Source organism: Anoplophora glabripennis, unplaced genomic scaffold (assembly GCF_000390285.2).
Source record: "Anoplophora glabripennis isolate ALB-LARVAE unplaced genomic scaffold, Agla_2.0 scaffold280, whole genome shotgun sequence".
Classification (NCBI taxonomy): Eukaryota; Metazoa; Arthropoda; class Insecta; order Coleoptera; family Cerambycidae; genus Anoplophora; species Anoplophora glabripennis.
Window position 1 is genome coordinate 331,279 of NW_019416356.1, and position 60,948 is coordinate 392,226.

Consider the following 60,948-nt stretch of genomic DNA (forward strand, 5'->3'; position numbering starts at 1 on the left):
TTTTTTGTTTCTTTTAACGTACTTATATTTTTATTTTTACTTTTTTCTTCATTATTATTATTATTATTGTGTCTTTACATAATATTTATTGTTTTTACTTCTATTTAACTAGTCTGTCCTGTAAATGATTTTTACTATTGGGCAGGTGTATATTAAAATGAAATAAGAGTCAAAGCGCCAGCTATCCTTTGCACCTCGCAAGAAATGTCAAAAAAAAAGGAAATACTAATTAATATACATATAGAGGGAGCGTGTGACGTTTTTTTATTTTACCTGAAATATTCCTTGGCAGCAGCATACTGAGTCCTAGGTTCATTGGCAGCGCTCCACATTATCACGCTCGGACGATTCTTATCCCTTTTTATTAGTTCCGTCAAGGACACCTTGTGTTTGGCCAGCAACGAATCAATAAAAAATCTGGAAGAAAAATAATATATATATTTTTTTCCATACTTAACAGCTTATTCCATTGGCTGAACAAGAGTCTGGTACTTGCTGCGTCATTGGTTTAGACTTCTTTAAGTTTCGAGAAATATGTCGCTCTTCACTTCTTCGAAAGATAATCACAGCCACACACAAAAAAAAAGTTGGGTATACTTTATATGCGACATATATTTTTCGTAGTAATTTGGCCTCCTGAACACGAATCTGGGGTCAGAATTGGCCCATCACGTCACATTTTTTTCCTAACCTCAAAAAACTTGTGAAAAATAGTGAAAATTGATGAAAATTTACTGGGAAAATTTGTAAAAAAATTTATTTCCACATCAAATAGTACATTTTTATGTAAAAGACTCTGCTGAATTCAAATCCACTGTCAGAATTGAGCTAGAACGTGTGGTTTTTTTTCTAACCTCAAAAAACCGAGCAGGAATCGCTATTTTCAAATTCTGAGCGGATTTTGACCAGATTTTGTATAAAGGGGTTTTTTGGGTCGCTGATTACGAATATGAATTCACATTGTAAAAATTCAAGATGGCTGATCCAATATGGCGGGTGTACTTTTTTGAAATCCACCGATTTCAGTAAAATTTGGCATCATAAGGATTGCTGGTTGATCTCACCTTCATTAATCACACATCTGGAGCCAGATTTTCATAAATCAAGGTAAAAGATTCCACTCCGTCTAAAAATGTGACTTCGCTTAAAAAAATGACTTAAGGACTCTACACATGTAATGATGTGTAGTGTGATGTGCTTGTTTCCATGGGACAAGACAAAAAAGTTTCTACTTTATTCTTTCATTTATTTAGTCGTGCATGGGCTTATGGTTTTCCAATCAGATTTTTTTAACTACTATGCAGTTTTCCTATGGCATTTAGATGCTTTTATTTCTTAATAATTTTAAAGTTCAAGGAAAAGGACACATTACTGCCACACAGCACATCACTGCATCTGCTTATGCCTTCAATCTAAAAATGTGACTTTGCCGAAAAAATGCCGCCTACTCGGCCTAAAATTATGACTCTGCCTACAAATTTTACCTTGATTTATGAAAATCTGGCTCCAGATGTGTGATTAATGAAGGTGAGATCAACCAGCAATCCTTATGATGCCAAATTTTACTGAAATCGGTGGATTTCAAAAAAGTACACCCGCCATATTGGATCAGCCATCTTGAATTTTTACAATGTGAATTCATATTCGTAATCAGCGACCCAAAAAACCCCTTTATACAAAATCTGGTCAAAATCCGCTCAGAATTTGAAAATAGCGATTCCTGCTCGGTTTTTTGAGGTTAGAAAAAAAACCACACGTTCTAGCTCAATTCTGACAGTGGATTTGAATTCAGCAGAGTCTTTTACATAAAAATGTACTATTTGATGTGGAAATAAATTTTTTTCCAAATTTTCCCAGTAAATTTTCATCAATTTTCACTATTTTTCACAAGTTTTTTGAGGTTAGGAAAAAATTGTGACGTGATGGGCCAATTCTGACCCCAGATTCGTGTTCAGGAGGCCAAATTACTACGAAAAATATAGGTCGCATAAAAAGTATACCCAACTTTTTTTTTGTGTGTGCACTAGTCCATTGTATACTTTATAGACTGTACACCGGCTGCTCTTATTTCCCTTGAAGTAGTATTAACACTGTTTTTTAAGAAGTGATCTATCTTGTCGGTACATGCTTGCCAGATATTCCTCCTTTTGATGACGCGTACTTGAAACACTGTTGCGTTAACGATGCCTTGTTTCTGATTGTGTGGATTAGCTTTTTGTAAACGTTATGCCTTAGGGTGATATCCAGTTTCCTCTTGACTGGAAGTGTACTTCATGGTTAAGTTGATGTCTGGATGCATTCCGTTAACCGGAGTTTTAATGAGAGAGACAATCTGCAAAGCTGTACACATCCAGAAGAACAAGACGAAGGCTGAGGAACGACTTATATGTAAAAATTAAGAAATAATGGATCAATGCTCACAGCAAACATAAATATTGGCCGGTGTACTTCACTTCAATTTCAAAATTCCTTCCTTCAGAAGGAAGCGGTAGAATATCTTTGAAAACTTACAGAGGTCTATGGCAAACATCTCGGAAATTGTTCAACTATTGACGACTGTTACGGAAGCTTACAAATTAAGCCAGGGATGCACAGACTTATAGGGAACAGGGGCCACTCGGGAAAAATATAAGCCAAGGACGGGCCACTACAAACAATATTTATTAACACAAAATTTTTTATTTTTAAATAGTATGAAATACAATGATAAAAATAAAATAACCTTCAAAAATGTTTGTTGTAATAATTATGTAATCATTACAATGTAATATTTCATGTTTTATTATTTTGATGCATGACATTGCATTGAACTAACAAGTTTTTTTATATTTGGCTCCACATTACTTGTAGCCACACGTATAATTGCTTCCAAATTTTCATTTGCCAGACGGTTTCGGTTTTTCGTTTTGTTAAGTTTCATCACTGAAAACGTTTGTTCACAAATATACGTCGATCCAAATAAGCTTGCGCATTTCAATGCATTTATTCGCAACTCTTTATAAGCGTTTTTATCAACGCAACGGTAGAAGTTGAGTAAATTACCTTCATTAAATTTGTTTCTTAAATTATCATCATTTTGCATGTCTATTAATTCCAGCTGCATTAATTCCGGCGCATTTTCGGGTGAAATGTTGAAAGGATTGCTGAAAATGTCCAATAGCGGTTTAACTTTTTTGAAGTCTACAAAACGATTTTCAAAAGCTTGTATCAAAATATCAATTTTTTCAACATGAGCGAAATTGACGTCAGTTTTATTGAACTTCTCCATAATTTTTTTGTAGTTCGGAAAATGGCCGTAATTGGCTGAATTGATTTGTGTCCTGAAAAGACTCAATTTGCATTGAAAGGACGAAACATGAGAGTATAGCTGCGAAATCAATTGATCTTTGCCTTGGAGTCGCGTATTTAAGACATTCAAGTGATTTGTGATGTCTACAAGAAACGCTAAGTCACACAGCCAATCAGGGTTGTCGAGTTCGGGGACGTCGTTTTTCTTTTCCGCCAGAAATAGTTGGATTTCTTCAATCAAGTTAAGAAATCGCTGTAGTGTCAACCCACGACTTAGCCACCTTACTTCAGTGTAAAACAGGAGATCACCATATTCGCTTTCAATATCCTCGAGAAATTGTTTGAATTGTCGGTGATTGAGACCTCGTGATTTTATAAAGTTTACGGTAGGTACTACAACTTTCATAACATTTTCAAATCCCAATAATTTTGAACAGAGGGCCTCTTGATGTATAATACAATGAAACTGCATTAATTCCTTGGTATTTATGTTTTTAGTTTGTAAATATGTTTTTAACAGAGTTACTATCCCAGATGTACTTCCAACCATTGAAGGTGCTCCGTCAGTTGTAATTCCAGATATTTTCGTTAAATCCAAATCCATTATAGAACATTTTTCTAGAAGAGCTTTGAGCATGTCACTTCCCCTGGTTTGACTTGTCAAAGAACTCATACCAATCAGTTCTTCACTCACTTCAAAATTTTGCGTTACACCTCGTAAAAATATTAATAGTTGAGCAGTTGAACTTATATCTGTAGATTCGTCGAGCGCTATAGAAAAATACTCAAAACTTCTCGATTTCGTAGCTAATTGCTCTTCTATATTATCTGCTAATGCGGTAATTCTTCTTTGAACAGTCATCCGATTTAACTGAATTTTTTCAAACTTCTTTACATTTTCCGGACAAATTTTTTTTGCGGCGATATCCAAACATTGCTTAACAAACTCACCATCTTTAAAAGGCCGACAAGTTTTCGCTATTATTCGAGATATTTCAAAGCTAACTTCAGTGGCTGTTTCAGCATCTTGAATTGGTTTTGTAAACATAGATTGCTGGCCTATTAGTTCCCGTTGTAAAGTGGAAATTCTTTGCGTTCGATTTTCGCCAGTTAATTTGGTAAAAGTTGGATGCTGGGTTTCATAGTGCCTTTTCACATTATATTCCTTCGGAATAGAAACACTACTCTTGCATATTAAACAGACAATTTTGTTATGCGATGAAATAAAAAAGTATTTTTCGGTCCAAATATCATGAAACTGTCGATTTTCATCTTCAACCTTACGACTACGTTTCTTACTGGGGCCTGGTTTATCCATATCAAAATTAATATTATATGTTACAGTCGGTAAAAGCCAAGTTCGAACGACGAAATATTTACTCGTCACAGATTACAGTTCTCAAACAGTATAACGTTCGCTTATCCGTAGTCAAAACTTAACTGCCCCAATAACCGGCGATGCGTCGTATTTATACGAGTTACCAAACATCGAGAACCATCCACTTTGTTCGGGGATCGACGTGTTTCGCGAATCTGTAATCTAGTTGCTGCGACAGATTTCTAGTCTCGTAATAATATGCTTGGACCGGAGCGCGGCGAGTAGAATACTTTTAAAATTCGTTGGCAGGCCGCATAAACACCGACAGCGGGCCGCAAGCGGCCCGCGGGCCGCGGTATGTGCATCCCTGAACTAAGCTAACCTGCTCCATTGTTGTAAATCTTACTCACTCTGTGTTAACGCTGGGGCACTCGTCTATAATCATGATTCCCATCTCGTCGGCAACGTCCATGATTTCTTCCGCATAAGGGTAATGCGAGGTCCTGTAGACGTTAGCGCCTATCCATTTGATAAGATTATGGTCCCTCACCACCAAGGGTAGGTCGAGTCCCTTACCCCTGATGTCGGCGTCTTCGTGCCTGCCGAACCCGTGGAGGTACACGGGGTAGTTGTTTATTAGGAGGGAGGTGTTGGTCCACGTTACCGTGCGAATGCCGAAGGGCAAACTGTACTTGTCCACCAGGTCGCCATATTCGTCCAACAGTTCCACCTAGTACAAAAAATTTAAGAGATATGTGTAGAAATAGCAGTGGGAGGAAATTCAAGTGGATTCAGATCAGGTAAATTTAGCGGTTGCTCACCTGGAAGGTGTAGAGGTAGCCTGGTTCTTGATGCATGAGATACGGCCACCACAAACTTGGATTGTCCACCCTGAGTATGCCGTAGACATCAGAGTAGTCTCCGCTAGTGGCCACGACGTTTCGATTTTTGTCGATTAGACTCACCCTGCAGGTGATGTTTGCGTCTCCCACGATGCTAATGTTGTATTCCAAGAATGCTGAGAAAAATAATTGTCATTATTACTATTCTTGGTTCTAAAATGATATAAAGTATTTCTGAAATAACTACGTTCCCTAAAAGGGTGATAGAGGGCATAAAAATGAGTAACTTTTATTAATCAACTGATGGTCTAAATGCTTCTGTTTTCGAGAAAATTAATTAAGAAAATTAAGCATAAATGTGAGTCGACCTTGTGCATCTTGTGCACGTGAACCAGAATGCTTCGAACTCGGGAAAGGTCGCAACATGTTTTCGACAACGAAGAAAACATTATAATTTTTTTTCAATTTAAAAGGTAATGTTTTAGGTTTAGGTCATCAGTTGCTTACTTCTTATTCTTTTCGCTTATAAAATTTTTACCGCCTATGAACTTTCACTGCTCAGATAATACGCTTTTAACATATTCTCGATTTCCCTATTCTTATAAAACGTCAGATTTTACTTGAATACTCCATAATTGATATTCGATCTAATTAAGTTCAAATGATATGGCGGCAGCCGATTGTCAGTTGTCAAAAGTTAATTTTCTTAGCATGTGATTTTTCAGTTGCAGCATTTGCATGTCTTCAGAAGATTAAAGTAATGCATTGAGATAATAATTTCCATAAATATTAAGAAAGTCTGTGTTCCATTTAATTGATTCCATACCATTTCAAAGCAGACTTCATAGTGTCTTTTAGGCATACCATTCAACGAACTTACCTGTCGAGGGCTGTAAATCGATGGTTAATACTGATATATCGTCTATGTAAGTCTTTGGAGTGGTGTAAAGTTTCACTGGCCTGTCTATGCCTGCATAGTTGAAGAAATCGAAGGTGTAGCTTTGGAAGAGTCTACCACTGGAATTAAAGAAGAAAAATGATATTAACTTTTGATATTATCGTAAATAATCCAGCCAAATCTTTGAAATGCAGGAATAAGCTAACTATATTTTCGATCTCTGTTGAAAATGATGTTACAGTACCTTTCTAATTCTTCAACCCGTCCCTGCGGAACGGTATCAGCCAGTAAGGTATTGTCGCAAGCCACTGTCACCCTGTTTTCTTTACCGAACTTCAGGTACTGGGTTATCTCGCTGTGAAAGGGTAAGTGTCCCATTTCGTGACTCATAGCCAACTGTCCGTTTACCCACTGAAAATTAAGAACTGGACACTTTTTGTTATTTCTAAAAATCGCCTACTTACCACCTGGGATGCGTACGACACTGAACCAAACCTTAACCATATCCTGCCTATTTCAGACCAGTACTTCGGCACGAAAAAGGTCCTGTCATACCACACTAAACCCACGTGGTCTCTTATCCTCCAGTCTGTAGTTATGTCATTGTAACTAGATGGCACTGGCATCATTAGGACCTTCGACTTGGCGGCCTGCTAGAAAATCAAACAAGTTTTTGAAGGTGTGCAGCAAGGGTCCGTTTTAAGACCACTTCGTCGTGGAAACAGGAGTGAAGTTTGTAGGGAAAAGATACGTACCTCCCTCAGGTCCTTCTTGTACCAATGGAAGTCGAATCCTACGAAAGGATTGCTTGTATTTGGGACAACGAAGTTCCAAATCCCGTCCAGAGAAACTACTTGCCGGGTTTCTGATTCCCTGGGGAAGAGTATACCTCCTCTGTGAATGTCAGCTGCGCATAGTTGGGTGAATACTATGAGGTATGCTGCTGTTTGTAAAACCATTTTTAAATTTGTAATGATTGACTGAAACAAGTTTTTAAATATTACTTTTGTGCACCTACTGTTTAAAAAATATATTAAATATTTGTCAGTTCGTGTTACGAATTTAAAGTGCATTCGTCTAAATAGATAAACATTAACAAACCAATCGTTTATTTTAGTACTACATTTAACAAAACACCAAAAGTATTCACGATTCACGAACATTTAATGTCAACAATCAATACCAATTAATTTAACAAAGTAATATGCTCATACAAACATGTCATAAATTTTGCCTTAATTTAATTTGACATAATTTGTTGATAAAAGCTTGAATTAAAATTAAGTAGTATCATGAATATTTGAATTCTTAATCAAATTATGACATATTGGAATATATAGCGGAATATTTTTCTAATTGTAAGAATATGAAAACAAACCACCCAATAAATTACGTGATAAAATGGTATTTACTAGAAATAATGAAAACAAAATGTAATGCAAATTACGAAATAGTTTTGTAATTCCCATATTAACATAAAATGTAATATAGGATAGCTCATTTGAAACCTTGACACTAACTGATTAGAATTATTAAAGAAATGCGATCATTTCATTTGTTTTTAGTAGAAAATTTCTTTATCTGCTCCCACTATAGTAAATAGACTATTAATACATTGTTTTTAAAGACGTAAGTGGATTTTACCGTAGAAGTGGAAGTTGCTATCGACAATGGGAGGTAAGTGAGGTAATTTCCCCCCTAGGGAAAAAAACAATTTCGAGTTTATAAGTGCATATTTTATTAACAAATAAATAGAAATATTTGATGAACATTAATTTTATTAATTATTATGAATGAATATTTATAGTAATTGTACAGTTATTACATTTAGTAACATTTCTAAAATCTGGATAATTATTCCCCTCGCGTTTACTAATTGTCACATTTTTCTCAATATTATCTGACTGATCCATTAAAACACCATGATGCGACGTACTACTAGAACCTGGAGTTGAAGTGTCATTGTAACAAATCCAGTTGGCTATTTCATTTTTGTTACTTAAACTATCAGCAACATAACTTTCTGCAAATGTGGCTGATTTCCACACACCATGTCCCTGGATTGTTAATACATCAACTCCTGTATTAGCCAATAACGTTGCCGATGTTCTTCGGAATAAATAGCCTGTATATGTTTCAGGATGTCCTAGTTTCAAATACTGTGCAATCTTATTAAAAATTATAGAAAGGGTATGCTTACCGACTGGTTGGTTGTAACATCTACCTGCTTAATAGCACATAAAAAAGCGTGAAATTTCAGTTTTAATTTCCAATCTAATGTCAAATCAGACAGAGACATGAAGTTTTCAATAGAAATTTCCTTTTCTTTGGGTCGTAGTCGTATATTTTATGACGATACTACTTTTCTGATATTTCTTTGAAGTAAAAAGTACAATCCTTAATGCAATAAACACTTTTCTCGGTGCAGATTAGACGTATATATTAACCTCATCTATTATTGTAGTTGTTTTCGACTTGCAATGCCAGTTCATAGTGGTATTATAATTATCATAATACCACCATACATAATAATATACGTAGAAGTTATCTGTTTTCCCATAGGTGTAAAAATGGGCCCGTCCCGGATAAATATTCTGACATTAACACATGCGGTCTACAAATCCTTTCAGGGAATTCTAGTCTCGCGTGTAAAGATGGGCTGGTCGCGTTTACTTTCTCTTTTAAAAGGACGGTATTAGTGTGAACAGATCGTTCTGTTAGCCGCAAAAAGTTATATAATTGCCTTTAAGTATAGGGTAGGTTTTTATTGTGGATCAAGGAAGTGTTTTACTCATAATAAGTCAAGGAAATTATTAAAAACAAATATATTTGTTTAACATATATTATTGTAAAGACTGACAATTTTGGTCCACCTGTGTATTTTGTTTTTAATTTTTTCACGTTTTGGAAACAAATGGAAACCATACCTGGCCAATTAAAACAGCTATTAGATAAAATACGTTGAACTGTAATCGAATACTAGTTCCAAACCAGATTTGCGGACATTTAACTTTTAATGTAAAGTATAGTGACTGTAAATTATCTCAGGATTTTACGGTGTTTTCCAACTTGTTTAATTAGTATTCAAAATTGTAAACAGTCAGTTTTTACAGTAATAAATAATCATTATAATCAGATGTAATTATTAAAGGACAGGACAGTATTTGAACATAATGAAATATTTATTTCTCATTTAGAAGAAAATACGCGTTTTTGCACCGTTTTTGCATTATTTGCTTACAGTAATTCTATACTGGAAACTCTAATTGAGGAATTAAATTATACAAAACAGTAAACAAATAGCTAAAACGTGACATCCGCGATAGAATATTCAGTAATTTATTAATATTATACTCATTATATTACGAAATGGTGTATTATCCGCAAATTGCTGATGTGGGGATAATTTATTGTATAAATTTTCACATACCTGCACTTTTACATATGAACTTTGATTGCAGTTTAATAAAAAACATGAAGGTAAGATTTATGGAAAAACATAGTTGTCAAAGTTGTGATATAACTTTAGTAGACAAGATCCACAAATCAGTATATATACAAGATCTTCTACATAACCTCAATTCTGTGCTTAATGAAATTGTCAACTGTCATTTTTGTCGAAAAAGAGCTATGGGTACCTATTTATTTTGGTATTCCGATTTTGTTGAATGAAAAACAAAATGTTAGTTAAATAATGTGATTGCACAGGGTGTTAATTACCTACGTCGACACACTATCAGGGACAAATTATTTGAGTGATTTTAAGACAACAAATAGTTATATAAGCATGAGACAAGTTCAAGGTACAGTGTCGAAATAAGAATCATCTTTTGTACAATTTCTCTGAAGAAGATTGGTGCAGAATGGTGAAACTTAGGCTAACTATTTATGTAATTAAATCCGTACGATATTTGTTGAGAAAAATTCCAAGAAGACCCCTGCGCCACTTTCTTGGAATTAACCCCATTTGCAGTTACGAAGTCGTATTTCTTCGAAAGTGTACCGTCCTGTAAATTCAGTGTAATAAATCAATGGAGGTGAAAAATAAAACAAGGGAATTTAGTCCCAGTCGAAGATTTATCAGATTAGAGACTGTAGTAGGTTACTTAAGTAAATGTTTCTTTGTTTACTCATTTTTTTTTTTTTGTTCCTCCATGCTTATAATTGTATTATCTTAGCTGTAAAGAAATAAAAACATATTTTATGCCCGTTTGCGCCGACATTATCCTAAGAACAACTTAATAAAATTGTTCTTAAAATTAAGTTATACTTATTTTTTTAGAGCATTGCACCGACGGATCATAAACTATACTTAGCAAAGTACGTCTATGTATTTGCAACAACGCAGAAATCTAGTAACTTTCATTACTTTAGGTATTTTAGTTCTTTCTGATTTTCTTCAATTAGGTTAGGTTAGATTTCGGTGTTCGGTTTGTCGTGTCATGTCTATGGTGTTTGTTGTAAATGTAATATACAATAATATATGTTGACCAAAAGACTAGTTATCAGAGATAAAATAAAAATAATAATTTCCTCAAGATTCTAGTACTTCTTTTATTCTAGTACTTCCTCTATCAATGGTAAAATTCGCAGAAAAGTCTATGTTGTAAGACGAAATATTTTATAAAAATTCAATTCGTCCATTGTATGGAAATAGTCAGATCTTGTATAATTTAATCTGGGAAAACCAAAATCTATAATTTCCAATACATCTAAATCATCTTCAAACATGTCATTCAATCGAATATCCACAATGCTTTTTTTACAACTACTTACTTTAATACCACACACGTTAACACTGACCATTTTATTTGCACTTTCCGCGTTTTTTTTCTTTGAAATTTTGGTGTTTTGCGCACGCTCCAAGTCTGTTTAAATAAGGAAGAAGAAGAAGAAGTCGCTGTCAAAGTGAGGCTTAAATTTAAGAACCTGTTTCCATACTTAAGAAGATCTTAACGTATGGTGCAATACAAAAAGCTTACTTAAGCATTTCTTATTTTTAAGTAATGCTTATTAACTTCGGTGCAAACGGGCATTAATCCAAAAAATCTGCTTTATACCGGGTGTCCCACTAAGGTCGGCGATATTAAAGAAATAATAGACCTTAGAGTTTCGGGAAAAAAAAATTGATTAATAAATCGACCAAGAGAAATCGCTGGAAATAGTTTTCAAGTTCGTAGCTCGGCCGCTAGGGGGCGCAATCTACATACTAAAACGAAGTTGATTTTTTCCTATTCAAGTGTATTAAATAGTACAAATATGGAAAGCCGGATTCATTACGCATAACTTTTGTTAATGAATTTTTGTTCTATCTCTCGACCTAATGTCTGATCAAAAAGATGCATTTTTTAAGGATTGGCTCATCAAAAGCCCATAGTGTTATACCTCGTTGGAAACGTCTTTTCATGCTTTATCTAGTGGTGGATATGTAATGTCATTTACCTCAATATGGAAACCTATATAAGGCGTTACTTCAAAAGAATGACGTTTTATGGATTTTTCCCAAAAATTTTAAATGCAATACTATAGTTTTCTTTACATAAATAAATTCAGCACAAAAAAATTATGAATATAGTATAAGTTTGAAATTTCTAACGAAAGTGTTGTTTATTTATTGGCGTTATTTATTCAAGTTTAAGTTGTTTCACGTTTTCTTTAAAAAGTGAAATAGCAGGATACAACTTTTATAGGTTAGTTTGAAGAGCATAAAAATAGCTACATTTTCACACCAAAAAGGGCTCGATATCTTTTTTTGTTATCAAGTTATTCGCAAATTAGTGAGCAAAGCATAAATAATGATAATGAATTGAGGAACACGATATTTAATTACCAAAACAAAATGCGTTTATAAAAGAACCTACCTAAGCACGCAACGAAGGTTAAATTCCTGTATTGAAAATAATGGTATCGATTTCGAGCATTTATAAACATCTTTACTTTTGTTGAAATTTAATTGTTCTTTCGTTACATACCTAATATCAATATCTGTTTGTTATTGTTTTTGTCGTTATTTTCAAGATTGTTATTGACTCACTCATTTGCGTGGATTTAGATAAGTTCTTTACGTGTCAATAATATTTTTTTTGCTAACAACACTTTATATATGCATCCTAATCGTGATGTTCGAAAAAAATCAATCACGTAGGAATTTTATATTTTGTTAAAGGTAGCAGGGGAAAAATGCGGCAATTGTTTTCTTGAAATTTTCATAATTACGTTGTATTTAATCATATATTTAAAAAAAATTCTTAGAAACACCATAAAGAGATATCCAATATCGAATTTATGGGGTTTTTAGTTAAAGTGACTTCTGGTATCTCTACCACTTGTATACGAATTTATATCAGAATTTTGTGGATATTTACCTTTAATGAAAAAATTCTTATTTTTATAAGTTTCATTACCCTACATCTAAACGTCTTCAGGTATATTTTAGAACAGGTATTTTTTTTTATTTCCATACCTGTATCAAGAAAACTATATATTTCATGTAACCTTTTTGGTTTAAAATAACTCAAAGAATCGCCCTTCATGTTTTTTGACGTACTTGACCTTGTATGATCTCGATTTGTTAAACATTAAATTTGTTTTAAGCTAATTTAAGCTAACTCTGAAAAAGTGATAACTGAGACTGATATGGAGAGAGCACGTACTCTCAGATAATATATGACACACTTTATGTTTAAAAACAGATAGTTTTTTGAGGGCACCATAAAATAATTTCTTCTAAGTAAATATGGAGGGATACTAACGCATTGAAAAACACTCTGAAGAGGCGCATAACAATAAATAACAACCATTTATTTTTCTAAGATAAATAACACTTGTGGTGACACCGAGTAGGATTTTCTGTAAATGTAGGAGGGTAGCCAATAATCGTTTAATATTTTTTAAAGGATATGTCGTTAAGTAACGCTAAAAATAGGTATTTGCAGCTGTTTTATTTTCAGTATTTATTGTCCGTATTTATTATGTTGTAAAGTGGTCATTTGTTCTTCGTAAAAAATAGTCATTAAAAAAGTCAATACAGCCATGGAATATAAAAAGGAAGCTTACAATTTTCACCCAGCAGGATTGCTAATGAAAAGTCAATAGGAAAATGGTTGCCGCCATTTTTGACGGTTTGAATTATGTACACCTTATTAGAATAACACTTTATAACGAGCGTTCAAATAAAAACGTGGTCAAGTTGGTTCTGAAAATTTGGACGTAGGGCGTAGCGTATAGCAAATGAACTTAAACGTCATCTGTCAAAGCGCTATATCGCCGCTATCAATTTGAATATTTTCGTTTTAAAAAGCGTTTAAAATGGTGTTTTCTCAAGAACAAAAAGTGTTTATCATAGAGTCCTACTTTAGAAATGGACGCAAGATTGATGGAATATGGAAGTATTCTATTGAGGAATGTTTCATAGAATTTCAAAATCAATTTCCCGGCGTTGTTGAGTACAAAATTTTTCAAAGTGCAGTTCAGCGTTGTGTTAATGTTTTTCGTGAAACGGGCAGTGTAACAAGAAAAGAAGGAAGCGGCCGACCTAAAAAGCGGACTGAAGAATTAAAAGAAAATGTCCAACAAATAATGGAAAATGCGCCAAGAACTTCTGTACGTGTTTTATCACAAATGGTGGGAGTATCAGTCGGTACCTGCCACACAGTGTTAAAAAAAGATTTGCGTTTGTTCTCCTATCGTTTAACTTGTCAGCAAGAACTTCATGAAGTTGATTTTCCGCGACGGGCTGTATTTTGTGAATGGTTTTTAAACAACTACGGTGAACTTCATAATATCACCTTTTTTTCTGATGAAGCCTGGTTTCATTTAAGTGGTTACGTAAACTCACAGAATATGAGAATGTGGTCTTCTGAAAAACCAGATAACTTTTTTGTCGAGGGCCCTCTACACGCTCAAAAAATTGGAGTTTGGTGTGCTCTCAATCGAAGGAGGATTTATGGACCTATTTTTTTTAATGGTACTCTTACTGCGCAAAGGTATAGAGAAGAAATTATCGCTCCTTTTGTTAACCAGCTGGAAGAAAACGAAATTACAAACTTTTACTTTCAACAAGATGGCGCAAGGGCACATACGGCAGGCGAGACGATGAATATGTTGAGGGAAGTTTTCCAAAATCGACTAATAAGTCTCAATGCTGAACATGAATTTCCACCGAGGTCATGTGATATTACGCCGTGTGATTTCTTTTTGTGGCCTTACCTTAAAAACACTATTTTTGAACTGCCTATTCCTGATTTAAACCATCTGCAGGCTCGACTTATAGACAAGATTCGTGAAATTAACAATACCCCGAGCATCTTAGAAAATGTCTTTAATTCTTTGAGGAACAGGTGTGAAAAGTGCTTGGAACAAGGAGGGTGAAACATTCCTCAATAGAATACTTCCATATTCCATCAATCTTGCGTCCATTTCTAAAGTAGGACTCTATGATAAACACTTTTTGTTCTTGAGAAAACACCATTTTAAACGCTTTTAGTCATTAACGTTATTGAAACTGACAGCTGCTATACAGCTCGTTGAGAAATGAGGTTAAGTTGGTCGCTATAAGCTACTCCCTACGTCCAATGTGTCAGAGCCAACTTCGACCACGTTTTTATTTGAACGCTCGTTATAAGTGGTCACTGCGATCATATGAAAATTTTCTAGGAAAATTTCTCATTGCCAGTTTTATAAAAAGTTAACTATTAGTAGGAATTATTTTATCTAGGTATGCACCATGATTATAAGAAAATTTACAATGTCGGTTTTATGAAAAATTAACTATGAGGAGGTATTATTTTTATCTATGTAACAATGTATATAATTGCACAACTATAAAAGGCAAACGTAGATACCGACTTGCTTATCTGGAAATGACAAACTGTAGGTAAGTTTAAAATTCTGGTTATGTATGTGAGTTCTAAATCAAACACAAAATTTGCATTTACGTTTTGGCACAAAACATACGGTACAATTTTCTCTAGTTAAAAAGAATTTCATGATAATATATCGTGTTCATTTCATGTCACATTTTGGTGAACTCAAAGAATAATAACTTCTACAAAAACACAGATTTTTTAAATACTAATACAATTGTATTTATTCAGTTCTTGCAAAAATTCATTTCATTTTACTTAGAATTTGTATAAAACAAAGTGTACATTCACAATTTAACAAATTTGCAAAATTTGTCAAAACTCGTATATTTAACTGTAAATAAGTGGTTGGCGTCAACAAAATAAGGAATGTGATAAAAGAAATAGCAGCTTATCTCAATTCGCCTCATCTGTAAACTTATACAGGCCACTGCTTTAGACGTTCTTCGGCCACTCTGTTAGCTGACGCAGGGGCCGATATTACCACTATTAAATGACATTGGGGATGGCGTTCTAGTACGGTAGCAGATACATATACAGTGTAGGAAAGTACCGATGGTCTATCAGAAGTTACGTGAGAGCGTTAAAGTAAGCCATAGAAATCCATGTGATAGACAAGGATGGCTATAATGAAGGCGTCTCTTAGTCACCGCCCGTTTCGCCCTTCCACAAGTTTCTGAGATATTAATTTTTTTCGTTTTGACATATATATACTTTTTGGTGAAATAAAAAAATCTGTAATAACATTTCAAAAACATGCTAAAAAAAATAAAAAATTACTGGCAACAATGAATTTTTCAGTTATTGTTGATAATTTGTTTAAATTAAAAAACATTAAAAAACTGATTACACCATTCAATTTTACGGAAAAAATAAAAAAAACTCTCATTGTTTGACCCAAAACTTTATTTTTGTACAGTATTGCTATAAACATCTAAGTCGAATTACAAATGCACAAATGATAAATTATCTCAGGATGATTTGCTTAACTGCAAAGTCTACTGTTGACGCGAAATCCAAAAACCCGAAATTTTGCAAAATCGTTTAATTTTTTTTCTGGCTTTATTTGAAAACGAATTTTAAATAAATTGCATATTTACATTGCCACTTTTTCGCTCTATCCAATGGCGTCAACATTTTTGCAATCCCACGTTTTGTCTTCGACGGGCCATCATCAGATTAATTTTTTTAAATATATCGCTGCTATTTTTATGACAAAATCTAGTCATTTTTAATTCTGCATTAAATGATATTACTATTGTAATTAAACAGGTTTTTAGCTATAATTAAAAATTTTTCCTGAGTACGGCTCTGAACGCTTTCAAAATACTTACCTGTCTATTCTATTGGAGGAGAGAGAGGGAGAGAGAGAGAGAGAGAGAAAGGAGAGAATAAAAGTCAATACAGCATAAAATATCCAACAATTTTTTTAATCCATAATTTAAAAAGTTGTACATAATAAAAAAATAATACGAATTTATGAAATATTTTATTATTTCTAATTAGTATTGCTAACAGTAGTAAAAAATTGTTGGATATTTTATACGGTATTGACTTTTATACTGTTATGACTTCATCCAATAGATACTTTGAAAGCGTTCAGAGCCGTATACAGGAAAAATTTTAAATTATAGTTAAAATAAGCTAAAAACTTTTTAAGCGATTACAATAGGAATATCCTCTAATTCAAAATTAAAAATGACTAGATTTTGTCATAACAATAGCAGCGTCGTATTTAAAAAAATTAACCCGATGATGGCCCCTCGAAGACGAAACGTCGGATTGCAAAAATGTTGACGCCATTGTATAGAGCGAAAAAAAAGTGGCCTTGTAAATNAAGTTGGTCGCTATAAGCTACTCCCTACGTCCAATGTGTCAGAGCCAACTTCGACCACGTTTTTATTTGAACGCTCGTTATAAGTGGTCACTGCGATCATATGAAAATTTGCTAGGAAAATATCTCATTGCCAGTTTTATAAAAAGTTAACTATTAGTAGGAATTATTTTATCTAGGTATGCACCATGATTATAAGAAAATTTACAATGTCGGTTTTCTGAAAAATTAACTATGAGGAGGTATTTTTTTTATCTATGTAACAATGTATATAATTGCACAACTATAAAAGGCAAACGTAGATACCGACTTGCTTATCTGGAAATAACAAACTGTATCATTAAGTAGGTAAGTTTAAAATTCTGGTTATGTATGTTAGTTCTAAATCAAACACAAAATTTGCATTTACGTTTTGGCACAAAACATACGGTACAACTTTCTCTAGTTAAAAAGAATTTCATGATAATATATCGTGTTCATTTCATGTCACATTTTGGTGAACTCAAAGAATAATAACTTCTACAAAAACACAGATTTTTTAAATACTAATACAATTGTATTTATTCAGTTCTTGCAAAAATTCATTTCATTTTACTTAGAATTTGCTAAATAAGCTAAAAACTTTTTAAGCGATTACAATAGGAATATCTTCTAATTCAAAATTAAAAATGACTAGATTTTGTCATAACAATAGCAGCGTCGTATTTAAAAAAATTAACCCGATGATGGCCCCTCGAAGACGAAACGTCGGATTGCAAAAATGTTGACGCCATTGTATAGAGCGAAAAAAAAGTGGCCTTGTAAATATGTAATTTATTTTAAAATTCGTTTTCAAATAAAGTCAGAAAAAATTAAACAATTTAGCAAAATTTCGGGTTTTTCCGGATATCTTCGGAATTACCCGGAATTTTAAAACTTTGTAAACAGCATATTGTCAGGTATAAAAAACAACTTTTTTCTAATCGGAGCCACCCCGTATCTTTTACTGTTTCCTTGATCCTATTGCTATCCCATCCTTATCTTGGACACACTGTATATCTATGAATTCACCAAACTTTAAAAAAAATAAGTACACTAATCGATCTTACGGAAAAAAAATTATTATTTATTTTATTTATTCACTATTCGACTTATGTTTATAGCAATACTGTATAAAAATAGTTTTGGGTCAAACAATGAGACAGTTTTTTTTATTTTTTTCCGTAGAATTGAATGATGTAATCAGTTTTTGAATGTTTTTTAATTTAAACAAATTATCAACAATAACTGAAAAATTCAGTAATTTTTTACTTTTCGCATTTTTGAGCATGTTTTTGAGCCGTGATTACAATTTTTTTTATTTCACCAAAAAGTATGTCAAAACGAAAAAAATGATTACCGGCAGAATTCTGTACGATGATTTTTTTAAGTAGAATTTTTCTTTGAAGAAAAAGTGTTTCCGGCCGAAAAAATTAATATCTCAGAAACTTTTTAATTTTTTTATCTAAAAAAATTTGAGGTTATTTAAGATAGAGAAAGGTATACTTTGACCAAGTTTTGTCAAAATTAAATTATTTTTGCGGAAATGAGAAATAAAAAACGAAAAATCAGAAAAAAAAACTGTTTCTCGCATTTTTCTCGGAAATTTTGAGGTAATGTTAAAAACCGGAAAAAATGAATAACTCGGTAACTTCTTGATTTTTTATCTAAAAAAATTTGTGGTTATTTAAGACACAGAAAAGTATACTTTCACCAAATTTCGTCAAAATTAAATTATTTTTGCGAAAATGAGAAATAAAAACCAAAAAATAAGAAAAAGCCTGTTTTTTGCATTTTTCTCGGAAATTTTGAGGTTGTTACAAAAATTGTAGATTTTTGTATGATCTACAACTTTTGTATTAGATACTTCTTTGTTTGACGTCAACTTTCGCCAGAAATCCCAATGATACAATTTTTCATAACTTTTCAACCCCCCCAAATCAACCCTCCGCCGCCCCTGCTCACGCATTTATTTTTTTTTTTTCGTTTATTATAAGCCCCTTTACCATTTCGACTTATAAAAGTTCAGGTAACAATTTTCTTTTTTTCCCCTCTCAATGAGTTATTTTGATCGGTCTAATAGTTACTTTTTTGTATTGAATGTGATATTACTTAAAATGTGTATTGTAATTAATAAAATCATTAGTAAATTTCGAAAAAAATACAAATTATTTTGATATTTGTTTTATGTTCTAGAATGAAAAAGACTTTGGCGTTGTAAAACTTAAAAGTATTTCGCAGCTAGGTAACAAAAAAAACTCCCTTTGTCAACTGAAAATTTAACGAAAATGTCGACTTTTTATTACAGTTTTCGAAAAAAATTAAATAGGTACGTTCCAAGTCCTAAGCAAAAATGCTCATATTTTCTGCCGGTGATTTTAAGTTCAGTGTTTATTGTATAAAATAAATAAGATTTCTTCACTCTCTTGTCTTGTATTTTTAACAATTTTAGCGTAAATTTATTAACTATCATTAATTCAATACATATCTAATATAATTGTCTCAAAAAAATTGGAACTTACTTGGTTATTAAAATCAAATGTTTTGTGAAATCCAGAAATGTGTAATCGAAGGTCTAAAAAATTCTTGTTTCTATGAAAAAACAAGAACTTCTTTGTCAAAAAATATTTTTCCTGTCTCTATAAACGCATATTACGTTTACTATATCAGACAGTATTAAAACACAACAATTACCATACCAGATTTTATTTGAACCGAACAAGCATTTTAGGGCCTTTAGAAAAAAAATTAAAACAATAATTAAGCGAAACAACAACAATTTTGATCCCAATACGATCCACCACATCCAAAAACAATCTGAGACCGCCTATTTTAACACTTTTTCCTAAAAGTTGATAATCATGCAGTTCACATCAAACGGTAAATTGATATTTACTATCGCGGTCTAATTAATATTTATAAGTGCATTGCATTTAATTGGCATTAATGATCTAGCGATTATTCAACAGTTTGCATCTGATCTGAAGCACATTGCCATTGCCACAACTCTGTGACTACAAAACAAAAAAACCGCAGTGACACTTGCCGCCAAAAAAATTGACGGTCGACCTCGCCAATTAGCAACCGCATTAAAACTAGTTCACTTACGCTGATTCGGCGGGCGAATATCCTTATTACGAGGCGCGGTTCATTTGTTGCGGTGCAATACACTGCCACACGGCCTACTCTATCTGCACATATCGCCGCGCGACCGCAGCCAACTGAGCCAGCACCGTGATTGCGTCGGGTATATGGTTACTGTTGCTGTTTATGTAAATCTTCGGCTGTTAGAAGAGGTGTGGATGATGAGGAACACGGGGCATTAGGTCCTTACGCTAAAATTTGGACAAAGGCCTGCTCTGGTCGCGGCTGAAACGAGAAAAAGTGGGGGAAAGGGGTAAAGATCGCCTGCTGGGGTCACGGGTTTCTCAGAAAAACTAAACTGCTAACGTAAAGTACGTTTATTAGACACCTTGAAATTTTTATTAAATTTAATGTGCGTTCGTTAGGATTTCTATTTTTATAATATTTTGGGAAAATACGCAAGTCCAGAACACTTTTTTTATATAATATGGAACATTCCACGTCCAATATTTATTACATCCAAAAAAGGTCAACAGGGTACCATTTTCTTTGAAATGTCTACTTTCGAATGCCACTCGCTGTTAAAAAAAAAACAAAATGGCGGCTCAATATGGCGGCTATAAGCTGATAAAAAACATGGTCAAATTAAAAAAAATGTAATTGTTAAGAGTATTTGAGTTTAAAAAACCTAAGAAATGAACAAAAACGCTTATGAAGTGTTAAGGGTACAAATGATTATTTTTTAAATACGTAACATGGCTGATCCAATATGGCGTATAACATGGAAATTATCCCATAAAATGCCAGAAATTGCCAATTTTGCTATGTCTAATAAATTATCGCTCTCCATTGTTGAATTACATTGCTGACGCATAGAATAAAATTTAATGAAAATTTGTAAATATTTAAATATGGCCGAATTAAGATGGCGCCTTAAAATAGGTTAACCACGCCAATTTTAGAAACATCTTATTATTAAATGACTAATTAAAGTCACTAAAATTTTGATATAAAGTTGATTAGAGTTTAAAATATTACTAAGAATGTATGCGTCGTTTATGAGACATCCATCAATAAGTTTTGACATAAGCCTACTTTGAGAAAAGTCGCTTATTTTATACCTCGTTTTATACATCGTAATATTGTAACAGTTCAATTAAAACCCTTTTTTCTCGAAAACCGTCCACATTAGGAAGTTCTAACAAGAAGACATTATTTTTAGAAAATCAAATTATACATTAGAAATTGGAACCCGAATGGTAAAAAATTTAACCTTGAAAAAATTAGAACTTAAAATGTAAAAGGAATGTAGCATAACTAGCGCCCTCTCTAAGAAATATCCAAAAAATAATTAGACCAGCGAATTTGGCGTCCTTAAAAACCCCTGAATAACAAATTTCATAAAAATATTTCGCACCGTTTGGAAATTTTCGTAAAAATTCTATTTGAAAAATTTTATTTTGTCGCTCTGTATCTCGAAAACTAGAGGAGTCTTTTTGAAACACCCTGTATAAATGAGGAATATATGGATGTTTCTTTTTACTGTGTTGCCACATTTCTCGGAATGTAAAAATATATTCAACTATACAGGGTGTTCCACTTTTCCTGGACAGACACCAACTTTGGTTTTTTAAATGGAAACACACATTTTCTATATTTTTTTCGGGTTCTACATAAAAAATAAAGGGTACTTCTATTCAAATATTCACAGTTTTTGAGATATCTCGCTTGAAAGGTTTTTCTATCGATATTGGTTGCTTACATTTTCTGATACCGACAGGTTATATTAATAGCTACTAAGCACATTTTTTATCAGATGTTTAGTAAGGATGACTCTTCCGAATCATGCTCCAAAAACTGGCCTGCGTTATACAGGGTGACCAAAATATCATGTCAAAATTGCCAATTGAAAAATTGAAAAATCTCGATTTTTTTAAATGCAACGCCCTGTATATTTTCATTCCATGAGATGTAGAATTAAATTCTCTACAACTTTGCTATACCTGCTTTTATACCAAAATTCATTAGTTTTTCGTGAAATCTCATTTCTATGAAAAAATGCGAATTTTACAAATAGCTTCTGAAAATCTTGCTGTGTTAAGAATTGGTAATGCTCAGAATGATAGGGGTGGAAATTGTTTTTCTTTAACGTTCTATTAACCACACTTTTGGAAATACTAATTTCATCACTAATTTCTCTGACACTTGTATATGGATTTTGGACTGCACATTCCAAAATATCAATTTGACTATCCTGATTACCACATGCGTGTGTTCTTGTTGTCTTTTCATAATTTGCATTTGCCATTCTTTCAAACCTCTCCTTCACTTTTACAAAACACTTTGTACAAGGATATCTTTGTAAATCTGGATTATTAGCTTGGTAAATACGACTTGCCAATAAACAGTTACCATGGGCTTCTCTTCTTCTATTAAACCTTTCTTTCTATTAAACCTTATGTGAATCGAAAATTTTCCAGATTATCATTTGACAGGAGCCTACTACGTTATTTTACATATTCTATTTCTATTCTATTTGTAAAATTAGCATTTTTTCATAGAAATGAGATTTCATGAAAAACTAATGAATTTTGGTATAGGAGCAGGTATAGCAAAGTTGTAGAGAATTTAATTCTGCATCTCATGGTATGAAAATATACAGGGCGTTGCATTTAAAAAATCGAGATTTTTCAATTTTTCAATTGGCAATTTTGACATGATACTTTGGCCACCCTGTATAACGCAGGCCAGTTTTTGGAGCATGATTCGGAAGAGTCATCCTTACTAAACATTTGATAAAAAAATGGGCTTAGTAGCTATTAGTAGAACCTGTCAGTACCTATCAGAAAATGTAAGCAACCAATATCGACTAGAAAAACCTTTCAAGCGATATATCTCAAAAACTGGTAATATTTGAATAGAACTATTCTACACAAAGTACCCTTTATTTTGTATGTAGAATCCGAAGAAAATCCATTTAAAAAACCAATGTTGGTGTCTGTCCAGGAAAAGTGGAACACCCTGTATAGTTGAATATATTTTTACTTAGTACATTCCGAGAAATGTGGCAACACAGCAAAATGAAAAATCCATATATTCCTCATTTTAACATAGATATTGGACTTTCCCGCACTAGTGGGACACGCTGTATATCAGTAGGAAGCAGAAAAAATCTTTATATTCGTATATCGTAACCAGTTACGGTTCCTACTTAAAAACATATCATTTTGCTTCATAGTTCTGTAACCACGAAAACCTTTAAAAAACTAATAGGAAGGACTAATCGATTCTACGCCGAAAAATTCATGTAGACCAGTTTTTATTCTAATTATTCTAACCCAATTCGATAGGCAGAAACACAGAAATTGACGAATATGTCAAACAAATTTAATTGGCAGTTGAATTTGTCTCGAAGATCGAGCTGGCGAATGTGTTTTTCAAATTTTTTTGTTTTGTTTTTAATACGTATAGTTTCTAAGATTGTCTTTTAAAAGAAATAATGTTATGAAAAAACCATACGTCTGTAGGAATATTCAACACTATGAATAATAGTCACTACTACTACTTTCAAGTTCAGTTACCCTAAAGGAATTAGGACTAATTTTAGTATCATTTAATACGTCAAATTATTTTAGAGAGAACAAATATGCGGATGCCCAAGAATGATTATTGTATCTACGTAAATGTCGCAATTTTTAACTTAATAATAGCCACAATTAATCGCGTGGGTTTTTGTTTTGTCCCGACTTTCACTCGTTGAAGACATATCGCCTGGTCAGGGGTTTTTATGCGCTTCGTATTCAGCTGTTGGACATGGATAGCCAGCCATTCGTTAAGAAATGCAGAATTCATAAACTCTTACTATCTGACGCGTATTTAACACACCGAAGATATCGGTTTTCGTTCGCATGACTTCATTCGAATGCATGGTGCAATTACCTAATCGGTTTCGTTAAAATACAACAGATTTTAATCTTACGGACGTATACAGGGTGTTTTTAAATGAAGTAGCAAAAATTGTACCAGTGAATGTAGAGCCAAAAATAAGAGGATTGAAGTAAAAATACCTTTTATGAAAGTTGCACCCCTGAGGCGATATACTCTCTTAAAGGAGGGAATTGAAATTCACATTTTAATTTTTTTCTTTAACATGAGGAATGCTAGAGACACGAAACTTGGTATGAGCATCCTACTAATAAAGAGACAACTTTTCAATATTTCTTTGATCATTAGAGTATTTTACAAAGGAGTGAAACAGTCAACCCCATTGCAATATTTTATTAGAGATTTTTTATATGACGGAAATTAGGTATTTATTACGCAACTTTTTTACCTCTTGTAATTTTTCGATAAAACTGATAGTTTTCTAGTAAAAAATTAGATGCGTCATCGTTCACTAAAGGGATAATTGCGAAAATTTGTAAAAATAAAGTAGGCGGATGTCATACCAAATAAATTGTTATTTATCATATTAATAAATTGACACTTTCTGTCAACCAATAATTAGTACCAATTGACTAATTTATTATCAGAATAATTATGGCAAATAATATTTATACCAATGACGAATATGTCGACATGCTCCAAGTGTTTTTCGAATCCAGAAAAAATAGTAACGCTGCAGTAAGATTATACCACCAAAGATATCCAAACCGACCGACTCCTCATAGACAAACATTGGCTTCGATGGAAAGAAGACTTCGCGAAACTGGTAAAATTCAGCCCAATCGTGAGGGTGCCGGAAGAAGGCGTAATGTCCGAACTGTTGAAACTGAGGAAGCTATACTGGAACATCTAGAAAAAGACTGTGGTACAAGCACAAGACAGGTGTCCAGGCAACTGCAAGTTTCTCACAGTCTAGTGTGGAATGTAGCTTATGAAAATCTTTTATACCCTTTTCATGATCAACCTGTGCAAGAATTGAATGACCCTGATTTACCTAACCGCGTGGATTTTTGTCAATGGTACATTAATATTTCCAGGCATGACTTAAATTTCCTAATGAATATAATTTTCACCGATGAAGCAAATTTTCCTAGAGTAGGTTCATAATGTTCATTCATGGTCGGAAGAAAATACTCATGAAATATTTGTTTCAAGATGTCAACATTTTAATGTTGTTTAAACGTTTGGATGGAAATTGTAAGAAATTCTCTAGTAGGTCTTTCTATTCTTCCGCACAGGCTTGGAGCGGCCGAGTATATTAGATTTTTGAACGAAAATCTTCCAACATTACTTGAGGATGTACCCCTCGCTACACGTCAGGTGATGTGGTATATGCACGATGGGGCGCCTCCACATACGAGGAGTACACTGGCCGTTAGAGAATGATTAAATTTAAATTACCCGAATCGCTGGATTGGTCGTGGTCGTGATGCCCCTGTTTGTTGGCCTGCACGTTCATCTGACCTAACGCCTATGGATTTCTTTTTGTGGGGACACATAAAAAGTATTGTTTATGCCACTCCTATTGTCTCCTTAGAAGAACTACGCTTAAGAATATTTCAGGCAGCAGATTACCTTCGCAATAACCAAGAACTGTTTGTGCGAGTGCGCTATAACTTCAACAGGCGTATTAGGTTATGCTTGCAGCAAAATCGAAATTAATTCGAGAATATTCTTTATATTTAATTTTGCATTTCTTGTTTTTCGTTTGTATTAAATTTTATTTCAGATAAATAACTTTACCTAATACATATCCATATTCATAAGTTATCAAACATTTTTCATTAATTAATAGCAAATTATTCTTAATGTTATTATTAAATTACCAGCTTATTGACAGAAAGTGTCAATTTATTAATATGATCAATAACAATTTATTTATTATGAACTCGGCCTACTTTATTTTTACAAATTTTCGCAATTACCCCTTTAGTGAACGATGACGCATCTAATTTTTTTACTAGAAAACTATCGGTTTTATCGAAAAATTACAAGAGGTAAAAAAGTTCCGCAATAAATCAGTCTTCCCAATAAATAATTTGCTACATATAAAAAATTTCTAATAAAATATTGCAATGGAGTTAACTGTTTCACTCCTTTATAAAATACTTTAATGATCAAACAAATATTGAAAAGTTGTCTCTTTATTAGTAGGATGCTTATACCAAGTTTCGTGTCTCTAGCATTCCCCATGTTAAAGACAAAAATTGAAATGTGAATTTCAATCCCCTCCTTTAGGGTATATCGCCTCAGGGGTGGAACTTTCATATAAGGTATTTTTACTTCAATCCTCTTATTTTTGGCTCTACATTCACTGGTACCATTTTTGCTACTTCATATTAAACGTTTTTTGCAAACAGCAAAATGATAGGCTTTTTAGAAATTGTTTTCCTTGCTCGAAATATCACCGTCCACCGCTGGGGTGAACAAAGAGAGTTTACGAACCTCAAAACAAAACTAACGATGATTGAACTGAAGGGAATAATATCATGTTACTTTTCACATATTACTACGCCAGAAAATAGCCAAACAACCTGTAGAAATGGTATATCGCAATGTATTTCTTAAGCGTTGCTTTTAATATTGCAATTTTTGGTGGCAGAAATATTGTAAGTAAATTGCTAAATGCGAGTTTGTCGAAACAATGTTCGTGAGGTTCTGTATAAAAAAAAATAAGTATGCAAATCAAATTTGACCGGTATTAAAAAAGGAAAAATACTAGTATCTTTTCTAAATAACTACGTATTTAACAACCTTGCAAACTGGATGAATAAATGTGTACAGGGTGTCCAGGAAATGATGAGTTATGTTATTTGAAGAGGTTTCTAGTCGGTCTCGCGTGGGATTTTTTAACCAAATTTGAAACGTTCGTGTCAAAAATCTCAGTCTGTAACTCCGTTGTTTTTCAACGAATCTTTATGATTTTGTTTTAACTTAAAGCTCTTTTCATAAGCTTTCCGAGTATGTAATAATAAATGACTATATCACGCGCGTGCGTCGTATATTTCATTTTGCAACCAAGGCTGAAAAATAAAACACTTTCCAGGTTGCAAATTTGAAATTAAAAAAAAAATGATAGATTTCAATGTATTATTATGAAAAAATCAGTGCGATTGTGGAAGATCCTCGGGATCGTCCAGACTAATAATTAGTTAATTTGTTTATAAGGCCATAACTTGTAAACTATTCAACTTGCCGATTCCAGATTTCGTGTAAGTTATTAGACAGTGATAAGGAATGAGAGGATGCAATGCCAAAACGTTCTGGTAATAATAACGCAGTTTATAAATGTTTACTTCAAAAGTCATAAATAAACATCTTCTGTTTATAACTTTTGAACTAATTAATATTTTTTGACGCTCGAGGGCTAGTTTTGTTTGGAAGACGAAAAAAAATACTTTAATGTTTTCTTGTGGAAATGAACGGAAAAAAGTTATAAGCGAAAAACGTGAATTTACGCAAAAATTATACAATTAACCACCGTGTAAACAATCTTCCCCCCATTTTTATGACTGTGGAAACTAATATGTTATTGTACATAATATTTAGCATCTATAGTGATGAATTCAGCTTGTCGAAACAAAAAGTCGCGTCCAACTCTATATTGCCTGGTCTAAGAGTGTGGTTCTTTTGGAAAAAGTCAGATTTTCCCATGTTTTTTTTGTTTATAACTAATTCCAAACAAAAAAAAATTGTAAAATCCCGTGAAAATGATTTCATGTATAGCTTAAGTGGATATGATTTAGTTGTTTTTTTATAAATAGTGGCGGATGCGTATTTTCAGTGGATTGAAAGTATCTTTATACAATTTACAAATAACGCTAAACTTAAAACTTTCTACACTTTGCTTATATAACAAGAATGAAGAAGATGCTTGTTCACTTCATGAGTTCTCAATACGTTCATTTATAATGTATGCATCGATACGTGTTTCTAGTAAGATATAGCTGTTTAGGTAGATAAAGCAATCAAGGACATGTCGCTTGAAGTAATCTAAAAAATTGTAGCTAACTACAGCGAGTAATTAGTTTTTTTTTTACTTGACAATTTAATTCAATTAAATTGGTCATCCGTTAAAAATAGTGCGGCTTAATTCATTAAATAAAGCATTCAATGTTTTTAAAAATGTTTCCTCACCACAACGGACGGAAACTCTTTCCTCCTATTCACCTTGGTGGAAAAAATGAGTCAACCCCAACTTGGTACCTTGGAGATAGCACACATTTATAAGACTTCTAGAACTACTTGACTCACGTTTGTTGCAAAAAGTGATCTTGTTTCGTTTCATTAGAAGTGTAGATTGGAAATATACCACATCGGTTGCTCTGCATCTCGGTGTGAACTAAAAGCTTTTTATGGAAAGCTAAACTTCTGAGCGAAAAAACTGTTGTTTCCATCAGGTAGAAAGTGCGAATCATTTCATTAAATGATTTATCAACTGTTGCATACAACATGCCGGTTGTTTTATAAATTATCAAACCAATCAGTTCTTAAAAAGAATTTCCATTTTATTTATACGAGTTTGTAAGAGAAGTTAGTTGCACTGACAAAAATTGTGAAAATCCACATAGGCATTTTTTGCAATGTTTTTATACGCAAAAAATATAAATGAATTGAATATACACGACACATTGTGTAGAATTACAGGTACGTGTGCATATTTTCTTTATGCGACATGTTACGTTGTACTTTTACTTTTTTAAATACAGGGTGTATCGTGTTTTAATGGATCAGTCAGATAATATTGAGCCTCCGATGACTGAAATGGAGCGGTCAAATCATTTTGACAAAAATGTGACAATTAGTAAACACGAATGTTACTAAATGTAAAAACAATGTATTAATAGCCCATTTACTATAGTGAGAGCAGATAAACCAAATTTAGTATATGATGTGAGTGTAGCAAGAGAATCGACAGTAAGTGGAGTTCCAACTGAAGCATTTTAAAGGGTTGAGAAGGGATGATGCATCAATAAAATGTGACAGAATTTTTTAACCCGTTGGCGGACCTTCATGGGAAAATTAATTCTAAAAATTTTCTTACTCTTTTTAGTTTTCAAAAAGCTTTATCGTTTTCAACAAAAACTCGAATACCTAATAATATTTATTGCAACTGTTATTTAAAATAATCGAAAATTCAAAAGTGGGCTATGAATTTAAACATCAAAATGGTCGGGAAGTTTTCATTTAACTAATAAGTTGACATGCTATTAGTGTTAAGTTCCACTAAAGAAAATATTATAAAATTTTGATATTACCAGGTATAGAGTTAACATAGTTAAAAATTTAGTTTCGAACAAAATTTCTCTGTCAACTTGATATAAAATAATTAAATCGTTTTCTGATACCGAAACAAAGATTAATAAGGATATTTTTTGTTGTTTTCACTTCTGGTTTAGCCAGAATATTGTCGTTGTCTGATCACCTTCAACTTTGATATTTTATATACGAACCTGATATATTCTCATGGAATTCGAAAATCTTATTACACATTTCAATTCGAATACATTTTTTCAGGAAAAAATATTTTGAGTTAATTTGGGACACCATATAGATACTAAGGTGGTAAAATAGACGCTTTAAAATGTTTACAACATCTTAAGTGTTTTGATATTGTAATTTTTGAACATACTGACGACAAAGCTAGTCCTCCCCATAATAACAAATATTTATTTACATATATTTGTATAAGAGTTATCACTTAGTACTGTAAAAAACGATAGATATGTTAATAAATAATTATTGTTTGTTTATTTAGTACAAGACTCAGTGTGCGGTACAGCAAAATGCAAACAATGCAAATTTATTGATATTTGTCTACTAAATTATTTAAATTTTGTTCCACTTATTGAATCTGCAAAACCCACTAGAAAATGTGTGTTTTAAAAGTATTTTATTGTATGTTAAATGTTTTGTAAGTCAGCCACATCATATTGTTAACGACATTAGATTGATTACTGCAACCAAGTGTATATTTTGAAGGTTATTTAGATGCATTGGCCATGATTTATTATTATACTTAATTCTTGTTAATAAGTTGTTGTTGTGAGACTTGCAATTTTTACAAGCAGACTATTCAACTACGAAGTAACAGATTCAAAAATAAGAGGTCTGTTCAAGAAATAACCGAATTTTATTTTTTAAACTTTTATTATTAATTTTATACATTATTGGGCCTTGTCTCCTTCAAAGTACTCGCCTCCCCTACTCATACACTTTTTCCAGCGGTGTTTCCATTTCGCGAAGCAATTCTGGATAGCTTCATATGAAATGGCCTTTAAAAACGACAAATTTGCTTTGATGTCATCAATAGTCCAAAAATGGCGTACTTTCAGCACTGATTTTAATTTAGGAAACAAGAAAAAATCACAAGGAGCCAAGTCTGGCGAGTAAGGAGGGTGACTGACGAAAGTTGAGTGTGCGGGTGCATTGTCATGATGCAAGAACTATGAGTTATCTCGTCACAACTCTAGTCTTTTTTGCATATTTTTTCATGTAACCGTTGTAAAACACCTTTAGAGTACACACGGTTCACTGTTTCACCTTGAGGCAAGCATTCAAAATTCCACTAAAGTCGAAAAAAATAGTGAGCATCACTTTGACATTGGATCGAGACATTCGAGACTGATGTGCTTTGATGGTTGGCCTGTGAATAAAATAAATACAAGGGTTGAAAATTTACACTGGAGAACTATGGAAAACAGATTTTGTCCAATAGTTGTAGTTCTGTACGTGTTTTATGGGTTTTCAGTGGCTAAAATCAAACTTCAATCGTCACTAGTGGGTACATTTTTTCATTCAGTAGTAAAATAAAATTATAATTTAAATAAAGGAAACAACAACAATTGGCATATATTTTAAAATGAAAAGTTGTGAAATTGAAACTCACCACCAAAACTAACACAAGGGAGCTAATTTTCTTGATATTAATATTTTTTGCTGCTATAACCATAGAACAAGCAGTATAGGAGGTAGCGTCAGCATCGTTCAAAATTTTCTTTCCAATCTTAATTTACTGTTGAAGAGAATCGCACATTTCCTTCAACTTTTTGTGACCTCCAAAACGCTTCAAGGTAATGCTAAAAATGTAGCTGCTGATCTGCGAAATGAATGACCAGTATATATATCTGGATTTTTTAGTTTCAGGAATCTGGCAATATTTGTAGGTATTTTTCCTAAAGTGTTAATACTCCAGGTTAAACGGTAAATTTTCCTTATCGGTGGTTGAGACTGCTAGTTGTTGTTTTCTGCGGACCCAAACATCATTTTCGATACAGGTCTATTGTGCTGACGGCAAAACCATCACTCAAAATCGTTTGTTTGTACAGCATTTTCTGTTTTTAGAGCTTTGAATAACGAATATTCCTTGTCCTAGACTTCTTTAGATTTTGGCGGAAGCAATTTCAAAGTTGCAACTTCGGTTTCTAGTCGAATACTTTTTGGCAGATTCCACTATACTTCCAAGCGCGAGTCAAAGTGACTAACTATCCATGATGATCAACGTTGACAAGCAGGACTTTACTGTTGACTGTTTAAAATACCTCTTCCAGTTTGTTTTTCGTTAAAAAAAAATTAACTGTCAGACAAAACGACTTATATAACACGTGAGAGTGAAATGCCATTACTCGCGCAAGCGCTCGTGCGTAAAACATCGCAGTTGCTTTTAATGACTTATTTCACTCACTTGTAACATAATAATGTACTATTTGCTTCATGGAAGTCAAAGTTACACAACAAAATGTGATTCGACATATAAATATTAAAATTGCATTAGTCAGTAGCTTGACCAGAAAATTAATCAAACTTTCCACGAAATTCCCAAACCCCAAGACATTTCAAATATGGATTAGATAGATCGCGGTTTCTGTGATAATAATTATGTTAAAATTTAATAGAGATAATTTATTTTTAAGAACATTGATTTTAGTAATTGGATTGGAAGTGAATAAATAAAACTGGTACTAAAATATAAAGAATTCAGGCCCCAGAATTGATCCTTGAGGAATTCCGTATTAAATCATTTGATGCGAATTGGCACGAAAATACATTGTCGTATTTCGTAAAATACAATCATAGCTGTAAGAGAATGGCCTACATCGGCCTGAGTTCACTTTCCGCCCATCTTCATTTCAGTACCGTACATGGAATAATCTTTTTCTAGGAACCAATTTACAACTAAATTGTTTCGTATAGGATAATAAATAGGTGAGAGTCTCGCAAAACCAGTATTTTACTGCAGTAGTGTTCTGATTTTGTACGAACAACCTTTTTACGAATTTGCAACCGTGTAACCGAAGCCTTAGCTAAGTCTATGTAGTTACTAATGTGCGAATTGCTATTTGCGAATAATATTCTGACTGGGTAAATCAGCCAATCAGAGTACAGTATCCGCAACTTTCAACACAGATATCCTTTAGCATTTGTACCATGTATTACAACTATTGATGTAACGAATATCAATTTTTAAGTATTCGCGAATGTGAATGCGAATATGAATATCTGGTGCCGATATTCGCGAATACGAATATTTAGTTCTCAAATCTGGCGCCATTTGTCTAAGGCTAAAATTTGGCAGCTGATTGACGCGCAAGTCGTACGCATACATTTGCGGTGGATCTGGATATTAGGTTACCAAAATCACTAACAGAAAATATATATATATATGATTATTACTGTTTATTTAATCAGGATTATTTAACAGCCAATACAAAAATTTAATGTAATAATAATAGTCTTTGGAACGCTTGGGCTTATTAGGCCAGGAAAATGCGTCGTATATTTTGTAACTAAGGCTAAAAAATAAAAAAAATCCGAGGTTACAAATTTGAAATTTAAAAAAAAATATAGATTTCAATGTATTATTATGAAATGCTATATACCATGAAAAAAATCAGTGCGATTGTGGAAGATGCTCGGGATCGTCCAGTCTAATAATTAGTTAATTTGTTTATAAGGCCATAATTTGTAAACTATTCAACTTACCGATTCCAGATTTCGTGTGAGTTATTAAACAGTGATAAGGAATGAGAGGGTGCGTTGCCAAAACGTTCTGGTAATAATAACGCAGTTTAATTCAAAAGTCATAAATAAACTTCTTCTGTTTATAACTTTTGATCTAATCAATATTTTTTGACGCTCGAGGGCTAGTTTTGTAGGTCTTTTGAAGATGAAAAAAAGTACTTTACTGTTTTCTCGTGGAAATGAACAGAAAAAAGTTATAAGCGAAAAACGTGAATTTACGTAAAAATTATACAATTAACCACCCTGTAAACAATCCTCCCCCCATTTTTATGAATGTAGAAACTAATATGTTATTGTACATAACATTTAGCATCTACAGTGATAAATTCAGCTTGCCCAAACAAAAAGTCGCGCCCAACTCTATATTTCCTGGCCTATTATTTTTCCTATAGCAAGACAAGATTTAGTCAAACCACCGACGAGTATTCCTAGCGAACGTATATTCAGTGGTACTGGACTTTTTTATACACGCCATCAAGCAGACTCGAAGGAAAAAAGGTTTTGAAGCGTTTATTTTTGAGGTTTAATATTCATCTACTCCAGTTTAATTATTATTATATTAACTTGTTGAAAATTTAAAAGTAAGAGGAAGAAAATAATAACTGTTTTGTTTAAATAACTATTTTTTGTTTTGTTTTTTAAGAGAAGTTGATTACTTTTATAACACTAAAAGTAAAAATAATGTACTGACATAAAAATTTAAGAAAAGAATTACGTTAGTTTAAATTAATTTTTTTTAGTTCCTTAAAAGAAGTTGATTGAACCACTGAAGATTCAAGATAATGTGTAAATAAAAACTGATGAAGTTTAAGAGAAGAATACGTTTTTGTTTGTTTGAATTATATATTTTTTTTGTTTTTCTAATGAAAAGTTGATTATTTATAATACTAATGCTTTATTATAGTCTTTCCGAAGTCCGTAGAACATGTATAAAAACGCCTAGCAATAAAATTAAATGAATTTCATAAGCGTCTCTAAAAGTTTTCTGCTAAAGGTAAAAAATTATAATAATTTGTATATAATGTGTAGACAATTTCTATTATATCATTTGGCCAACAACATACATATTAATTTTATGTTCTCAAACAATTGTATTATACTGCTGGTAAATTTCGTTTTGTTCCGTTTCGAAAAGTCTCCAAAATGCCATGTTGTAATAATATTATTTCTCCCTTTCGCAATTGTAATATCAAATTTAATAGAAGGTGCCTATAATAAATTAAAATTACCTGAATCACACCAAATTCCGCTTTGTTGCACTGCACTGATAGGCAATTTGTCAACCACTTGTCAACAGCTGAGATTTATTGCCCAGTCGCCCAGTTCGGCTGTCTGTGTACGCCGTTTGCCCGCGCGCGCATTCCTCAACTGGGCGTATACATTTGTACCACCTCCACCTTTAGTTTGACCAGACCTGCATATGGGTATGGCTAAACAAATATGGAAACAAGTGTTTCAAATACTTCAATCTCGACGTAGTACATACTGCCAACCTCTTGGTTCATCAATTGAGATCGGAAAGACTATACCTAATGTTAAAGTAAAGGCTGATAAAAGATATAATTCAAGGTTACCTTAGCGAAAAAACTTTTAATATTTAAAAGAAAAGACTAAAAAAGGACTTTTCTAATAAAAACTTAAAGAAATTAATATTTTTTGACTTATTTAAATTATTTTCATTAAAAAAAACATGATTTCTTTTGACATGCATATTTGCATGAATTTTGCTAATGCGGATGTCAAGAAATATGCGAATATTTGCGAATTCGTTACATCACTAATTGATAACAACAGAGAATGTTACCAACTCGACTGTAATAATTCAGTCAAGATAAGTATGCAGGCGTAGACATTGTTGTTTTTTTATTTTGTATTGGATTTTACTTTAAATCGACACCACTGTATATCCCATAACCAGTGTAATCTTCGCTAGAGAAGAGGATTTCTAAATGACTTCAGCATCAAAATCTATCTTAAGAAAGATTTTTGAGTATTTTGTTTGGAGGAAAATGCATTGATCCTGTATTGTGGATCCCAATCAAATGTGCTGCCCAAAACATGTAAAAAACCTTTCACATTTCTTATTTAATAGGATAATAGGACAAATTCCCGGTAACTTCAAACTGCGTGCCTTGTCAGCACAATATGGTAATTCCTTTCTAAGAGGCGATCTAGTAGGCAATGAATAATTTCCATCGTCCATAAACCATCCCGTGTGGGAATCTTTTGCCCATGAAAACGTCGCCTAGACTTTTCGGACTAGTGAAAGTGAATACCTGTTATTCCAAACGAAACCGAGTGATGTCATGGGGCATCAATAATTCATTGAACCATTATTTTTTCACGGCCGACCTTAAACTTGATTTTTTCGATGCCCCCCGAGAGGTTGATATACCAGTTTCGCTTATTGACATTTAGCCTGGGAACCGGCGTGAATTTTTTTCGAAATCGTAAATTCCACCTACCGGGAAGGTGTGCTTATTTATGTCCCTACTTTAATATTTGTGGCATGCCCTCGGTTTAGATAGAAAACAAAAAATCTCCGGGTGTCTGCGCGAAGCTGTAAAAACGCCAACCGATGAAGTTTATGGTTTCGTCGCAAAAGAATAACAAATAATCCTCTTCGGCCGCTGAGAGTACCAAGAAGCGGACCTTTTTTGAATACTAAAAAGGCTAGTTAACCGTATGGGTTTGTCCAAGAGGTTCCGGATGTTAGATATGTCCTCCCGGTTCCGGGTTTATGGCTAAAAATACTCACATGCCTTTCTCACTACTCGCAACTTGAGGCACATGTCGGAGCTAGTAACGAACGTTCAAATAATAATAATAAAAAAAGTGTTTATCATAGAGTCCTACTTTAGAAATGGACGCAAGATTGGAATATGGAAGTATTCTATTGAGGAATGTTTCATAGAATTTCAAAATCAATTTCCCGGCGTTGTTGAGTACAAAATTTTTCAAAGTGCAGTTCAGCGTTGTGTTAATGTTTTTCGTGAAACGGGCAGTGTAACAAGAAAAGAAGGAAGCGGCCGACCTAAAAAACGGACTGAAGAATTAAAAGAAAATGTCCAACAAATAATGGAAAATGCGCCAAGAACTTCTGTACGTGTTTTATCACAAATGGTGGGAGTATCAGTCGGTACCTGCCACACAGTATTAAAAAAAGATTTGCGTTTGTTCTCCTATCGTTTAACTTGTCAGCAAGAACTTCATGAAGTTGATTTTCCGCGACGGGCTGTATTTTGTGAATGGTTTTTAAACAACTACGGTGAACTTCATAATATCACCTTTTTTTCTGATGAAGCCTGGTTTCATTTAAGTGGTTACGTAAACTCACAGAATATGAGAATGTGGTCTTCTGAAAAACCAGATAACTTTTTTGTCGAGGGCCCTCTACACGCTCAAAAAATTGGAGTTTGGTGTGCTCTCAATCGAAGGAGGATTTATGGACCTATTTTTTTTAATGGTACTCTTACTGCGCAAAGGAATAGAGAAGAAATTATCGCTCCTTTTGTTAACCAGCTGGAAGAAAACGAAATTACAAACTTTTACTTTCAACAAGAAAGCGCAAGGGCACATACGGCAGGCGAGACGATGAATATGTTGAGGGAAGTTTTCCAAAATCGACTAATAAGTCTCAATGCTGAACATGAATTTCCACCGGGGTCATGTGATATTACGCCGTGTGATTTCTTTTTGTGGTCTTACCTTAAAAACACTATTTTCAACTGCCTATTCCTGATTTAAACCATCTGCAGGCTCGACTTATAGACAAGATTCGTGAAATTAACAATACCCCGAGCATCTTAGAAAATGTCTTTAATTCTTTGAGGAACAGGTGTGAAAAGTGCTTGGAACAAGGAGGGGGACACTTTCAGCAGCTGCTTTAATTTATTGTTATAACAAGGAGGGGGACACTTTCCGCAGCTCCTTTAATTGTTTGTTATTGTTATCACGATTATTCTTTAAAATAAAGTTATATAGTCATTAACGTTATTGAAACTAACAGCTGCTATACAGCTCGTTGAGAAATGAGGTTAAATTGGTCGCTATAAGCTACTCCCTACGTCCAATGTGTCAGAGCCAACTTCGACCACGTTTTTATTTGAACGCTCGTTATTATGCGATTCAAATGTATTGGCTCCTGACTGACCCTTTTTGACATACAACTAATTGTACTGTTTTGTACACGGTGTATTAGAAACCAAAGTGATCATACAGCATACAGCAACCACAGATTCCTGAGTTACACAAAAGGTGAGGTAAAAAAGGTGTAAATTCAAAGGACTCGGTACATCAGCACAATTTTTAGTTATAAAATTAAAATATATGAGAATAAAAACGATATAGTGTGCAAAAAATCACTATTTATTGTAAAAATCACGCATTTCTAAGTAGGAGGAACACAAAGTTGTGTACAAACAGACACCAACGAGCAATTTGGACTACTTTCAGACAACAAATACGTTTCTTTAGTTGCAAGAATTGATTTTAGATACTTTTAGGTGTATACGGTCATATATCAATACGAAAAAGTACGTTTCACAAATTTTACTTTTTTTACATTGTAGTTAGTGAGCAGTACAATTATCAGAATTTAAACGCAACAATCGGGAAGAAAAGAATATACAGAGTGTTTACTAAAGAATGGGCCATACTTTAAAGCTAGCTTCCTTGGATGAAAATAAGGTAATTCAAAACAATTTAGTACTATCTTGCTTCCTTAAGAAGTTATATGCTCTAGAAAATAGTTGTTTTTTTTCATTTTTTTACGATAACAGCCACACAAAAATAAAAGGTGTGTACTTTTCATGCGACATATGTTAGCCGTAGTATTTTTGCCTATGATCACGAATCCGGTATCAGAATTGAACTATCACATCACATGAATTTCCTAACCTCAGAAAACAGGTCAAAATAGCAAAAATTCACGAAAAAGTGCTAGGAAAAATACAAACAAATTTTTTTCTATATTGAAATATTCATTTATATGGTTAAGACCCCGCCGAATGTGAATCCGCGGTCAGAAATGATGGTTCTTTTTCTAACCTAAAAAACGGGTCATCTCGAATTCGTAATCAGCGACCCCGAAAATCCCCGTATACCAAATTTGACGCGAATGTTATTTTTTGAAAATTTGGTCGGCTATCTTGGATCCGCCATCTTGAATTTTGCAAAATTGACCTCGGATTCGTGAGCAACGTTCCTGAAAACTCCCGTATAACAAATTTAGCGCGAATGAGTTATTTTTTGAAAATTTGGTCGGCCATCTTGGATCCGCCATTTTGAATTCTGTAAAATTGACCTCGGATCCGTGATCAGCGACCCCGAAAACCCCTGTATACCAAATTTGGTGCAAATCTGTTATTTTTTAAAGTTCGTTATATCTGACCTTAATTGAGCCGTTTTTTTAAAGTTAAAAAAGAACCATTAATTCTAACCGCTGCTGATTCATGTTCGGCGGGGTCTTAACCATATAAATAGAAATAGAAAATATAGAAAAAAAAATAGTTTGTATTTTTCCTAGCACTTTTTCGTGAATTTTTGCTATTTTTGACCTGTTTTTGGGGTTAGGAAATTCCTGTGATGTGACACCTCAATTCTGACACCGGATTCGTGATCAGGAGGCAAAAATACTATGGATAACATATGTCGCATGAAAAGTACAACTTTTTTTTGTGTGGTTGTGTAGTTTATTTATTATCTGGATAATTCGTTTGTTTTTGCGATAAATATACAGGGCGTTCTGAGAGCCCTTGTAGCTACATTCTTTCCGTCAGATTTTTTTAGGGATCGATATTTTTGGAAAATGCATCGTTTTACAGAAAATAACGTTTAAAAGAAAAATTGTTTTTGCTATTACATTTAGGTCTAAACGGATATTTTTTATTTTGTTATTTTTCAGTGTTGTAGTATCTTTCATGGTGTCATATTTTTCTGTGTTTGGTTTCATATTTACGTTTTAAGTTGTTATAAGAACCACAGTACTAACTGTAACAACCTTTTGAATTAATAACACAATACAGGCCGACAAAATTTGGTCGGCAATCTAACCCAAAAAGCAGAATGTACATTTCCCAAGGATTTTGGTGCGCTGAAGTCGAATCCGAGGTACAAATTTCTCGATTGGATCTAGTTTTCAAGATATTCTAACCTAAAAGTGCCAAAATCGCGATTTTTTCGACATATTTAAGGTTATGTACATGGATAGATAATTTTTTTTGCTAAAACCATTGATGGGGTCGTAAAGTAGGTACCTACTATACTTACTCTTTAAAACGCACTTTAATTTATCCCGATATCATTTTTCGTCTTTGAGAAATCGCGTCCGGAAGTAGGAATGTTATATTTTTGTTTATTGTATAACCTCTTTTCCTGTTAATATAAAAATATATCATTTAATTTTTACGCGATGCCTGTGAAAATACAATGTAATGACCATTTATTAGATATAAATTTCCGCCAAAATAACCGAATTGTTTATCTACGTACATATTACACACACTATAATCATAAAAATTAGGTCATATAATAAAAATACCCAGTGCGGCAGCTGTAAGAGTCGATTTATTTTATGTATTTGACTTCTTTTACATTTTAATAGAAACTTAGCAAGGTATGAATTTGATAGACATACCCGATCGAAACATTTTTAAGTCTCGTTAGATGTGTAATGAATTGTTATACACTTTCTTTATAAATATGGTATAAGCGGTACTTTTTCGTATTTCTTCTTAATTCCCTTTTAAACTGTGGTATTACATTTGGATCAACTGTCGTATATCGGCCTGAAATCTGGAAGACTTAGACTTTGTCCTTTTTCATTTAATGCAGCCTGTATCAAATTTAAGAAGTATAGTTACTAGCAGCGTTTTTCAACGGATCCAGCTACGTACATTAAAACTGACCCAGTATGAATTTCTAGATTTGCCGTGTTATGTACCTGTTAGTTAGTCTAGTACAAGTTAGCTGCAACTGGAAATGAATAGGTCATTTTGTAGTCGACTATAACCGGTAAAAACTGCTGAGAAATATTTATATAAATCATATTTCGTGTTGGCAATGATTTTTTAATTAATTGATTCTGCCAAGCTGTCACTACATTATAAAAAAAAGGAGAATACAATTTGAAAATAAAATTCGGAGTGACGGTAATAAAAGAATTAAGACATGTGTATAAAACATTAAAAAACAACAGAAAAACTAGCATTGGCCTTCAATTTTTTTAACCTCGAACCCTTTTAAATAAAAACATTTAACCTGACAATATACCACTTTAACCTTGTGTTTGCATTTCGTATCTGTAATCTGATTAAAAAATCAAGGTGTATCTGGATACGAAAGCGTCTTTGTTACAATTCAAATCTGATCCTGAACAAATAATAAACCTGATAAAACTTTATAAATATTTCTTGCTTGCAAGAAAGTTCCTTTCAATGATTCACATAGAGAGGTATTACATAACTGAACTGCAATGTAAAAAAGTATTATTCACATTTCAAGACGTTAATTAGAATACTGAGAGGGCGAAGATCAGATCCCTGAGGCGTCTCCAATTATAGAAAGAAATAAAGAATTCATAAATATAAATATTTAATTAACAGACTAATAAAAATTAATTGTATTAATATCTTAATAGCAATGTTATTCCAATACAATACATCCATAAACGAGGTTTTCAAAGGTTTCAGTAGGTCAATGCTCTCCTTTTTTTCTTCGTTGCTAAAAGTTTAGCGACTCCTTTGTACAAATAATTCTTTGTCAGTCATGGATACGCCACCTTCCATCCACTTAAACGGTTTCTCAATACAACTATAATTTAATTTGAGACGCCGACAAAACGTTGAAAGTCTAATTTGACTATCAAACCGGATATAAAAAAATGATGTACCCATACAGTCCTGCTCATCTTTATATGAGATTTTTAACCTGCTATGGAGTTAATAAACTTGTGTAAGAGGTCAGAGATGTATCGAAGAACGATTCTATAAATCACTCCTGGTACATTGTTAATTTTGTATTCTACAACGAATTAAATGATGGGTTCGTCGATCTTCACTATTTTTTAGCCTCGGTAGGAAAAATTAATCAAACATGATGTTGGTTATGAGAGGCGAAAGATGGACAATAAAAGAAATGTTGCATTGTTGTTTAAAAATATTAAAAAATGTTTAGAGATCGTCTAAGAAAAAATTACATTTGTAATATATATATCAGGTATGTGCTTTTGTATTAATTATATTTAGTCATATCACCTTTTAGTTTATATTTTAGATACTTATTTATAACTAGATTTACCAGATATTGTTAGTGTATTTCAATGCACATATAGCTGCATCCCACAATAAGACCGGTTAGGAATTTTGTCTGTGGGATTAGCATTCATAAAAGAGTACAAGTCACATGACCGCTAAGCTGAGACAACCAACATTTCACGGCACCAATATTAATGATTCGTTTACAATGAACAATGACAAACCGTTACGTCTACGCTTGAGATAATGCGATCGCTGATTGGTTTGCACCAATAATACTAATTTATAATATATGTCAGTTTCTTTTTAAAGTAGATCTCATCAAGTAGGCCATGCTGAAAAAAATTTGAAAATCTACCCAGGCATTCTAAGTTACGAGGGTGTTGCTCAAAATGAATCACACTGTACATAAACAGATTTGTAAACTTTGAACAATACTTCATAAGTTGTTTAAAACTAAATAAGATAAAGCAAGTTACACCCTAAAACTTTTTTATTTCGAACTGAAAAAGTGTATTTGACGAAATAAATAGTTTTACTCCGTAAATGTTATTTTAATTCACGTATTTGTGTCATTTTCCTCCATCTTTGTCGTGTGGTCGACCTTAGAATTTTGCGAGGAACAAGAACATACGAGTAGGTAATTTAAAAAACTGAAACAACCCTCTGTGTAACGTTTTGAGCTTAAATATTGTTTGTATATCGTGGGTAATGGGTCAGTAGAACAGAATAGTCCATGAATAATACCTGTCGCAGAACAAAAATTTAAATCAGTACGCACTCAGCATTTTAAGGAACGTTAAACTGATGCTTTGATTTATGTATGGACTTTCCAGGAATGTCGTGAAGAGTTTTAGAGAATGGGGATTGGGGATCTTCGTACACCTTAAATAAACCACGTATTGTTTGTCCGGAAGAGGTGAACCACACGTCTGTATGTTTTGTTCTTGTTCTTATGTATCTTGTTCCGAGAAACTTTTATCTTATATTTTGTTTTCTTTATGTTGCATTGCTTAAATATATGCGAAGCGCCCCGTACATTTGTGAATAGTCTGTGCAAAAATATTTGCATTGTTGAAGTGTTGACCACACTATAAAATTAAATTTGTTTAAACATGAACAAGTATTAACAAAAAAATGTAAAAATATGTATTTTGAAATTCCATTACTTTTTACGCTTATTAATCTACCCGCTTGTTTTTACCAGTAAAATAAATATTATTTTAAAAATATCAGTGCAAACAAACTAATACTAAGTAAAAGCTGAGCAACTCACCATCAAATAAACATTATAGGCTGAATATTATAGGTATTTCAAAAGCTAGGATTTTATTGAAATCAGGAGAACAAAACACGTCTAGATAGGCAGGGACACAAAATATATTGTTACAAGGTAATTTCAATTTAAATTATCTGGGAATGCAGAACTTGTTAGTTCTTTATAATAAAAGCTTTGATAGATCCGAACTTGAATAACTATTTATGTATTTAAATAAACCAATGAACGAAACTCTAAAAGTGAATTAGTTTTCTGAAATAGAAATATCTTAATTATACCAGCGGATGAAAGATGGCGCTGCAGTGTTAAATTTTTTTTTTGTCTAGATGACGCGTAGCATGGTATTTAATTTGTAGACCCCTAATGAATTCATAATTGACATTTTTGTGGTTTGAGGTTATGTGTTATGATTATCTATTTGTTTGAAATTATAATTCTTTGCTTGTATCCCTCAGATTATATGATTTTAAGAAGAATGGTACATACGAAATGCAGAGGGGGCCGTTATCTCTTCAGCGACGTAGAGAGATTAGTCTTCTCTGACAATCAAGTACCTTGGAGTGCAAAATTTGTAGGTTATAATCCGCCAGAATATAATTCCAAAGCTATACTAAACAAACCATGGGCAGATCCTGCAATTGGTAAGCAAACAAAACACACTTGTATTACCGTTGAATGAATTCATCGCAGATGATCCAAGTTTCAAACCAAAATGGAATGAATTGGATGGCGATGTAAATAGAAAAAGCCACACTGGAAGCTATTCCATATCTGATGGTAGGCCGTTGAACCCTGAAGGAAGAACTGGGATTAGGGGTCGTGGTGTTTTAGGAAAATGGGGGCCCAATCATGCAGCAGACCCAATAGTTACCAGGTGGAAAGTGGAAGATGGCGTTAAACAGTTAAAAAACTCAAGTAAATTGTGATTTTTTTAAAACTTTTAATTGTGATACTTATTATTGAACTTTTCAGAGCCGATTTTACAATTCTGTGCCATTCAGAGGAGAGATTGCGGGCAATGGGCATTGCCAGGTGGTATGGTAGATCCCAACGAGCAAGTTAGTCAAACTCTGAGGAGGGAATTTCTTGAAGAAGCTTTAAACAGTCTAGAAGCATCCAAAGGTGACTATTTTGTGATTATGTATAATACGTAGGGTGGACTTGACAATTTTTAAAAATGTACGGTGCCAATCTAAAGACATGCACATATGTATTTTGAACTGCCGTTCATGCTGGAAGAGTTAATTTTTACTTGGGTGCTTTCATTGATGAACATAATAATAAATCTATCTACGGAATTTTTTTGTTGTCACTCATCCTTTCTTGCATTCTATTTCTTTTTTTAGATCAGTCAAAGAAAGATGAGGACATGATCAAACGTTTTTTCCAAAACGGCGTGGTCATTTACAAAGGTTACGTGGACGATCCGAGAAACACGGATAATGCTTGGATGGAGACCGTCGCCATAAACTTCCACGATGAAGACGGAAAATCTGTGGGAAAGTTTGATTTAAAAGCTGGTGATGATGCTCAGGGTGTTCAGTGGATGGACGTAGACAGAAATTTGGATTTATACGCCAGTCATTCCAATTTTATCCAGACAGCTGCGGAGAAGCTTAACGCTCACTGGTAGTGAATAAAAACATCGTCTTACTGTAAATATTCTATATTTTATACAATTATATGGAATTACCTTGGAGTATATTGAAATATGCCTGATAAAAAAAAGTTATTGTAACTGTCATATTTCAATAGGCTCTGTAATCGTTATTTTGTACTATGATATGCACAATCAAATAAATTCAATAAATACCGTTACTATATTAATTTAAGATGGAATTACCTAAGAGATAACACCAGCAGGCAACTTGAAGCCTAATAGAACGAATAAAAAGACAATAATTGTAGAAAGAATTGTGCAAATGCAAATTTATTTGAAATAAATTAATACAACGCTTCATTTCGATAAAACAAAACATTAAGATTTTTTTGTGATTACTGATTAAAAAAAGAAAGAAAAAATTTTTGTTTTCCAAATCAAGTTGCAAGGAAAACAAATGCTCTTTTTGTCAATTGTTTTTCATTGCAACTTGATTTATCCAATATGGCACCTGTAAGAAAAATTTTTCCTTTGACCTCACCATAAAATGCAGTTTTACGAGGTCATTTCTGGACAAAAAGCATCACTTTATAGATGTTATATTATTTTACTTGTGCGAGTACTTCACAAATCAATTACTTCACGTCTGCTATAATCGGACCGAACGAGTCAGCAGTTGTGATTGTGAAGTGATTGTGTCCGTGAAGTATTTTTGTACGTAAAATAACAAACCATCCTAAAAGTAGCACTAAATCTAATTAGTTAACGAAAATACGAAGGAAATGCAATTTTTTACTCTACTTTCTAATTGGATTAAGGCCTCGAGTTGCCTACTTGTGCCTTCGATAAATAAGTCACAAAATTTATCCAAGTGTATCGTAAATAAACATCACTCGATGCAATTCTGTGACGCATCTTTCACTCGCGCAAATATAATAAACTTAACCTACAACATTGTCTTCTAAAAATATATTCCTTGGAACGGGAAGTAATAAACACTTCCGTTTGAGCCATCTAGGTTTTATAGCGCAAGGAACGTCGCTTGACTAACATATGGTTAAGTATAATATTATTAACTCGATTTTTTAATGCGAGTAAAAATAAATTTCAATTTTTCGCACCCCTTTCCAATTTAATAAATTGCATGGTGTAGTACTTTAAATAAAGCTAAAAAAATTAACTATAATAAATCATTCACAAGTGTATATAATTACGTATCACATGATTTGTGTAAGTTTATATTTTATATATATATATATATTTTTTTACTGATTGTCATTTACTGCACGGGGCTAGAATTAGTCAACAAGAGATATCAGGCATGTCGTAAGCTATGAGAGGTACAGCGTGGGTGACATTATAAAAATATTGCGCAATGTTTTGCTCAAACTTTTCCTGAAACCAAATCAGATTAATTCTTTAAATATAGTCGAGGAAATAAATCACTGAACCTACAAAATTTTTCGATCAAGTCGTATCAAGCTGGGGTTTTTTGCATTCGCGAATTTCGCCCCGAAAAACCCCCTGATGCGATTTTCGACTCGTTTACGCGAATTTTACAGGAAAACTCCCGGAGATGACGTCCATGTCCAGGTTCCGGTGCACCAGGTGTCCGGGGGGTGCTCGCCGACGCCAGATTAGGAATCAGCGACCCAAAAACCCCCGGGTGTCAAGTCTCGTTGCATTTAAGAGTGAAATTCAGGAGAAGCCTCGGAGATGACGTTTATCATCAGTCCTAAGCTCCAGGTCGGCGATGGACCAATTTGAAGGTCATACTCGGGATCAGCGACCTCGAAAACCCCCAGGACCCTGATTTGAGTCCATTCCAGGCATTATTAACCGAGTTATGAATTTTTTCTAAGTGACTTCAAAACATGCATTTTTCCGGATGCATTTTGCACTGCATAAATGCAATTTGGCCGAAAAACATAATACAAAGTTGATACAATTTTTCCACATAATTTTAGAAAGCGAATACAAAAAACCCCATCTTGATACGACTTGATCGAAAAATTTCTGTGATTTCGGCTCTTTTTGTGCTTTATTTCCTCGACTGATAATAAAAAAGTTGCAAATGAAGGTAATTTAATGAAATTCATCATATTTTTTCTACCTTTCATTGTTTTTGAGATGTAACATTTTTTTTGCAAACACTAAAGTACAATAGAACCTCAATTATCCGACCTATTGTGGACCGGCACTAGGCCGGATAATGGAAAAAGTCGGATAATCCAGGTTTATTCATTTTTATTATTTTTTTAAGAAATAAAACAGCAGAAATCGGGCATAGGTCAGATAATACGGATGAACGTCGGTTAACATGGAATCGCCGTTTCGGACACGATGTCGGAAAATCAGGAGGACGAATAAGCGAGGTCGGATAACCGAGGTTCTACTGTATACAAAAAAATCTAACTTTACCACCAGGAGGGTGTCAAATGTCTTGAGACCAATCTTCATTAAGTTATCTCCATAAATAAACATATTTTCCAGTTTTTTCATTATATTTCGACAGTTAATTGAAACATCGGATCAGATTTCAGTAAAAATTTCGTAAAACTATCGAACGACCTTTTTATAGTTTGAGTCGCCTTGTATCTTTAACAATTTGCAACATCCCTGTAGTGTCCCGTTCAATAATTCTAACTTTGAATTCCAAAGCGAAAAGATTAATATATACAACGTAACTCTTAATAAAATAAATATTGTACTAATAAAAAGAAAGCTACCAAATTAGCTATAAAACCTTTGATCGCTCCCGAATATAACGAAGTTACGCAGTGGCGTGATCCTCAACCTCTGACCATTACTTAAAATCAACGTTTTCAATTTCAGAACTTACCGCAACAGAAATGTTTCCAAAGTAACTTCGTCATATCGGTTATATGAAAACACGTCCGACAATGGACCTCTGCTAAAGTTAATTGGCAATTTTATGTACAAATTGACGATAATAAATATAACAACGGAAATTTCCTAAGGAAAAGAAACATAAGTAGCTCATTAGCGCATTCGAACATACCATTCACGAACCAATTTCAAGATCGATCAAAGAAACATAGTCACGGTAATTTCGTTACTTTATATTCAACTGTTAATAAAGAAAAATAAAATAGCATCACTACTCTGTGACAGGGGTAAAAAAATATAGGTTAGGATTTTATAACATCAACAATAACATGATTTTAAGGGGTTGTTGATTTTAAACCTTAATAAAGGAAAGATCCTAAAAATTTATTATACTTACCAAAATAGTTCATCAATATAATAACATTTAATTAATTCATCGGCACCTGGATAACAGTGATTTCCTAATCGGCATGATGTGCCAACAGAGGCAGATCTATCAATGGTGTCAGCGGCTCCAAAAAGTTTTTATCACGGCAAAGCAAATATTGAAAAAAGTTCTATTTCCAAAAAATGTTTACCCGTCAAATTTCTTCCTGACGTTTGTAAACATCCTGTACAAACTCAAATACTGAATAGAACTCCAGAATTTTGGCGCAACTGAGTATTTTGGAAATCTAATAAGTACAGTTAATTCCTGGTGGTTTTTTTTAAGACGTTTCATCAATCTAAGTTAAACATCTTCAGGCACGTTTCAAAAAACTCAATATTTTTTTAAACTTTCAACATCCCATGTCTCGAAAACCATAGTTTTAGGCTGTTGGTACATTGAGACTTCATCTAACCACCCAAGAAACCTCTTGAATTTATGACATTGACTTAAAAACAACCTATATATTGCCCGACAAAAAAATCTGGAAGACTTGCTGAAATAAATATAAAATCAAATTAACATCATTTAGTACCGTCTCAAAATTGCCTCATGAGCGATGTCGGAACGTTTAAGTCGCATTTCGTCCTATATTGAACTATTTCCCCAGCCCCACAAGGGCCTCGTCCATAAGTTCGTCGTCGGTGATACAAGGCGAGGCCGAGTGGGGACTCGGGTTGATCAACGGACTGGGCGCCGGAGATTTAACTATATGAACACTAACGGAGGGAGATTGCGGGAACGCTAGCGGCCCCGACTTACTGCTAAAATCCAGGGCGTCGCTTTCGCCCCTCCTCGACTCCTTCCTGTCGTCCCTGGGGGCTGGCGCTAGAAATTTCGAGGTCAGATCAAGGCTTTTCGTGGACAGGCCCAGGGGCTCGGCAGTGGCTGAAGAAAATGGCTTGGGTATAGACGTGGCCTCCAACTTGTACGAGTCTTCTTTGCCTGGAAGAAGGAATTCGGGCTGAAGGGGTTCTACGCAGCCGATTGTGCGTGTTATGTGACGATTTGTTAAATTGCCGGCGAATATTTCTTATGCGGAAACCTGTTCGGTCAAAATAAGGCAAGAACGGAATTTAACAAAACGGTACATAAGCTAAAGCGTCAAGATACTTATGCGTAAGAAAGCAGACAAAAAGGATAGAAAAGAAAGAAGCATACTTGCTTTTATGTACATTGCTCTCAAGTCACCGTTATTTTCTTATATAAAAGTATACAATGCGTATGTTTACGTTTTTAACAAATTTCGACTAGCGGAGAACAGACTGGGAAGTGAACTCATGTCGTATCATAATTAGGGATATTAAATAAAATAAAGCCGCAACAGAATTTTAATGCCGACCGCCTCCCCAGACCCGAGTCCACTGTTCTTTCGCAGTCTATCCTCCGCGGGCCGTGCACCATGAACAGCTGAACCTTCAAACATTCGATAATAATTACCTAACCAATTAAGTCATACTTACTACATACAAATTTGGAATCAGATACCGCTCAATATCACAAAATAATTCACAGATATACTTTGGCAAGATTTTCAATGTGAGGCCCCTGGAAATAAATAAACAGAACTAAAAAATAATTATCGTAAAATATGTTTGTGTGTAGTCCTATCATAGGAACAAGCGCATGTATCGTTATCTTTATGGTGATGTATTAATATGCGAAAGAAACAGACGTTTTATGCACATAAGCATTGTATACCGTACGGTTTTGGTATAAAGCTGTGTCATGCATGTGAACGGCTGGAAAAGAAGCGAGTGGAGATCAGGAGACATGTGTGCATCTTTGGATATAAAATATACAGGATGCCCCTATTCATAAGTAATACAGATTAAAAAAAAAAAACAAATAAAATTCAAATATTTGAACCAAAAAATTTCAAATACGAGTTTTCAAAAATTGGAACAGGCTTAAGATTTGCAATTTTGAGGAAGTTAGCGTCTATTTAAAAAATATATTAGACCACCTTCCACTTCCTATGTTATTGGCTGTACACCTATAAATTGGGACTCCTGTGTATACTGTGAAATCTAAATCTACTGGCTCTAAATTGTACAAACAGATCGTTACTACTTTGTCATTTACATAAATTTTCAATTAAAAAAAGGAAGGAGCAATTTATAATTTTTTCCGTTTTTAATATTTAACTATTTTATTTCTTTTACGAAGATTTTTTTATCATTTTTTTTTTCAAAAATATCTTAAATATCTTAAATACATTACATTTTCTGTACAAGATAAGAATGAATAATATTTATTGTATATTATTTATTTTACTACTGCTCGTAAATTAAACTTTTGACCCGACTATTACAGCAGACGAGATTTAATTTATGAATAATTATGAATTGTTTGCAGAAACCTTGGAAAATACATATATTAAAATGTTTACGTTGCAAAGTTATACGTAACTATAAAAAAAAGGCATATTTATGTAAAATGTTTATGTATGTCAAAGGGAACGTGAATTAATTGAAATTAGTTTGGAAATTTTAAATTCTAAGAAATAATTAATATAAAATTCCAAGAGACTATTGCACAAGTATTTCATTCGATATAGAGACATTTATAAATACAGAATGGCCCACTATACGGGGTGAGTTTTTCAGTGTAATACTACGAGTTCCCCTGAAGTTGTTGTTTATTTAGTTTTTCCAATTCACCAACTGACCTATGACTGACCTAGTTCAGGTAAACCCCATAGCAATCCACCTGATGTGATATAACAACAGGGCACTTCGGGTAAAAAATAAACAGCCAACATTTATTTTAGTTTTTAGTTTATCAGTGTATGCGATGGTAGTTAATTTCTGCATGATATATTAGATTTTGCTGGACCAGCAGGTATGAAAATTACAAAAAAAGGTTCAGTTTCACCGAATTAACGTGGCAGTTTGTTTTTAACGCATTTACCATCTTGTCATATCATACCACATGCAAAGACAGTTGGCGGTGGCCGATTTTTAAAGGGAAGATATAGCATGTAAAAAGACCAGCGGTGGCTGACCTCTGTTGCCCTCCTTCGTAAACGTTCCAAACAGGGTCGGATTCTGCTTAAATTTAAACTGTTCGCATTTTAATTTTGTTGCTATTTTATTTATTTTGAAACAATTTATTATGTCTACCACCAATTCGCTGCAGAAATGGATGAATAAGAAAAAAGGGTGGGAACATGCCGTATTTCGTTACATATGTGTCCCTAGCTACTATATGTAGTGACAGTAGCTCAGCTAAACTAGGTCAATGTCAGAGGTCATTGACATAAACATTTAGAAATTAAATACATGTTAGATGCCAATTACTAAAGAGGGATGTCATTCACTACATCGCTATTACTGAGTCAGCAAGAACTCCTTTCGGAACGTGAGCAGTCGAGGTCAGCTGATGGAACGCGGTTCACGGGGACAATGAGCACGAGAGTCACTCATGGGAGTCACTAGAGTCCCGACATAGCAAATAAACAAGAGACAACTCTGTCGTTTGAGGGAATAAACCGATTGTTGAAATTATATGTTTCAATTGGGGTGAAAACCCCCATGATTGCTAATATACACACAGTGCTTAAAAAAAATAGATACACAAATGTTTGTAAAAACTTGAAGTGATTTAAAAAAGAATTTCATAATAATCAGATTAGTAAATTTATTTACGTGTATTTAGTTTAAAAACAAAAAAAAATATTTTAAAATTGGTTTTATTTACAATTAGCAACGCATCTGCATACCATATTAAATCATGCAAATATTTTTAATTTTTTAAAAACAATTTTTTTAACGTTTGGCGCTTTGTCCACATTGGCATCAAAAAATATGGTGACTTTAAAATAACACGTTATTGTCCTAGAAAAGCAATCTGTTTTCACTAAATTATTTTTCACTAGTTCTGCTGTCTAACAGTCGACTAAAAAAATATATTTACAATGACGTAACGTACCTACATACCGACATTAGTTAATATTTTTTTAGAAACAATGTTTTTTTTTAAATATTCGGTGCTTCGACCACAGTGATATCAAAAAATATGGATAACTTTAAAATAGCATGTCACCAAGTTATTAAAAAAAAATTTTTTTGTTAAATTATTTTCCATAACTTCGCACAATGTAGTTGATTTAAAAACAACTGGCAACGTTTATAGTGCATTAATAGGCAAATTCCGGATATCTCGGTTTACGTAGCCCAGTGGCGGCAGAAGCATACACAAGAATTAAAATGAATTTTAAAAAACGAATTATAACTTGAGTTATTTATTTGATTAATAAAAAAAAGAACTTCAGATTCATATTCAGGAGAAAACACATACTATTATCCCTAAAAAGCTGACCCCCACTTTAAGTTACACCCTGTATAATTTTTTCCAAGGACTGACATTTATTTTGCAATTATTTAGAAGCTGAACAATTTCTTTCCGTTTTTGATAATTTTATTTTTGGATTTATCAAATTCTCGACGACAAAACAGAAAAAACTACTAACCTTGCGAACTGGACAGATTTTGGGGCACATCCTTCCTCCTGTCCTCTTCGTCGTCCTTCTGTTTGCCGCTGCCTATCCCCATCGCGTTCATACTATTCACATTGTTTCTCACCTTCTGCTCCATGGAGTTCTCAAACTTGTTGGGTATCGCCAGCTGATACTTGGGCATTGTAAGGTCGTTTTTCGACATCAAGTCGAAGATCTTTCTGTCCACCGTGCCGGCGTTCATGTTGTTTAACGAGTCATTCTTCTTCTTGTCGTCCGATGTCCTCGCGGAGAGCTTCGGTATCTGGAAATTCTTGTCGAGCTGCTTCATCATGCCCTCCATCATTAAATTTGAGCCGAACGGGTCAATTTTAGACTTGTAAGAGTCGGGATCGTCACGATTAGGCGTTGGGCTGGACTTCCGGGAGAACATCGACTTTTCCGAACTGCTTTTACTCGGTTTCAAACGGTCTTTAGTCCTGCTTAAGTCCGTCGCACTGGAACCCGTTTTAGGCGAACCGCTCAGCTTCGACACCGATTTCGAGAGACTCCCGCTACCCGTAGATCCCGAAGAGAGTTTCGAAGCACTGGAAGAGGATACTTTGTTACTGGAACTTGAGGTTTTTAAGCTACCGCTATAGTTGGCACTGGTCGAGTTCGAGACGCTCGAGCTGCTCGATTTTTGTAGTTGCTGGGGTTTTTTCGACGCTGGACCGCTGTTGACGCCCGGTTTCAATCCGGTGTGTATTTTCGGTGATCCCGTTTTGCTCACACTTGCCGAACTTGATGATTTCGCACTGGAACTGTCTTTGCTGCGTGTCTTGTTGATCGTTATCTTCATACCGTCCGAACTAGGCTTCACCATGTACTCCGAGTTTTTCGTCTCGCCTATCTTGGTGCTGCTCTTCGACTCGTTCGATTTGCTTGCGTTCAAACTCGTCCTATCCCGCCCGCTGCTCGATTTACTGCTGAGGTCAGTGGCGGTATCACAGTGTTGCGCGTTGACTTTCAGTTTATCCACGATGGCTGACAGAGAACCTTTGCGGTTCCTCGCCTGGTTCGAATTCGATTTGGACGAGTCACACGTCCCGCTGGGCGACGATAGACCATCTTGCGGCACTTCTCCCATATTCAAATCCAACGGTTTCACTTTGGCGGATCCCTTCGTTTTAGAGTTGGTCACGCTGAAAACGCTAGACAATTTCTTGTCTTTATCCCTGGAACCATCCTTCGAGCTGGATTTTTTCGAGTCGGCCCCGCTTTTACTGGAAGGCGAATTAGCTGCGCTTTTCAAAGTGGACATGCTTGGTTTCCCCGAACCGCTGGCCGATGGGTGCTTTGGGGAAGTACCGTGGTGCTTGGGGCTGGAAATGCCCGGGATGCTGTGCTTGGGGCTGCTAGGCACGTGTGCTGGCGAGTGTTTGGGGCTCTGGTGTGACGAACTGGATTTGAGGTTAGATTTCATTGGGCTTGGGCTGAGTTTGCCACTTAGTGACATAGTCCTGTTTGGGGTAGGCGAGGCACTAAACTTCCGCACCATATTGGGGGACGTGGGGGTGACAGGAGTCAAAGGAGGGGATTCGGTGGGTTTTATGCTCACCGTTACGGGTTTCGTGAGGGGATCTTGCTTCGGGGGTACTTTTTCCGGCGGACCCATGGGGCTTTCGTCTCTTTTTCTCTTCTTGCGTTTCTCTGTCCTATTCTTATCGTCTCTACTGCTCTTGCTGCTGCGTTTTTCCTTCGTTTTTTCTTCCGAAGACTTACTCTGTGACGACGATATTGGAGTAATTGTGATTGAACTGGACAGAAGTGAGGATGTTGATTGAGACATGGGGATTATTTCGATCCCTTGCCGCTTATCCTGGCTCCCTCCTACAGAAAATCCAGAAGGACTAGAAGGAATCGGTGTGATGCTAACGTTGGGAGGTACCAAGCTTTTCTCGACCATTTCAGGCGGTTTCTCCTGCTTCCGTTTTGATTCCTTGGTAATATCTTCGATGTCGCCCAAATCGTCTATGTTATCAAATTCCGTGTTGGACTTATCGGCGACCCCCAAGATTTCAGCCGGGTCTAGATCGAGGTCCGTCTGAAACCCCAATACCGAGTTCGGGGTGGTGACATCTATCTCTTGAGACAATGGGGTGCTTCTTGAGGTGGAGTCGCAGCTTGACGACTCCATCAGTTCTGAATCATCCGTTCCCACCTTCCTCTTGCCACTTTTCCACAAATCGTCAGACCTGCGCTTCTGCCGCTTGCTGCATTTGTCCGCAGTATCTGGACAGGAAAATCACCATGTAGCATAGCACACCAATAGCTTACCGACGTAAAATTTTAACGAAAAGATAGTTTCGATAAAACTATGAACCAAATTGATTATTTTATTTAAATTCAAAACTAACTAAAGCTAACAATTTTCATATTCAAATTAAAAGTGTCCGTAAACGAGAAATCCATAACCAAAAACATCCCTAACTCACCTGACGGTATGTTAGTGAGCTCCATGTTGGTCGGCACCCCATCGGAAGGTGGGAAGTTTGAAAAATTCGACGTCATCATCGAATGGTTAAGGAACATGCCCTGGCCCGTGCCCGCCGCGGCCTGCATAATCATCCCGTGGCCCACGGAACCCCCCATCGGCTCCTGCTTGATCATTTTATCCCCAAGGCCCCCAAAATCTCCCAGGCCCGGTCCTGGCCCGCTCTTGTGACCACCCGGGTCACCCGGCCCGAGGGGTAAACTAAAATTTTCATGTCCGCCGCCATAGTGGGAGCGTCGCATGGCTTGCTTCTCCCACAGTTTTATGATGGTGCGCATCGTGACGGGCAGCGATAGGCACTTGTTCAGTATCTTCGATGCCAGCTCGGAGATGGTGTCGGGGGTGTTGGCGGGAGGCGGCGTACCGGGATTGTGAATGTGACACTCCAAGTTTGAGATGTCCATGAGGTTGATCTCGGCGGTAGCCATGCTTTCGTCGACTGGGTGTTCTAAGGAGACGGAGATGTGGCTGGGAGAGAGGGCGCTTATTTCGAACATGGTCATGTTCTCGAAATCTAAAAGTAGGTACAGTGACAAACAGATACTGTCTTACAGATAAGTCTTACCTTGTCTACTATTTGGTCTAACGCAGCTACTAATGATGGTATTAAACAGGGCTTGCTCCCTTAAAACTATCAAAATGTTACCGACGTGAGCGGGATGGGTGAACGGTATGCTAGTCACTAGCACCCCGTCCATATTTTTGTTCTCCGTCATGAAATAACAGTGGTTTTGATCCGGTAATGTCTGGAAATCACATATTTACTCCCCTTAATAATAATATTACGAAGAAACTTACCACAAACAATCCCTTGTTATTACTAGACTCCATCTTTCCACCACTACTATGCGACACTATCAAATTAAGCAGTGGTTGCGTCGTGACGCTATCAATATCCGTCCACGGGTGGATCTGCTGTATCTGCCTCACCAACGACAGACACATGGGCATCGGTTTGTTTAGTTTCAGCACAAAACAGGCCGGTATAACGGCGCTATTCTGAGCCGTTAGAGGTGAGTACGATGGTGTACTAAAAACATTAAATTCATTTCCAAGTTTAAAAAAATATCAGATATACTTTTTAAGGTATTTTTTTTGTTTAAATCGATATTTTATAATTAGCCAGGAAAAAATTTACCAAGTTGAAAATAAAAATAAATAGAAAAAGTCTGATATATACGATTATTTGATGCATTGTTACTGCAAATTCAAAAATTTCAAAAGTATACAGGGTGTAAATTTGACTGGAAGCTGAGTTTTTGGGGTAATAGTACAAGTTCCCCTAGAACTTTGTGACAAGTTATTTTAGTCCCTATTTTTTTTTCAATACAGAAAAAGCACAGAATGTAAAAAAAATGTTTTCTAAAAATCAATATTTTTTAAATAATTTGTTGGTATATGAACAGGCATATGTTACAAATTGCAGGTAAAACTAGTTATGTTTTAAAATTATTATTTTTCCTGTTTTATAAAATGTAGAAATACTTACTAATCGGATAGATGAGAAATATTTTTAAAGCACTGTGTTTAGTTTGTGAATCTCAATGTCAATGACGTCTGACGTTTAACACTGACCTTTTAGATGAACTACAATTATCAATTCACCTGATATATGACACTAGAGTGCCAAGAGAGTAAATAGCAAAGGGCGAATAAGTAAAAGTATTAGTTTTTACTGGAATCGAAATAGAATTTAGTACAGTGAAAGGGACAGACAATGAAGGGTCTCGTGTAATATTAATGTACAGTATACTCTTTAATCTGAACTCACCTTAATCCGAATATTCACTAATCCGAATCTAATCCCGAAGAATACCCGTTTCAATGGTCCAAACAAAACTCTTTAATTCGAACAAAATTCGGTTTAACATATATAGTTTGGATTATAAAGTCAGACTACGTAATAAAAGATAACCGCTAAAAACGCAATTCCCCGGCAGTCTCGGGGAAACCGTTTTATGCGAGTCAGAACCTTTCTTGATTAGATCTGTTTAGTTGAAATATTGCCGTGCAAACATGTCGCAAAAAAGAAAGCATCACACGTGAACCCTTTGGCAAAAAGTGAATATTCTAAATAAATTGGTTTTTTTAGTCTTCTTTTAAAATTTAAAAACAAAATGTTGCTAAAAAGTTTTGAAGTTTTCTTGACAAAACCTCTAAAAATAAAAGATGTTATGTTTTATTATATTTTTTATATCTTTTCGCCTTCTAAACTGATACGTCAATGGATTTTCGATCCCCGCACGTTCCATCCTTACTATCTAAGAGCTAACGATGAGTCACTCTCCATAATTTCAACCGCGAAGTATAGGTAAAATTAAGAAAAATTAGATTTGACAACAGTGCATACTGCTCTCGATTAGGTGTATGCCAATTAAGATTACACTAGCCTGTCCAGTGGCGAGGTATGAAAAGTTAAAAAAAAATCAGCTTTCATAATAGAATTTAAAAAAAATTTGTTGCTGAAGGTCAAAAGTAGCTTCTGTATAAATATGGCTCCTATTCAAAGTTACACGCTGTATTTTACGATACCCTTTCGGTGTTATACTTATTTATTACATTTTTAAATTTATAAATATTCATACTTCATCTTAAGCTAACTAAAAATGTTAAATTTTATTTATTTATTAAATGCCTAGAAGCAGAGTAAAAATTCATAAATTGGCAGCACGATGTAGTTGTATTCGGATATATGCGTCTAAGCAATAGAATTCCACACCTATGACAATTCGAAACAGTGACGTCATCGAAAAAACACATTTATAATACTTTGAATAATTACCATAACGTTGTGTTCATTATTCCAGTTATATTTTAAACTATTATGGGAAACTACTCATTTACTAGCTATTAAAAGTGCTAAAGTAATATTAAAAATTAGTGACGGGGCACTCACTTAGCAAAAATTACCATGGAATATTAAAAGACCAATTTTTCCCTGCGGTATGCGAAATACAACTTTTGTAAAGAAAGCAGTTATTATATTATTAAAATTCAAAAACAATTTATAAAATATATAATAAGCATAATAAAAAAGACCAAAATTGTTGAAATTGAAAAATGACTGATAAATGACCCGAATCGACCAATCTCATTTAATCATAACTATTAAAAAATTTTAATTACAGTAAATTTCTAATACCCGATCGATAAGAATATAACATAAAACTTACTTTTTTCCATTCATGTTCCTGTTCACAGTTATTAAAGTAGTAGTCTGCAACTTATGCGCTGCGGATCCTTCCATACAAACAGTAACACTGTACCCCAAAGACTTATTGATGACGCTGTCGATACTTATCTCTTCCATATCATTTTTCTCAACGTTTAATAAATCGTAGGGCGAAATGAAGTACGTTAACTTCATCGGATGCCCTCCCCGCCTCTTTTCCAAAATTCCAACGGGCGATTTGTGTATCAAACTGAAAGGCTCCTTCATAAAGGCCTGTAATTGAGCTAGGATACTAAGATCGGCCTCAAGAGACTCTAGGGCAGTGAAAGCTTTGCATTTTACTTTCTTTTCAGCGTTGAGCTGGTAAATCGAAGTGAAACCTTCCAACTGTGCAGTGAAATCGGCAAAATCACCTCGCGAGAGGCAGTTCACAAGTTCCGTGCAACTTTGCTGGTCTTTTTTTCCTTCGTGGTGGATTTTTACGTCTTTCACTGCACCTGTGGGTTCTAGTACGATTTCTAAGTAAAACATATCCGAGGATATGAACACACCAGTTGGTTCTACTACAAATTTTAACCTAAAAAAAACAAACAGTGCTTAAAGGGACTATATTTTGCATTAAACATATGTTAATGAGGTCAAAAAATTAAACTAGACTTATTAAATGTAGTTACATACCCTAATTGCCTTGTAAGGCTCTCCAATCGCTCTACCATGCTCTGGAAAGACGTCACCTTTATGGAATGCTGCAACGTGTCTAAACATTTTTGATGCTGGCTCTTTTCAACGCTATCCAAGGCATATCTCTTCTCCTGAAAAATAACCATAAACGGATGTTAATTCACATTATAATCTTCATGAAAAGAAGGTGTAACCTACAAGCAAAGTCATGCGAACATTTTTTGATATCTCGGGCAGGGTTTTGTACTGGGCGGCTTTGGACCTGAGTTTTTCCATCAGTATCTCCAGCTGCCAGTCCTTGGTCTTGTCTTTGCTCGAGGGTGGCAGTGTTAGGATGCCTAAAAATGGGGAGAGACCCACTCAGAAATATGGGGCAACAAATGTCAACACGGTTTGAACGATTAAATTCAACCATACTTACTGTTTTGCGGTCGGTTCATGGTGGCGGTTGCTTTAAAACGCTAACTAGACACTACAGTTCATTTTAATATTTGTTAAATTAACGGAAAAAATATGTTTTCACAGACATACATCACCACCAAACAAAAAGTTGACATTTGCCATTTACAATTTACTGCCTGCCTGGTCACTAGGAACTTTTCGATTTGTTCTGTTGCCGAACTGTTGACATTTGGGAGCAGAGGGCATTTCGAACTAATGTTCACAAAAAATTATCAAAAGTCAAAAACTTTGTTTTCTGTTTTCACATTTGATTTATGTATTCTGTAATTATGGTAAAATTGAAGATGATTAGGAAGATTATCTAATTCCTCTTTTAACTCAAATAAACTGAGATCTGAAGAAAATTACTTCATAAGTGAATATCTACAACAGTCTTATTTCTTATTATTAAATATTATATATATTATATTATTGTATGAGGTATTATATGAGGTATTTTTCCAAAGATTAGGAATAATAAAACAAATACAGTATATTTCATTCATAGTTACGTAGGTGTTTATTGAAACAAATATTTATTAATTATTTCCTGTAACTTTAGATATATTAAACCATTCATTGGCGACAATCACAACCGAAAATACAATTTCCGCTGATTTTCCAGGGTAATATCTAAAAATTGCACCGTTGCCTCATTCGACTTGATGGATGGCACGAAAAAACAGCAATATAACAGAAACAACGCAGAAATCTTTCCAGATAAGAAATTCGCCAGGTCCCATTAATTAGTCCAATAAATAAATCAATTGCTCAGAATTAAATTAATATTAATAAATAACAATAAATGTAGAAAATATCGCTGTTATTTTTATTTATTAATAGATAGCCGTGTTTGCTTCCCAGACTAGGTGGGCCTAATGAAATTATCATCCATATTGCTTGTTAATAATTATCTCTCTCGCTGGAAAATAATAATAATTTATACTGTTTGTGTTGCAATAAACCTTATCGTGTTCCATATAGTTCAAGTACTCGAGAATCAGGTAGCACATATGTCCATTAGCTCCGAAAATGCATGTTGGAGTACCAGGCTTGGGGCGAATCGCGTGCCACCGTCGAAAACAAACAGATACCTACACAAAATACATCCATGTTATTGAAGATATCGAAAAAACGTCAGACGACAACGATCTGTGGATAAACTTATCTGGATGGCCACTTGAAACCGTGAGATTATCTAAGGGCGTTGTTGCATGGTCAATTTCTCCTTATATTGAAAAAATTGACAAATTAATTTTTATTAACATATATAATGTAATGTACAAAATGTAAAGTATAAAGCCCATGCTAGCCGTACTGATTTGTTATTGCTATCATGTGGACGTTAATTGTTTAAATTTTAAAATGGCTCGTTAAAAAAGATCAATCACTAATTCGATCGTGCAAAATCTAAACATGATGTAGTTTTGATTGATACACTTGATGTCGTAAACGTTACAAAAATAGGAAAAATATAATAAAAGAAAATTATTGTAGTTGAAGTAATGCCAAAGAAAGAAACGCTAAACTGACCTATTTAATTGCACATGCGTGCGATTTTATGTAACTCCAAGCTGTGAAGTTCTTACGTAGAAGCTTCAAATGGAAGTTATTGTAATGCTGAAAATCCGTAAAATAACGTCAAAGTCCTAGGTACTTAAAGATAATGGATTAACGGGACATTTCAATAGTTATTCTACTGGGATATCCGAAACTTAATATACCGAGTGATTCAGAAGTATTGAAGCTGACGTCACACGTAAACGTTACCAAAGAAATCAAAATTTACTTCCATTTGATCAAAATTACTTTCCGTTTTCTTAGATTTCCAACCGACACGATCTGTCAATTCAGAGTCGTCCGTGTGTATGCTATTGTATTTGTTTGTGTTCGCCGATTGTTTTTATTTGAATTTATCCTTAATCTTCTAAATAATCAGTTTTTTCAACGCTAATCATCTGTTAACTGTTAGTTTTGTGGTAAGGAAGCAAATACTGATGGTTTCTTCGATATAAAGTACTCGAACTGTTTTAGGTTAGAAAATGGTCTTTGCGTTAGAAGACGATAAAGAGTGACCGCAAAATCCGCCTGTTTTTGAGACTTTGACAGACGCGACAGGAAAAATCTAAAAAATAT

The 60,948-nt window shown here is 34.2% G+C and overlaps 3 protein-coding genes across 5 annotated transcripts in view; 1 reads left to right on the forward strand and 2 right to left on the reverse strand.

Moving 5' to 3' along the window:
• The window catches only part of LOC108910686 (beta-glucuronidase-like), a 26,383-nt gene extending 6,101 nt beyond the window's left edge, over positions 1-20,282 (reverse strand). Inside the window, exons 1-8 of one of the 2 annotated variants that reach the window (XM_018715381.1) lie at positions 20,171-20,282; positions 7,102-7,326; positions 6,811-6,999; positions 6,591-6,757; positions 6,329-6,465; positions 5,428-5,624; positions 5,017-5,336; positions 274-417 (exon numbers count right to left, since the gene is read on the reverse strand). In XM_018715381.1, the coding sequence (XP_018570897.1) occupies positions 274-417; positions 5,017-5,336; positions 5,428-5,624; positions 6,329-6,465; positions 6,591-6,757; positions 6,811-6,999; positions 7,102-7,305 (1,358 nt within the window). In that variant the 5' untranslated portion in view covers positions 7,306-7,326; positions 20,171-20,282. Of the gene's footprint in view, positions 1-273; positions 418-5,016; positions 5,337-5,427; positions 5,625-6,328; positions 6,466-6,590; positions 6,758-6,810; positions 7,000-7,101; positions 7,327-19,584; positions 19,650-20,170 lie in introns of those variants that run through there. The other variant, XM_018715383.1, reaches the window with a different exon arrangement.
• Positions 20,283-43,011: 22,729 nt separating this feature from the next.
• On the forward strand, positions 43,012-44,534 carry LOC108910691 (ADP-ribose pyrophosphatase, mitochondrial). The gene is made up of 4 exons (XM_018715387.1): positions 43,012-43,287; positions 43,337-43,561; positions 43,619-43,768; positions 43,993-44,534. Exons 1-4 carry the CDS (start codon positions 43,053-43,055, stop codon positions 44,277-44,279), a joined length of 897 nt encoding a protein of 298 aa, XP_018570903.1. The 5' UTR covers positions 43,012-43,052; the 3' UTR covers positions 44,280-44,534.
• A 1,815-nt stretch (positions 44,535-46,349) lies between these two features.
• LOC108910705 (mediator of RNA polymerase II transcription subunit 1) lies at positions 46,350-58,934 on the reverse strand. 2 transcript variants are annotated; one of them, XR_001964466.1, is made up of 10 exons: positions 58,793-58,934; positions 58,570-58,709; positions 58,369-58,502; positions 57,692-58,267; positions 55,317-55,548; positions 55,084-55,264; positions 54,460-55,032; positions 51,998-54,256; positions 48,987-49,071; positions 48,382-48,468 (listed from the first exon to the last, which is right to left on the reverse strand). XR_001964466.1 is itself a non-coding variant. In XM_018715408.1 (9 exons), the coding sequence occupies exons 1-9, from the start codon at positions 58,809-58,811 to the stop codon at positions 48,122-48,124; spliced, it is 4,461 nt and encodes a 1,486-aa protein (XP_018570924.1). In that variant the 5' UTR covers positions 58,812-58,934; the 3' UTR covers positions 46,350-48,121. The 2 variants fall into 2 exon arrangements, 1 of the variants encoding a protein (XP_018570924.1); XM_018715408.1 differs by lacking the exon at positions 48,987-49,071 and having other exon boundaries at positions 46,350-48,468.
• Positions 58,935-60,948: the final 2,014 nt, after the last annotated feature.

Bases quoted from the DNA above. Each gene is read 5' to 3' on its own strand.
- LOC108910691 (XM_018715387.1), top strand. From the start codon at position 43,053: ATGATTATCTATTTGTTTGAAATTATAATTCTTTGCTTGTATCCCTCA. The intron at 43,288-43,336 runs GTAAGCAAACAA...AATTCATCGCAG, and splicing joins ATGGGCAGATCCTGCAATTG to ATGATCCAAGTTTCAAACCA. The intron at 43,769-43,992 runs GTGACTATTTTG...TTCTTTTTTTAG, and splicing joins CAGTCTAGAAGCATCCAAAG to ATCAGTCAAAGAAAGATGAG.
- LOC108910705 (XM_018715408.1), bottom strand. The intron at 58,503-58,569 runs GTAGGTTACACC...GTTATTTTTCAG, and splicing joins ATGTTCGCATGACTTTGCTT to GAGAAGAGATATGCCTTGGA. The intron at 55,265-55,316 runs GTAAGTTTCTTC...TGTGATTTCCAG, and splicing joins ATAACAAGGGATTGTTTGTG to ACATTACCGGATCAAAACCA.